This window comes from Uloborus diversus, chromosome 9 (genome assembly GCF_026930045.1).
Source record: "Uloborus diversus isolate 005 chromosome 9, Udiv.v.3.1, whole genome shotgun sequence".
NCBI lineage: Eukaryota > Metazoa > Arthropoda > Arachnida > Araneae > Uloboridae > Uloborus > Uloborus diversus.
Window position 1 is genome coordinate 129,635,553 of NC_072739.1, and position 72,089 is coordinate 129,707,641.

The following is a 72,089-nucleotide window of genomic DNA, read 5'->3' on the forward strand; positions in this document are numbered from 1 at the left end:
CCATACAATTAAAATCACGAGAAATACGCAGACGACAATCTATTACGATTTATCTTTCTTATTGTTGCATTAATAAAACTATTTTTATTCGCAAAAAAAAAAAAAAAAAAATCAACACCTCTGGGAGCGATCGGCGTCAAAATTGAACCAAAGCCTGTTTACATATGGATTCACATATATTCCAAATTTCAACCAGAACGTAGCATTACTTCTTGAGATAGGGCACTCAAAATGGAAAAAAAGAACGGGTGATTGCGCTACCCCCTTTTTAGCTGTTGACACAAAAATAAAATCAGTTCTTATACCCACTAAGGGCTACTTGCCGATAAATTTTTCTTTCATTCCGTTCATTATTTCTTGAGATACAGCAGTCACAATTGACGACAAAAAACGTTCTATAGCTCAACCCCCGTTTGAGTTATTGACACCAAAATTGAATCAGCACCTGTTCCTGTTAATACCAACATATGGACCAAATTTTGTTTGATTCCGCCAGTTACTTCCTGAGGAATAGCAAGCACGCGTAACTCGAAAAACGTCCCATTGCTCCACCCCCCTTGGAGGAATTCGCGCCAAAAACTAATGGGCACAAGTTCACATAGGGGCACATATGTGTACTAAATTTCGTTCGATTTCATGCGGTAGTTTTTGTTGTAGAGCGGCCACAAAAAACTGGTCACGCACAGACGTGACACACATACATACACACATACACACACACACACACAGACAGACAGACATTTTCCAACTAGTATGTTGTGGCCATCACGAAACTTTCTTCTATATTTTTCTTTTTTTTTCTGATCCCTCCCCATGCTTGACGAGGAAGCAATATTCCCAACAAAAACAAAATGACACATGCAAAAACTTGACGACTATCCCAATGTCTGAATTATTGCAAAAGCAAAGCAAAGAGCGAAAATTGAAAGTTATTTTAAAAGCCTTGCTTGAATGAATTACAAATATTTTATGTGTTAACAAACATAAGATGGAAACAGTTCAAAATTTTAAATCATTGAGATAATATTTCCTATCATTTCCATACAATTAAAATCACGAGAAATACGCAGACGACAATCTATTACGATTTATCTTTCTTATTGTTGCATTAATAAAAATATTTTTATTCGCAAAAAAAAAAAAATCAACACCTCTTGGAGCGATCGGCGTCAAAATAGAACCAAAGCCTGTTTACATATGGATTCACATATATTCCAAATTTCAACCAGAACGTAGTATTACTTCTTGAGATAGGGCACTCAAAATGGAAAAAAAGAACGGGTGATTGCGCTACCCCCCTTTTAGCTGTTGACACAAAAATAAAATCAGTTCTTATACCCACTAAGGGCTACTTGCCGATAAATTTTTCTTTCATTCCGTTCATTATTTCTTGAGATACAGCAGTCACAATTGACGACAAAAAACGTTCTACAGCTCAACCCCCGTTTGAGTTATTGACACCAAAATTGAATCAGCACCTGTTCCTGTTAATACCAACAAATGGACCAAATTTTGTTTGATTCCGCCAGTTACTTCCTGAGGAATAGCAAGCACGCGTAACTCGAAAAACGTCCCATTGCTCCACCCCCCTTGGAGGAATTCGCGCCAAAAACTAATGAGCACAAGTTCACATAGGGGCACATATGTGTACTAAATTTCGTTCGATTTCATGCGGTAGTTTTTGTTGTAGAGCGGCCACAAAAAACTGGTCACACACAGACGTGACACACATACACACACACACACACACACACACACACATACATACACACACACACACACAGACAGACAGACATTTTCCAAAAATGGTCGAAATGGACTCAGCACACCTCAAAACGTTCGAATCCGTCAAAATTCGAAATTCGAAAATTTGCACGAATCCAATACTTTCTTCTATATATTAGATATAGAAGAAAGTAAAAATGGTCGAAATGGACTCAGCACACCTCAAAACGTTCAAATCCGTCAAAATTCGATGTTCGAAAATTTGCACGAATCCAATACTTTCTTCTATATATTAGACTAGCATTCCCGTACCCGGCATTGCTCGGGTAATGGAATTAGCTGGGGTTAACAGTGCTTGGTGCACCTAGTTTCGAAAATCCCCTGTAATAATAATTACTTATCTTAATATATAAAAATCTTCTGTGCTGACGTTTGTCACCATAAGGCTTTTAAACGGCTGGACCAATTTTGATCAATTTTTTGTGTGCAAGCATGGTTTCGAAGCGCGATGGATCGAATCGGAAACATTTTCCTTTAATTAATTAATTTAAACATTGGATGGTTATCCATCCCAAATGATTAATATTTATTTTAACCTATTGTTGAGCGAGAACTGAAATAAATATTTAACCTGTTGTCAAAGGAAAATAAGAAAGCCAACTCTGCTTTTTGCAATGAAATTTCCTACTGTGATATGTCAATTGAGAATAGATAAAACGCAGAGAGAGAATGAAGCTTTCCATTTCTTAAAAGCAACGATTTTAGGTCCCGTGATATATTTTCAAGTAAAGTACTGGAAGGTTCACGCAAAACGTATGTTCTGTCGTCGTAGTTGAACCATGTGACCGGATCGGTGCTTTAGATTTTCCTAACTAAATGATCAGAAAGTACCGTCCGTACTTAGCAACATTTGTTTCTCGACTGAAATCCATCTGAGTTTTGGCACCAATGTCAAGAATACGTTAAGGATTATCTAATTAATCAGTACATTATTAAAGGAAAAGATGATGGAATTTAAAGACGAAACAAATTTTATTTTCGTCCAGATAAATTACAACAGGGTAGTTCTGTACACGAAAGATCAGTGCAGTGGGAGATCTTTATCTTTGGTGGAAAGAACAAATTAGGCAATATATGAAGTTTAAAAAGTTTTCGTTCAAAAGATCGGAGCGCTAATCGGTCGGAGTTGGCTTCGCTCACTGATCGGCTGGATTACAGTAACGTGGTGGCTTGGCGACTTTGGCTGTAAACAATAGAGTTGTGTGATCATTTGTTTACATTTTAAAGCTACTGTTAATGTAATTTATTGTATATTTTGTTTATTTGGCGAATTATTTCCAATTGCAAAGAGTTGCTTTTCGTTTTTAAAGAGTTTAGTCATTTTAGTTGAAGAAAGCGTTTATTTTACATCGTTATGGGGGGAGGAGGGATGAGTGATTTTCGCTTATTCAGAGAACTGTTTTACCTTTATCGTTTTTTTAAACGATATCTTTTTCATTGTTTTATTCTTTTTCATATGGGGAATGTTGCAACGGGATTTCCCGTTTGTTCTAGATGGGTAGTTAGTTTTTTACACTTAATATCTGAGGACGCTTTTTATCCTTGGAGTATGGCTGAAAGAACAAACCATCAAGTACGGGAGAAAAAATAGTTAATAAAACTGCTCAGTGGGCATTAAATAAATCAAGTTGTAATTTACGTTGTTTGTTCGGACTTTACTATTTAGCACAAAGGTATTTATTTATCTTACTTGATAGTTTATTGAAATTTTTTTACTTTTCAATTTACAAAGTTTGAACAGAACAACGTCTGTCGGGTCCTCTAATTACCTATAATTTTTCCTAATTTTGGGAGGATCCCGGGGTCCCTGGACTCCTTATATATATATATATATATATATATATATATATATATATATATGCCCTTGTCCTTAACCGATCTTTAACTGTTATTAACGATCCTTTTAAAGTATTGATTATCTTTGCAAATACAGACCATCCACATTTTATTGTTTTACCTATGTTTAAGCAAGAACTACTATGTATACAACATTTTAATTTTTTTTCCTGGTGCTAAAATTATTAAGCTGCTTGATGAACTGACTTTGGAGCAAGCTACATAACATTGGCCGTGTGAAAAAAAGTCTTCTCTTAAATCGATCCCTGCTACTTTTAATGTCTGTCCTTGTGATTTATTAATGGTTATTGCAAAGCAAACTTTAACAGGAAACTGCACTCTTCTACCTTCGAAAGGATAGTACGCCTGTGATGATATTTTTAAAAACTTCGTTTCTAGTTTTGAAAAAATAAAAGCAAAAGACAGAAACATTATGATTTGACTTGAGAAAATCCTCGAAGAATCACGTGAGAAACAAAAACAATATCAAATTTATAGTTCGCTATCGACCAAAAGTTGAGATGAAGTACTGAATAATGGTTTGAATGGAGGAAAGCCTTCGAAAATAAAGGATTTGAATTTCAATGACAGGTTTTAATTTCGCAGAAATTGAGAGGTTTTAATTAATTTCTCCCGAACTAATTGAGATTTCAAAAGATCCTTTCTTAGTGGTTACTTTCGTAATCATGCGGACATGATTGCCAAATTTCAAGTCTGAAGCTTCAGCGGTTTCGGCTGTGCGTTGATATATATATATATGTATATATGTTATCTCAGGACATCGATTTTTATATATTAAGATATAGAAGAAAGTAAAAAGGAAATAAATAAAATTCCTTATTGTATTTCATTTGTTTTGAGTATACTTAAACAGAACTACCTAAAAATCTGAAGCAGCTTGAAAAAAAACTCACACACACACAATTAAGTTCCCCCTCTCCAAAACAGATATTCCTCAAAACGGGAAGAAAATATTCAAAGGTTAATTAATTGACAAAGTTGCTTATGATTTTCAAAGATCACATATGCCAGTAATTAAATTCCAATATATGCTATTCAATTTACGACATTCAATGCCAAAGGCCTAAGTATATTTATTACATTTTGTAGATATGTTTTTCTGACAATTAAATAGGAATATTCAAGTTAAACAGTCTTAGTCATTTTACACATTCTGAGCCTACCCATCAGTTTTCAATAATTGTAATCTCGTTTCTTGAAATAAAATTCAAAAAAAAAAAAAGTTAAGCAAAAAAAAAGTATAGTAAAAAGGCGTTTTTTCAATAGTTTAAAAAAGTTTTGGATGGGGTTTGAACCCTATAAACCTCCATCCCCCCCCACATATGGCCCTGATTCTACGCTACTTTTAGCTCACAAAACTTTTTTTATGAAAGAGTAAAAGGCGTTTCCAATTGAAATTCAACTTTTCTGCATATTGTACTTTGTGTATGGTCCTTTATCAAAATATTGCATCTGAATTTTAGAGAAGACTTTAATCCATGCTGATTGCTACCTGTTTCTTTTATTAAATTTGTAGTCTCTGCCCCCCCCCCCTCCCATGGCAGTAAAATCTTGCTAAGTGACTGATATTTGTTATTGCTCTTGAAGAACAAGTTCAAGTTTAGACCCCGCTTTAATTCACCCGATTCTAAAGTTGTTTTTTTTTTCTGAAAATTTGAGCAGTTTGATACCCATAATAAATCCAACAACGACACATTTGAAAAAAAATGTTTTATTGCAGCTTTAGTGTTACTTCTCAACAATCATTGAGACTCTTGTTTACTTTGTTTCCGTGCTCATCCACACACCAGCAGTATCCAACGCTACCGTGACATTGCGTGCGACTGTATGTGCCATCTTCTTCACATTGGGGATGGTAGTTGCCGATTAGATCTGTTGAAATAAGAGAGAAAAATCTTTTTGAAAGTTCCTAGGTACAAACTAACTTTCAAACTGTAAAAAATATTTGTGTGTAGTCTGGAGTGGAGGAAATACAATTCAGCTGTTGGAAATTAATCTATTGGAATCAGAGCATGATTTAAATATTTAGAGGCCCTAAGTCAAACATTTTTTTAACGCTCTCCATAGTTGTTTGCACAATCAATCAAGGAAAAACCAGGATTGCTGTAGTACACAACAATTTGCTAAAAATACTTGTAAGGATGTAGGGTACAGAATACAGAGCCAGATGGAAGTAAAGGTGAAAGCCCCCCCCCCCCTTTTTAGATAATAGACTATAACTAAAAATTGTTAGTCATTTGGGGTTTGAGGCCAATAGAAATTGCGGGGCCCTAGACCACGGCCTAGTTGGCCTGCCTGCACACCATGACTGGAATGGGAGATGATGTGCCTGGTCCAAATACTATGTGTAAAATCGGTCAACGGGAAAATCATTACTTCAAACTCTTTTAATACATGCTAACCTTGTTTGGGGTCTTCTTTAAGGTTGTTAATTTCAGGACTTATTGGAGGGCTTTGGACAGTAATAGTCTGCTTAATACATTTGCACGGGTGTGACTATTTTGCGTATATCGTTCATTTAGAAGAAGAGTGCTGCAGTACGAAATTTTAATTTTCTTCCTTTTTTTTTTTCGCTTAAAGGGCTTCAAATGACGTTATCTTTGGAAAATAATTAGATTTTTTTTTTGTTCTAATTTTCACTGGAGAGCTCAGCAAAATTTACTTTTCGTACAGCAAATTTTCTGAAGAGTTAAACTTCTAACGCTTCTCCTGTAAAATTTCATTTCTTTGTATTGTGGCACTCTTCCTTCCAAATGAGCAATATATTTACACTATATTCTGGGTATTTTAAACTCTGTCTATTAAAAGAACTATTATGTGTAATAATAGGAAATATCAACCAGTGGCAGATTTACTAGGGGGCGACCGCCCCCTCCGTAACCGTCATTTTCCGAAAACAATAATATGAAATTGAAGAAATTACTACTATTTTAATCAAGTAAATTCTACAAATTTGCTTTAAATTAGTTTTAGACAGTAGTATACAACTTAAATTCAAAAAATAGAATATCAGAACTGTTTGAACAAAACTTGTCCCTGAGTCGGGAAAAATGAACGCATGCAAAATAAAAAGACTAAAACTCATTATTCATGAATGGGTAAATCAATTTAAACAACTTTTAACAATTTATGTATCATTAACACATTGGAATAATAGACAGACTTTTTATATGGGTCAAAAAATTAGAATAATATATTCATTCAATGTAAATTTTAAAAAGTAGCGATTATATTTGCATGCCTGTTACCCTTAACCGAAGTAAACGAGGTAGAAAATTTGTAACACCTGGCAGAGATGAACCCAAATTAAATTGTCGAAAATAATTGATGCTTCTTACGTCCATAAGTGTAGGGTAGATTGTATAGTTATCTTATTCGCATCAACTACGCTTGGACGGTTGCATAAACTGCAGTTTTAAATGCGGATCTACGAAGTTATACCAAAGATAAAACGTGCACAACTCTCCTGGAGCAAAGAGAAGCTTAAACAGGGGCAACAAGGTTGGAAAAGTATTATATTCAGTGATAAATCTTTTTTTTTTTTTGAAATATCTGTGAACAAAAAAAGTGTTTGACGTTTAAAAAGAAAAGCGTATGCGAAACCTTGTGCAAGACATTCTCTCCCCTTTGACCATCCTTCTTGGTTTGCGGGTGCATGAGGGCTGCTGGAATTGGGCTTAAAAATAAAACAACGCGTGACTTCTGCTGTTTATCAATAATACTGCATGATACTTCATCTGAGGCACAGCAGTTACACATTTAGTAACACATTTTATCTTTCAGCAAGATTCTTCTCCATGTCACATCTCTAAATCGACTCATAGATTTTAAACAGAAAGAGGAATTTGGTGGTGATGTGTGAACAATGTGAACACTCGTACTTAGTATCAAATGGTAAATTGGAGTTAAATTGGAAAATTTGAGTGAGAAATCCCCCCCCCCCCCCCAATTCGAGGTACCCTAATGCACTTGAGTCAGCAACTGTTCCATTCAAATGCATGACTTATTCCTTTTGTTTCAGTTTCAAGCAAGTCAATGAATATGTCTTTTTATAAACTGATAGTACTTACGCCTGGAGACTGCTTCGTCACGGTGGACGATGCATCCACATGATTTGAGTTTACGTGATGGCTCCGTGATGTGACTTCCATCCTTCCTCCAGCACATGCAGAAGGGGGAACCCTGGAAACACTGCAAAGGTTTGTAGTCTCCATTCTCATCACATTCGGGCACCAGCTTGACTTTGGTGTTAGATTGCTGTTCTCGCTGACGGTGTTCTTCGCATTCTGTCAAAGCCAGAGCGATTCCAGCCAAGCAGAACGTGACGACTAAAATACAGAAGCTCCTCATAATTGCAGGGTTACAAGACCTTCGGTTAACAATAATCCTAGAGAAGACAAGACTTCCTTCACATTTTGAATAGAAAATTATAGGAGTACCAACTGAGGTTATGATTAAAAAGGATAATTAAAAGTGTTACAAGCAAGCATCAAACTCGTTACAGCATCCATTGGCTGCAGCTTCATCTTTGTTTGAGGAATCACCAGTCTGGAATAGCTGAAACAGACAGGTGCGGGTCCAGTTTCTGGTTTTGAAGGAGGCCATCATTAAAATGTTACCACAGAAACTGAGGAATTCGTAAATGTAATTATTCAAATCCAAATTGTGGGCCATTTATCAAAATTTACAGTCCCCCGAATGCAGTTTTAGTTTATCTTTGGATCCTTTCAGAGGACAATGACCTCCCCTCCCCTTCTCCCTGGGTCCGCGCTTGGTAACAAGGCTGGAGGTAGTAAACCTCTCGTACAAGCTGAGACTACCTTAGCACGGTAGCTAAATATATTTAACGATCCAGAGAAGGATCTGTTAAATCTTTCTTTTGGCGATGAAAATATCTCCAGGTGTATGGCAAACCCTGATTTAAAACTAAAATAATCTTAGTTCAGATTTAGAAAGAAATCGCTAATCCTGATACTAGCAAGAACCATTTATAGTTACAATTCACTCTGTAGACCGAAATGTTTTAATTTATGTTTTTTGTTACGTTAATGATAGTTGGTCTTTTTTTTTTTTTTTTTTTTTGAGATTCGACTACAATTTAAATTTAAGAAGAATGTAGTATTGCGAGAAAACCTGTCAAGATTGGACAATCTTATTGCTTAAAGGTCCGGTAACACTTTTTAAAACTATTTATATTTTATCTTTAAATTAGAGAATAAAGTTTTAAAATTGTTCATCTCTTCCTGATTTGGTGAGATTTTGGTGTATATATATTTATTTTCTGCTTTAGTCAAGGTATTTACTTACAATTACTTCTTTTCAATATTTTGTCTCCAAAGCCACATTTTATTTTAAGTTTTAATTCATCAAATCCTCTATTTCATTCTTTTAATTTCAGTTTTCGAGTTCCGTTTGTGATTCTCTAAGCATTGCGATTGATTAAATCTCTGACAATTTAATCAGTGACCACTCTACTAAAAAACTAATTTTTGTGTGCACACACTGTATAATTTCCTTAGTATGTTTTCGAGCGGAGTCATAGCACAAACTACGTCATTGAAATTTTTAGGGCATTTTTCCCTTGGGGGGTCTATATAGTACTTGAGAGTAATGTGTCATCTCTTTCGGGATGAGTGGGCACCGCTATTAACTTATCGAAGTTCGTGGAATAAACGATAATTTCTTGCTCGCGTACGCATGTTGCACGCAACCGTTTCCTTTTCTTTTGATTCTATGAATACAATGACAAACTTAGGTTTAAAGAATTGGAAATACTACGCTATAAAAAAAATGTATGGAAGGTACACACATCGAAAAACTTATTTACCACTCTGTACTCTATATCTCTGAGTTTCCAAGTTATTGAAGTACGTATCTAGATTTTGGTTGCTCCGGTTCCTCCAGCATTTTGCTGGGTTCATCTTTTCCTTCCTTTTTTTAAACTATCGAATAAAGCAGTACTATATTTCATCATTAAATCTAAGAAATAGTAGATTGTTCATTTAGCATTATTTCTGTTGACGAAAATGCAGATAAAAACTTCAAATCTGAAGTTTTATGAAAGCGTTCGACGCATTCATTATTGCAGGGTTCTCAAACTGGGGCCGCAAGAATTGGAGAGGGGTGGCGCGAAGTATCTGGCTTTAGTGGCAATTCCCTCCAGAACTTGGAAGTCTTATTAAAGAAGCATATTACTAATATAGCAGTAACTGTGCCTTTACTGGAGAATGAAACTGTACAAGTTTTGTTTCCTAAATGTTCAAAACATGAAACTTTCGCAATGCGGCAGATACCAGGTGTTAATACCAGTTCTTCTATCACTCGCTGTAACATGTCACGATCAATGGTCGTACATTTTCCAACAAGATGGAGCACCTCCACTATCTGACAGCCGTTTCCCATTTTCTCAATAACGAGCGTCCTAGTTTGGATTTGACGATGTTTTGATGGCGACAATCACCTTCTTTCGTCGTCACCGTGCTCTTTGGACCTAACTCCAAGCGATTTTTTTTAAATTTTTTTTTTTTATTGTGAGATTGTGAGTTCAAGGGTCACGGGTTTTGCAAGTTTCAGATTTTGCAAGTTTCACGGGTTTTGCAAGATCAATCTTTGAAAATGCGGTTGCAACAGCATTTTCTAAGATTGATCGTGACATTTTACAGCGAGTGAAACAAGAATAGACTTTAGACGATATCTGCCGCAATACTAAAGATCCATACATCGGCAATTTCGCAATTAAAGTTGTGCAGTTTTGTTCTCCAATTAAGGGTAGCGTTGTTGCTGTATTTGTAATATATTTGTTTCAACAATGCTTCCAAACCTCGGAACGAATTTTGATACAGTGGTGGTAAAAAAATTGCATCCTCCGCGCCGCAAATGATAGGAATATCATCCCGACTGAATTCAACATACAGTCAAGCATCCTGTATCCCAGATGATTTGGGGATGTATTTCTGATCAAGGAGTTGGTGAGCTTCACTTTGTGCAAGGAACAGTAAACGCTCAGGTCTATATTGGCATTTTGGAGGAGAAATTGCTTCCTATTATCCGGGATCACCTTACTTCAGTTCCAAACGTCATTTTCCAGGATGATTCTGCTCCGTTCCATAGGGCAAAACTGGTAAGTAACAATTTAAAAACCCCAGCCATTAGACTCAAATTGACATGGGTTTAAGTAATGTTTTTTTCTCTAAACTCACACGCAGGTTCAGAAATGGAAAAATGAGCATGTGGTCAGCAGTTTGCCGTGGCCCGGAAACAACCCCGATCTACGTAAACAATTATCAGATTCCTGCTGTTAAATGTTTATTTCATAAGTTTTGCAGAATTTCACATACATTCATCGTTAATCGGTCGACAGAAACTTCTCACATAATCCCATTGTTGTGAAAGTGCGAGGGTGATGCATTTTTTTTACCAGCACTGTGTTTGTATGTATATAGTAGAGATAGACTGGGGTGCCGCGAAAAAACTTTAATTCTTTAAAGGGTGCCGCGAGTCGGAAAAGTTTGAGAACCCCTGCTATATTGTTTTTAGTTTACTAATAATGTTGTTACACTTTATCTCAATTCCGTAACTTATGTTATTTCCCTCCATAAATCTACTTAAGTAACTCTTTTGACAGACAATTTGCTCCTTTTTTTTTTTTTTTTTACAGTCTCTTCTTGATGCTAAATCACTAAGGTAAGAACTAATTGGGAGAAAATCAGGAAAACTTTTCCCCGTCAAAATGTATCACGCAACTACAATAAATAAATAAATAAATAAATAAAAAAGTCTAAATAATAATTGACAAAGTAACGATTTAAAAGAATCGAAAGAGGTGTGAAAAAGTATAAGATGCTAGTTTTGTACTGCTAGATTCTTTTAAAATTTTAATAGTTTCTGCGAAATAACTCCAACAGGGGGAGGGTGCCCATTGCCTCAAGACAGATGACGCCAGGGCCCAGAGAGCCAAGGTGGGCCCCTTGTCAGTTATGAAGCCGGGCCCCTCCCGCCTCCCTAAAAAAGGGGGGGAGGAAAAAGGAGGTAAAGGAAGAGAAAAAGAGGAAAAGAAGAAGGGAAAAAAGGGGGAGGGGTTGAAAAAAAAATCAAAACCGCTAACTAGAAAACAATTAACTGAATTTTGAAAGCCACAACAGTAAATACTTAATTTTTACTTAATCCTTACGCTTTCTCTTATTCGGAGTCCCCCCCCCCCTTTTTTTCCTTTTTTTTTCCTTTCCTTCTTTTCTTTCTTTCTTTCCTTCTTTTTTTTTTTTTTTTTGACCATGTTGCCCCTCCCCTCTCTATCTAAAAAAACGAAAAAAAAAACCCTAAAGCACGTGTATTGTAAAAATTTCAATGGCGCATCCTTTGTTAAAAAAAAAAAATTATAACAAAAATTTTAATGGCGTCATGACTCACGCTAAGCAACCCTGGATTCAGAGTATCCCATCCTAGAGTTCTTATTAAGAGTATTATAATGAGATCTCTACTGATATAAGATCTCTTTATAAGATGTCAGTGGATATAAGATTTCTTTATAAGATGTCTATGTATATAGGATCTCTTTATAAGATGTCTATGGAGTATCCGAATATCTGCATTAAAACAATTCTATAATTTGTATCCATTTGGAAAAAATTGCATTGCAAAAGAACTGTCAATTTAATATTAAGTAATAAATTTTCATAAGAGATTCACTAAACACTTATACATGCCAAGGGTCTTATTTAAATTTGCTCTAAATTTAGATCAATAACCAAAAACTGAGACTTTTTACCAACATTCAGTGAGAGAAATAAATAAGAAATCTTCCGCATACATACCTTCAGGTGGTTGAAAATTCGAAAAGGAAAGATTAATGGAGGAGGTGCTTTTTTAAAGTCGATCAGTTATCTCTTTTTAAGCCCCCTTTGCTCTTTCACGCAAGATATCCAGCGAAGTATCACTTCCCAAAACAGCTGCGATCAAAGGGAGACATTTTTTAATCACTACTGCTAGAGATTATAGAATGTTCATGAATGTATTTGTAAGTTTTTACACTTGTCGAGTGCAGCTGTGCTCTATCAAAACAGAAAAGCTTGGAGTGGAGTGTGTCTACTGTCTATTCGTTTCTACAGCGTGTGTTTCCGTTCAATCTGCTAGAGACCTCCATTTTCGCAAATGTTAGTCCAAGACGCATGATTCCAACTGCAAAAATGGTTAAAATATGGTTCAAGTTAAGAAATTGAAAATTCGAAGCGAAAAAGAAAACTTGTGAAAAAATACGAAATCAAACATTTTATACGGACTCTAGGTCCCTCAACTTACATTTAAGGAAACAACTCCATTAAAAATTATTCCAGCACAAAAAATTTGAAACATTTGCGATCAAAGCTCATTGCAGATATTCGAGTTTAAAACTCAGGGACTGTGCAGAATAGGAGTTTGGAACTTATCGCAGGTTTCAGGAGAATGATTACAGGTTGTCGAAGTTAAAAAAAAAAAAAAAAAAAAAAAATTCTTGTTGCAATTGAAAAATGAATATAAATGTTATGCTATGGTACGAAAAAAGCTCATGCATTTTGAAAGAACGTACTCTATGCAAAAATATAATTTAAAACTATTATTAGTTGATATAAAGGTATTTTTAAGTGGTGTAAGTCACAAAACGCTGCGTTTCACACCTCGATGAATATTGGTTTTCTATTCGCATTGTTTTTTCATGCCTTTAATTTTCTTAAATGTAATTTAGAGGACTTGGAATTATATAAAACGTCGGAGTTCGCATCTTTCCGATATTTTGATCAATTTCGCAATTGGAATAATGCATTTAGCACTAACGGTTGTGAAAATAGAGGTTCTGCCTCGCATGTTAAACGGGGTCACTGGGTCATTCTGTATAGTGAGAAGGCAGGCCGTACCCGCAGACCCCCGCGGGGGGGGGGGGAGTACAACCCTCCATTTTTAAAATCTTGACTCTAGTTTTAGCATTTAGAAATATGTTTCTAATATTTTGGTAAAAATGTGGGAAAAAATATGTTAAGGTGAATTCCAGCGGTAACGGAAGGACAGTTTTACAAAAAAAAAAAAAAAATCGATTCATTTCTGTCTGTGAGCATATCAAAATACATATTTTCCCAAAAACTGATGCATAAACTTTTATACACATCACAGTAAGTTGCTAAAAAAGCCAAACCCAAGAATTTTTTGTTAGTAACTTTTTTTTAAAATCAAATTTAAAGAACTGTAACGGAAGGACATTTTTGCGACATGATTTTCACGCTATCATGCTCTTCCCAAAAGTTCAGCCAAACTATAAAAGGGAAAATTCTGTAAAAATTAGGGCACATACGGGAGTGTTTAATCATTACAATTTCACCTTTAAGTTTTAAAAAGTAATTATTTTAAGCATATGAATTATGTATTTGTTAAGGGCAACGGAAGGACAAGAAGTCCATAACAGTTAAACTTGGTGAAATTCAACTTACAAACGTTTATTCAACTAATACAGCAGTTTGAAACAATGATATCTAATGCCTGAGCTATCTGTTACAATTCTGAATTCTTTAAATACTCAATAATTTTATCATAATCCATAGAACATTCATCTTTCTTCTCAGCAAACGCGAAGATCATTCCCACATTATTACGCATTTTCAAGCAAGATACTTCTATTTCTTCTTCTATATGAAGTACCTGTACAACATTGCTCTTTGTTAATTTCTTTCCCTCCCATTCAACTAGCAAAACTTGTCCAAACGTTAATGAATCCTTTGGCATTTTCTTATGATTTGGTGTTCTTGATTCAGCTGTATCTTCATTTTCAACATTATTTATTGACTTTCAAAGTCAGTGCACTTAGAAGTGAAATCTCCTTCAATTTGTTGAAGTACTTACTATATTCAATAACATAACTTGTTACAGGAATCAAATAGCGAATATTTTGTGTGTCAGGATGAGAATGGATATTTTTGGATCCTTTTTTCTCCATCTTTTTGAAAGTTGATCTCGAATTCTCGAACAATTCTCAAATTTGTGTGCTTAATAGATGAATCATTTTGACCATTGCCGGAAATATCAAGTTCTGTGTATGTGTGTGACCGATTTTTGGTGATTACCTGTATGCGTATTTAGGACTCCAATTTCGAAAAGCTTTCAAAAGAACAATCCCTTATCATCATTAAAGACCGTCATAAATTTTGTTTTTAAGGCTCGATTTAAAAACAATTTCTGCGGCAGAGCCCTGAATTTCTTTCTTCAATCCCATTATCGAAAATCATCTACAATAGAGTTTCTAGAAGCTCAATTTCAAAAAACTGCCTGTGAACGGCCTACAATCACGTTTTTAATACTTCAATTTCAAACATAACCGACGACAATCCACAGTTGCGTTTTTATCATAATAACATTAAAATTCTATTAACATTTTAATAACTCGTAAAACAAATTGAAAAATCTGAAGTAGCGTTAAAAATTCTGTAGCCTTGCAAAATAATTTTCTAAATAAAGGATTCAACATTAAAACTGCCATTAAAATTTACCAAACACATAAAATGGATTCTTAGGAATTTACATTGAAATGTAGCATGAATATCTAACAAAATTAAACATTAAAAGTTGTATTTAAGATTACATTCAAGTTTGAAATATTCTGTCAAATAAATAGCAAACGCGAGTGAGTACATTAAAAGTTCAAGTAAAACTGAAACTGGTCTACTAAATAAATTGAACCCTATCAAAAGATTCATACAGTATACCGAATACCGCTATTTCGAGCTATTTTGATATTTCGAAATACCGGTATTTGCTGAGGTAAAATACCAGTATTTTCGGTATTAGTTGAAAGTAATAAATAGTTTTAATTAAGGAATTTTCAATTTCACTTATTAAAAATCTACTTATATATTTTAAATGTGCATTTCTTTTTCTATGATACAGAGCCAAAATCAATATGTAAAAATTTGGCTTCAAAATCACGAACTAATATAATATCATGAACCAAAAATTGCGGAAAGATTCCAAAATGATATTTTCATTACTAGATGGTGAGATAATCGCATTTTTGTGCACCATGTTTTTATTTATTATTATTATCATTTTATTTATTTATTTTTTTAATTTTCCTGGTCATTCACCTTCCCTTTTGTGAAAGTTAATTCCGAGGGTAATTTATTCCAACCATCAATTGTAGCAATACTTTATGGTATTTTCTTTAAAAACAGTCTCAATTGTACTGAGTTTTGGCAAAAAACTTTTCCTTGTTTGTAAAACATATGGAAATTTGTTGTCGCCGGTATTGGTTTGTTGTCTCTTTTTATACTTGGCATGATAATATTTAGAAGCAAGAAAAAATTTAGCACCCTGAAAATTTGCATAGAGGTTAAGCATAATTCTTTGAAACATATTTTTCAGATAATTACATACTTGTAATTGTAAAGAATTTTGAAAAGAACGTGAAAGCGAATAAGAGAAACTAACAAGATTAAATTTAATCAAATTTAACGTTCATTTCAAACCAAAGGGCTATGAATAAAAATCAAACACAAAACTCTCCTGCTCACGAGAAAATAATGTTAATATTCCAAAAATATGATCTCTCGGAAAGAAATTACAGCTAGCTATAGATTAAGATAAAATAATAATAATAATACGCACAATACAAAAGAAACACACACACACAAAAGGATTTATCCAAAAAATAATACGCAAGAGACCAAATTATTTGAAGATGAAAGACTTCTAGACAATTAGAGAAGGTGTATCGCGCATTGATAACAGTATCACCGACCTGCGTAAATTCAGAAAGAGTAGGGGAAGCTGTTGTACCCACGGACGGTTGTACCTACGGACGTTGGTCGGGAAATTCCAGGTATCATCGAGAGAGATCTTATTTGGGATTCAATGTGTATGTCACAGCTCTCTCCAGTACCCCAAGAAGTTTTAACGCCATCAAACGAACATTTAAGATTCTATCACATTTTTTTCGTTTTAGTAGGATCTAAATAAAAAAACATGAGCAATTTCTTTTTTTTTCATCCGTCATGGATTTTATTATTCATTTTTGTTTTAGGTATCATGATTCCCTATATTTTGAAGGATTTGTTTCAGATTTTTAATGTTGTAAAACTGTGGTACTGTCGATGTGACTGGCTTGCAAAATCAAAATGGTGTACCTTTGTACCCAAGGACACATAACCATGTGTACCCATGGACGGCAATTTTTAGTCTGCTTGGGTCACACGTGAGTCTTCTTACAATGAGAAATACCTCAAAATGGTGCCTTGTCATCAACGTCCGAAATTTGCTTTCAACAATGATGATGAATTTTGAAGTAGGGCTTGAAGATAGTGTTAAAGTAATTCCCACCTGTTGTAGGATCTACAGACCGTCGTTTTTGGCGCGAATTCGTAAAAGGGGGGTGGAGCAATGGGACGTTTTTCGAGTTACGCGTGCTTGCTATTCCTCAGGAAGTTACTGGCGGAATCAAACAAAATTTGGTCCTTATGTTGGTATTAACAGGAACAGGTGCTGATTCAATTTTGGTGTCAATAACTCGAACGGGGGTTGAGCTATAGAACGTTTTTTGTCGTCAATTGTGACTGCTGTATCTCAAGAAATAATGAACGGAATGAAAGAAAAATTTATCGGCAAGTAGCCCTTAGTGGGTATAAGAACTGATTTTATTTTTGTGTCAACAGCTAAAAAGGGGGTAGCGCAATCACCCGTTCTTTTTTTCCATTTTGAGTGCCCTATCTCAAGAAGTAATGCTACGTTCTGGTTGAAATTTGGAATATATGTGAATCCATATGTAAACAGGCTTTGGTTCTATTTTGACGCCGATCGCTCCAAGAGGTGTTGATTTTTTTTTTTTTTTTTTTCGAATAAAAATATTTTTATTAATGCAACAATAAGAAAGATAAATCGTAATAGATTGTCGTCTGCGTATTTCTCGTGATTTTAATTGTATGGAAATGATCGGAAATATTATCTCAATGATTTAAAATTTTTAACTGTTGCCATCTTATGTTTGTTAACAAATAAAATATTTGTAATTAATTCAAGCAAGGCTTTTAAAATAACTTTCAATTTTCGCTCTTTGCTTTGCTTTTGCAATAATTCAGACATCGGGATGGTCGTCAAGTTTTTCTATGTGTAATTTTGCTTTTGTTGGGAATATTGCTTCCTCGTCAAGCATGGGGAGGGATCAGAAAAAGGAAAAATATAGAAGAAAGTTTCGTGATGGCCACAACATACTAGTTTATTATGACGTCTGTTCCTTCATTTTACATATGTTCATAATACGTTTTGACAAATAATACAATTTTTGCAAAACATTATGAAACGTGGCAACTAAGCGATATGTTTTCAATCATTTTTTGAGAAATTTCAAATACCGGTATTAATACCGGTATCACGTTTGAAAAATACCGAATACCAGTATTGAATATTTCATCCGGTATTGCAATCCCTAGTGAAGTCGGTATGTTTTACCAGTCACTTTCACAACATCAACAGAATTATTACCATTGTTTGCACTAGAAAAAATTTGAATATTAGGTTGCAGTTTGTAAAAAAGCACACCTTAGGTCACTTTTAATTTCTGTCCTTGCTCGACATTTTGACCCTATGCCTGTTAATACTGCAAATACATATATACAGGCACATGTGGATTAAAAAAAAAAACTACTAAAAGCATCAAAAACCTCTCTAATCGCAAAAGTATGTACAACCTCCAATCCAAATTGAGTAACTTACAGTTAGTTTTACATTTTACTCTACGTATTTTTTGAAATGCATTCACGCCTCCTAGGTAGAAAATGTGTTCCAAGGAAAACTAGAACGAGTATTTTATTGCAAGTTGTTTTAAACCACCGGCGAAGAAAAGAAAAGTGTTATAACACATACTAGAGGCTCCGTCCCCTGCTCGTTTTTCTCGCCAACCCCCGTCCACCAACTGCGGTGGCTAAATGCCACCTACAGCAGGTGACAATTGATGATTTTAATATCTTTACCCCTATATGTCCTCAGATCAGCTTAAATGTCCTGCTCCTCAAGGTTTAGAGGGGTGAGAAAGGTTGGAATGACTTCCCCAAGATGCCCTGTATCCAATGGTACCAGCAGGGCCAGGTTAAAGCATGGGCACGGGCCCAGAGCACCAACATTTGAGGAAGGAACCAAATCTGTTGGTGAAATTTTGATTTTGGACTCATTCCATATCGCACTATAGCAAGATGTGAATCTATCTATCTATATATATAAAAATCTAGTGTCACGATGTTTGTTCGGGGTAAACTCCGAAACTACTCAACCGATTTTTCTCAAATTTCATATCAATGTGTCATTTGGTCCAACTTAAAAGATAGGATAGTTTTTATAATTCTTTACTGCAAATTTCATATTAATTATGCAATAATAGTGTGAATTAATTGTTTAGTTCTAAAAATTCTTAATAGATGGCGGTGTAAGTTAATTAATCGATATAACTCTAACATCGTATGACTTACTGCTAAAAACACCATGATAAAAAAAGCTCAGAGATGTTGCTTAGAATTTCCATATAACGTTTCGGGATATTACAGGTTATTATTTATTTCCTGAGAAAATCAACTATATTTTTCAAAACGTTTCCTTGAATTGCTACAAATTGCAGATTTCACACCGTTGTGAAAAGTATTTTTCTCCACCAGTATCAAAATTAACTAAACGTATTTAATAGGTGTATCGGTTTCGGAGTGATTGCGGTTTGTCCAGATTGACTCAACACCCAATGAGTGCGAAAAGTTATCTGGATCACGAAGCTTTGCAAGAGTTGTAGAGGAACTACATTCGAGCTACTTGCTTGAGAGTCTGTCTTCGCGTTTGCAATGCGTGTATTAATGCTTTGAGAGCTTTCTTAGAAAAGCAGGAAGGTTCCAGGCTATTATATTAATCCTGCGTTAGGCTTCTCTGCAGGTGCCAGAATCATAACTGCTTTTTAAACCAAGAAGACTACTGAATTCTTCAAAAATATTCCAGGTTTATTTTAGGAAAGTTAATGAATTTAATCGGAAAACAATTATTTTCTTTATTTTGTTCCCCAGGAAATTTTTAATATCATTAATTCTTGCAAAGATACATTCGCAACAGAAAATTGCAGTGACAATTGCATCGTCAGGCATTGCTGCTACTTTTTTTAGATGGTACACGAACAGCACATTCAGCTTTAAAGTTACCTATTAGATATTCATAACAAACAGAACACAATGTGTACAATAAAGAAAAAAAAGACGTGGTATGGCTGTAGTGTTGCAAGAGAGTGAAATTATAATTTGGGATGAGTGTACTATGTCTCATGAGTAAAAGCATTCATTCGAAGCACATCATAGGATTATGCAAGATTTGAATGGCAACGATAAACTTTTAGGCGAAATTGTCTGAATACTGTCTGGGGACTTCCGGCAGACATTACCAGTTATTCCGATGAAATCAACGCATCTTTAAAAAAAACGTTTTTTATAGCGTAATGACGAGATAATGCGATTGGCCATGAACATGCGAGTATAAACGCAAAATAATCTAATCGCACAAGTATTTTCTAAGCAATTGCTGAGTATTAGAAGCGGTGAAATTGAACTGTATCAAAATATACAGTACAACAAATAGCCAGACAATTTCTGCACTGCCGTTGAGACGAAAAGTGAACTAATTGAGAGTCCATTTCCAGATAAATTTAATTTTTTAAAAATCATAATTGCCTCTGTAATCGCGCTGGTTTTGTAGCAGTTTTGTTTTCGGTAAACATTCCCGAACAGACAGGAATATTTGTGGATTGTCAATTGTCGACTGTCAAATACATATCCTGATGCATGTCGCAAGTTGTATTTATTGGTAGCACAAAGTCATTGGGAGTTGACACTTTCTAATGCAGGTTTGACATAAGGAGAAACAGTATTCGTCAACTGTTTAAAACAATTCTGACGACATACTATCCAACACAATCATTATTTTTTAAGGAGAAACTATATTACTTTCACGTTTAAAGACGTATTTCATAAAGTTTAACAAACACACAAAAGTCCAAATCCAGATTTTACACCAGAGATGAATATGAAGCTATAGTTTTAACTGAAGGTTTTTGCGTTTCAATTTCAAATTTGCCTCTTAGTTATTATGATATGCCGTCACTTGATAGTTGGGCCACCGACTTAAGTTAACACTGATTTGCAACGTATAACAACAGAGCAATGACTCTGTCTTAGCTACAATTATTGCGAAAAATGAGCCATTACTGACGGCTTTAAAAAAAAGCTCTGCATTGATGCTGAACAAGTTGTGGATGAAAACAAAGCAGTAAACACTCCAAATGAATGTTTAAATTCCCTGGATACACCAGGAATGCGTCTACACGATTTCCGGTTGAAAATTGGCTCAACAATTTATTCTTTTTCGCGATTTAAACCCACCTAAATTACGCAACGGTACACGTTTCTACATAAAGTCAACAATATTTGTCGGAAAAGTTTAAAGGAGAAATGTTTGTGTTACCACGTAATCCATTATTAGCGTCATAATTTTCAAACACATTTGAAAGGCTTCAATTTTTGATTCGTTTAGCTTTTGCAAAGACCATAAATAGATTTAAAGAACAAAAAATGTCTTCTTTCGGTTTGTTCTTGAAACATAAATATTTCTCTTATGGGCAGCGAAATATTGCCTACTCACACGTGGAAAGTTATCATACTTTTCGTATTAGCAAAAGACTGGTTGATCAAGAACATTGTGCACAACTTAGTGCTTAGACAGTTTTCAGTTTTCAAATAATGGAAACAATAGTTCGAAGTCAATGTTATCTACTTCATTGAAAAAATTTAATTTTTATACATTTTTAATTTAGTTAGTGTATTTTGTAAAGAAGTTATTGATTACAAACTATAGAGAAAGCTAATGTGAATAAAATGTAGTTTAGAATCTAAAAGTGTATGGTGGTTTACGCTTAGTTTCTACATTCGGTTATTTTACAATCAGTTTCGATATTTACTATCACTTTCAATTTTTTTTTTTTTTTTTTTTTTTTTTTTTTTTGCGGAAGTTATACAGTGCAGAACCTTTTATCCGGGAACCAAAAAACCGGGAAACCAGAAAACCGGCAACCGTTTGCCAATTTTCCCGCCATTTTTTAAAAATACGCATTTTTGGCAATTTTTGAAAAACTAAGCATTTTTTTGAAATACCTAAAAGAAAATGAGCGGTTTCTTAATAAATACCATATTACTGATCTATAACTCGGGAAAATGTTTACAAAAATGAGCTTTAAAGGGTTGTCATTAACGCAGGGGGAAAATTTAAGGAATATTTTCTTGAACTAAAAAGTACACACGTAAGTCTGAAATTTTTGTGTTTTATTCCAACTGAAAAATTAAAGAAATGAATATTGTCACATTATAATGCAATATTTTATTGAATGGCCTTTAATTAAAACCGTTTAGAGCAGAAGTGACGTCGCAAAACAGCGTGAAACGCCGCGATTCTCGAATTTTCCGGATAGTTGATGGTGGAAAGTATAAATCGTTAAACACAAGACTGTAATAAGGCTGCAGGAACTCATAAATTAAATTTCAGTTGGTATTAACTTAATGTAAAAGCAATAATTATCAATAATCGCTAACGCCAAACCTTTACAAAAAAAGGGCAAAAAAAAAAAAAAAAAAAAAACCGCGTTCATGAAAACAAAGTCTCCTCATACACTATAGTAGAAGAATCGCTCATTTACGTTCAAAAACTTGTTTCGTGCCCTTCCCTTCATTCTCTTTTTAACCGACTTCAAAAAGGAGGCGGTTATCAATTCATACCGTATGTATGTTTTTTTTTTTTGTTTGTCCACTCATAGCGTCTCACCTAGTGAAGCGATTTTGATGATTCTTTTTTTAATGGATAGGGGATGGCTCAACTTAGGTCCCATTACTTTGTTTGACCATATTTGTTCATTAGAAAAAAAGTTATGGGCAAAAAACAGTAAATTTTATGCAATTTCCCTATTAAATGATTTTGTAGCGAAGTTCGCACGTTTCATCCGTGGATAACGGTGGTTCAGTGGTAGAATTCTCGTCTCCCACACGAGCGACCTGGGTTCAAATCCCGACTAGGACAAAGTGAATTTTACTAAAATTTCGTTTCTACTGTTTCCCGTATTTTCTCGAATCTTCTATTAATTTTTGTATCTTTCCAAGTCTGGAAAGTTCCAGCACTTTCTCAAGTTGTATATAAGGAGATGTAACGTTCATTCGTGGTTCTGAATAAAGATCTCGAGTTGAGACTAAAGAGTCTTCCCTATCTTCATCTACGCGACAATAGGAAACTCATTGTTATAAAAGTTTGGTGCCATATAACAGTAACATTAATAGTAATTGTAATGATAATTTTGAATGAAGGCTTCTCTGAAGCAAGCATCAAATTTCTTCAAGCGATATTTCGATAATGGGGAATCTGGCGCTGTCGTCTCATTTTTGGCGTAAATAATTTTATTTTAGTAACCCTGCTGATTTATAGTAACCCTATGTGAATTATCAAAATCTTCCTTTCTTCAGTGCTATTGCTCCATAGTAGGGGTAAACCTAACCTGGAAGCGAGGTGATGCAGTGATTAGGATCTGCTTAGCCTTCACAATGCTACCATTAGGTTTGACTCAACTACTCTGTAGTATTTTTATCGTTATCATCTATGCCGATAACAGATGATCGGGGCTAAGTAAGAAAATACAGGATTGCATCATGAGCAACTTAGATGCTGTGGAATGTAAATTAGTTAGGAAAAACGTAATACTTAAATGGTTATAATTAAATTAACTACGCATGATTTCCAGAGAGGAACAAAGATAAGTTTTTAGTGCCAATCGCTTAAAGTTTAACGCGTGTCAATAGTTTTTTTTAGTATGGAGTATTTTTAAGAAAAAAAAGTGAAGTTTCATGATGGTAAGTTCTTATTATTTCTGAAATACCTACATTTACACTAAAAAGAATGAAATAAAAAAATTTTGAAAAAAAATAGAACCGACTTCAAAATTGCTCTAAAAAGTGAAAAATAATTTTATTCTTTAAACACCATCGATAATGCTTTTAAACATAATTTTTGAAGTTGGCGCAAAAACGATAGATAAAATCATTCACAGCCATAACTCAAATACAACTGTAAATTTAACCGGGACCATTTTCTTCACTATCACATACATTATGCATTGATGACAGTATATTTGAATAGCGATATAAATGTTTCGTTCGTAATTTTGGATGCTTTTCTGAAAAAAATATGAACGAAGCATGGTTACACTGGATTTTACGTTTTGTTTTTGCGCCAACTTCAAAAATTATGTTTAAAAGCATTATCGATGGTGTTTAAAGAATAAAATTATTTTTCACTTTTTAGAGCAATTTTGAAGTCGGTTCTATTTTTTTTCAAAATTTTTTTATATTTAAAAACATCGAAAATTGGTGTTTTTCTTTCCTTTTCAAAATGAGTGTGAGGGTCTCAGGTCTTATTAAATAACTTAAGGTTTTTGGTGTTTAAATTATTCTCTCAGGAGTAGTTTTTAATGTTTCGATATTGATAAGCATATCTGAACTGTTTTCTTCTTATTTTAATACGTGTTACTATTTATTATAGTAATTAAAGCTTCATAAACAATCGGCCAAAAGCTCTTTTTAGCAATCCAGAATACCGGGAAATTCAGATATCCGGGATAGCTATGGTCCCGAACTTCCCGGATAATTGGTTCTCTACTGTACTTACAAAATTTACTAAGCGTAAGTATAGTGCTTTTTCCATGAAAAATTTAGTTAGTACTTATTAAATTCAATAAGTACTTTCTTCAGCCTGCACGGTAAAAAAAAAAAAAAAAAATCCGAAACGTTACTGAGTAAAAATTTTCGATAATTGCTTGCAGTTCTGGCTAAGCTTTGGCTATGTTTGCATTACTGCTTATAGAAGTTCCTTAATAAATCAGAAAGGTGCTAAGCTTTTTTTTTTTTTTTGTATCCCTTCCTAAGTTTACACTAAAGTTCCAGAAACACGACTAACTTCAAACGGGAAGATCTTCGAATTTTTCAAGAGGCTTCCGAGATGATTTCAGGAAGGTTATTAACTTTTATCGGAAAACTTTCCGGGTTTCGGCTTGACATGATACTGGCAGAAATTGGCCACATCAGCTGCCCATTATTTTCCAGGAACATTTAGGAATCGTTTTTAAATTGAATAACGCCCATTATCAATCTCATATGTTATAAAATCGGCTATACTATTTTAAGCTCTATTAAAAATATTTATTTGATTCTATCAAAATAATGAGTTCAAGTTTATTTTAATCCAACTTCTTTGCCACAGCAACGCGTGGCTGGGTCAACTAGTATATATATATATATATATATATATATATATATACTAGAGGACCCGACAGACGTTGTTCTTTTCAAACTTTGTAAATTGAAAAGTTTAAAAATTTCAATAAACTATCAAGTGTTTGTACCGTTTTGTTGGAAAAAATAAGTAAGAAGAAAATGCTTTAAGCTGCTTGGTGTCAGAATGCGTATATTTCTTACAACTTGATTTATCTAATGCCCACTGAGCAGTTGTTTTATTAACTATTTTTTCTCCCGTACTTGATGGTTTGTTCCTTCAGCCATACTCAAAGGATAAAAAGCGTCATCAGATATTAAGTGCAAAAAACTAACTACCCATCTAGAACAAACGGGAAATCCCGCTGCAACATCCCCCATATGAAAAAGAATAAAACAATCGGCAGGATATCGTTTTAAAAAATGATAAATGTGAAATCAGTTCTGTGAATAAGCGAAAATCAGTCCCCCCCCCCCTTTCAATGTAAAATAAATTATCTATCTTAAACTAAAACGACTAAACACTCTTTAAAAACGAAAAACAATTCTTTGAAGTTTGAAATACTTCGCGAAATAAACAAAAAATACAATAAATTACATTAACAGTAGTTTTAAAATGTGAACAAATGATCACCAACTCTATTGTTTATAGCCGAAGTCGCCAAGCCACCACGTTGCTGTAATCCAGCCGATCAGTGAGCGAAACCAACTCCGACCGATTAGCGGTCCGATCTTTTGAACGAAAACTTTTTAAATTTCATACATTGCCTAGTTTGTTCATTGCAGCAAAGGTAAAGATCTTCCACTGCACTGATCTTTTGTGTACAGAACTACCCTGTTGGGGTTATTGTTTGTTACAAATTTTATTATCTGGACGAAAATAAAATTTGTTTCGTCTTTAAATTCCATCATCTTTTCCTTTAATAATGTACTGATTACTTTGATAATTCTTAAAGTATTCTTGACATTGGTGCCAAAACTCAGATGGATTTGAGCCAAGAAACAAATGTTGCTGAGTACGGTACTTTCTGATCATTTGATTAGGAAAACCTAAAGCACTGATCCGGTCACATGGTACAACTACGACGACAGAACACACGTTTTGCGTGAACCTTCCAGTACTTTAAAATGTATCACATGACCTAAAACCGTGATTTCAAGAAATGAAGGCTTCACTCTCTTTCTCTACGTTTTATGCATTCTCAATTGACATATCACAGTAGGAAATTTCATTACAAAAAGCAGAGCTGGCTTTCTTATTGTCCATTGGCAACGGGTTAAGTATCTATTTCAGTTCTCGCTCAACAATAGGTTAAAATAAATATTAATCATTTGGGAGATATAACAATCCAATGTTTAAATTCATTAATTAATTAGCAAAAACGTTTCCGATTCGATCCATCGCTCTTCAAAACCATGCTTGCCAACCCTTAATTACACACAAAAAATTTGATCAAAATCGGCCCAACCGTTTAAAAGCCTTATGGTGACAAACGTCCGCACAGAAGATTTTTATATATTAAGATGTATATATATATATATAAAGAAACACTATCATATACTGTATTTATAATGTGGACAAGTCAACCAAAATGAACTTCACTACTCAGTTCAATAGGGGCCATAGGCTGCTCTATGATACTGGTAGACAACACATTTGATAGCAATATAAGGATTGAATAAGAAAGAAAAAATTTTTTTTAAAGAACGAAAAAAATGAAAAAATCCCAAAATACCCTGGGGCCTCATCAAAGGGTAGTACTCCTCAAGGGTAGGGGAAAACCATGAGATGTTTCGTGAGTGCTGCTGGCGAAATTGCCTAAAAAAGCAGCACTAGTCCCCGACATCTCACAAAACTAGCAATAGGGGTACTGAAAGTCCAGAATATCAGCATGACAAGAAATAAGAACATTGAACCTTTTACATACGAAAAATTAAAGTTTTACCTAAAGAAAATAGAACAATATTTAAGCTACAAGATTTATATAAAGAAAATAGAACAATATTTAAACTACAAGAGAAACAAAATTCATTTCATCCTGAACTCAAAATCAAAAGAAAGAACGTAAAACAATCAAATTCAAGGAACAGAAAATTCAAGGAACTGAAAATTGACTACCGCTAATCCTCCACAAGCTTGCAAATGAAATGCTTCGTAAGATGCTCCGGATATTGGTTTTCAGTTAGGGTAGCAGTTAAAATTCGAATAGCTGTTTTCAGATTTGTTTTATTATTGCATATTTTTTTATATCTAATAATTTGTGAAATGATTATATTTTTGAACACTTTTCTACTGACACAACTGTGAAAATGAATTTAAGAATACACTTTAAAATCAAAATCCTGACGTTTATCATACAAAGCTATACTGGGAACTTGATTATTCAGTTGAATATTGAGATCAAGGAAATTAACTGACTCATCCTTATTTGTTTGTTTCAGCAGTGGTTCATTTGAGTAAATTTCTTTGTGTAAATTGGGAAAAATCATTGTTATTAAAAATAATAATGTCATCAATATATCTAAATGCTTCTATACTGTTGTTTATTTAAAAAATAGATTCATAAAAATGCAAAAATAGGTTTGCAAATGCACTAGAAAAAGATGTGCCCATCGGTATTCCATTGATCTGTCTGTAGAAATTGGAACCATTGTATAAGTTATTCTCAAAAATACAAAATTTAACAAGGTTAATCCAAGAGTGTTTTTCTAAATTGATTTGTTTTTCATATCTGTCGAAAATTCTATTTGAAACATCGATTATGAGTTTGTGGGGAATGTTAGTGAAAAGATTTTCAAAGTCAAAAGTATTAATACTATGAATATGGTATTTACCACTGTTTATGAAATCCAGAACTTTCTGGTTATTAAGAATTATAAAACTTTTTTCTCCTGCAATTTTGGCCAAGATATTTTTAAGTTTTTCGAAAAAAATGTAACCTGCTTGGTTATTGTAGGAAGTATGTTCCACTAGTAACGAATATGAACTTTATTGGATTTTTATGAAACTTAACTGTTATAAAAAGGAAAGGAAAATTGAAATTGAGATGCCGTGTGTGTAGAATTTTGTCGAAGGCTAGGATTCTTTTCTTTAAACTGGACTCAGCTTCTGTGACTTTTTTGTATGTATTAATATTTGTATATTCCTTCTGAAGCATAAGTTTATAAAAAAAATTTGCACATGATGGCAAAATTATTTGCCGCTTTATCAACAGTGGTTATAATAAAACTATGTTTTAGGTCCTCTATACTTTTTTTAAGTTTTTTATCAATTATGTTGTTGTTCTGAATCTTCTGAAGATTATAACAATAACTGAATTCATCCAAAATATTTTTCTTCCATTCTAAAAAGCCTAGTTCCTAGCCCTTCCATTCTATTTTGGATGAATTGTTACAGACACACAAATAGATGCTCACATGTTTTCCGGGAGTAGTGGTCAAGTCCGTTTCACTGAAAATTATGATGGATTAAAAAAGAAAAAAACTAGAGAAAAGTGAAAAAAAAATACATATTTATTACAATGTAAAAAAACAATATTTGTTGCAAGCTTGTTAAGCCGAAGAAGTCACTCCTTTGCCTTGTTGCCCTTAGTGAACTTCTTAACAATTTTGTTGCGCACTTCCTGCAGGGATCGTGCCCTGGACAAGGACTTGCCCTGGGAGGATTTCCGCTGAATCGACCTGGACCGTGTCCTGGTTCCCGCCGTTGCAGTCTCAGACTGTGAACTGGACACGCTGCTCTGGCGGGAACTGGCAGGGGTCAGCTGCCTGTTGTGAATCTCTGGAAAACAGGGAAAGCCCGAAGTAGTGTTATTATTACAAACCATTTCAAAAGCATATGAAATTATTACAATAAAAACAAAAGTGAATTTAATCTGGAAGTTATTTTAGAACCAAAGTTATGGCAGTTCAAAGAAAAACTGCAAGCGTTTTGCCATTTGGAAGGGGGGTGGGGGATTAAAGTAAAAAAAAAAAGGAAAAGGAAATAAAGATGCTTCGAAAATGATCGGACATTTTCCATTTCCATACTAATGCTTGAAAAGCTTACGTTTTTGCAGCGCGATCCTCTTACCGTAGGCATTTTTCTCGAAATTTTAATGACTAAAAAGTCCCTTTTGGAGGGAATTTTGTTGTCAGATGAAAATTCAGACGATATCAACTTCTTTAGGGTATTTGCAGCCATGTGTTAGAAATTAAAATGAACTGCTCAATAAAGAAAGAGACTTGAACTTTTAATACTGATAGATAACGATACAAATAAAAAGTTTAAGACACCAGCGGTAAATCTTGGCCGAGTTGCTCTGAGAACTTCCTGCACGAAATGCTTTCATTTGGTTGAGTTCAGTTATGTCCCCCTGATTTTTCAAGCAGAAATTTAATTAGTATTCTTATTAAATTTAAAAGCATCTGCAGGTTTTTACCAAATATAGAGAAAAGACATAAAAATTTTAAAACATCATTGTACGCTGCATCATTTTTTTTTTTTTTTTTTTTTTTGTCGAGAATGAAAATAAAAATGCAAGAAAGTTTTTGATCAAATTATTTTTTATTTTCGGAAGAGAATTTATAGATTGGTAACACAAAAGTTGAATTTCTTCATAAGTGCGAGTTCCAAGTTAATTCTATTTTTAACTATTCTTTTTTAAAACAGATTTATATTGTTTGCACTCTTTTTTTTTTTTTTTTTTTTGCAAGAGACTTGACTATTTCATGAGACTTTGAGGACTTCCTGTTGTACGCATTGTTGAATTTGACTTTAATTTTAACAAGCTAGGTAACGAAACAAATCAAGGAAAGAAAGTTGTCCGTTTCGTAGAATCGTTCACTCACGTTCCTGCAAGAAGGGCTTGAGCAATGTGTAGCTCTCTTTCTTCAACTCCTGCAGGGCCCGGCATTGCTGCCAGTTGAGCAAGAAATTTCGATAAGACGATGTGATGGGACGGCTGTCCAAATCTTCTGCAAGAAAAAATGATATGAAAATGAGATTACGCATACAATACATTAAAAATATACAGGGTGAGTCTTAACTCTTTCGCAAAATGCAACGCTGACGCGCTACATGCACACAAAGCCATAAACTGATGGTTGCCAAACTGGTCAAAATAATTACTCAAAGACGATATTACACAACATTTTAATTGAAAAGAAAAGTTTAAAGCATTTGTTGAAATTTGCGGTCAGCAGCTGTAATACATACGTTGCAATGACAAAGCAAGCTGTTGCAATGAAGGTCATTCTGACACTGACAATCTTTCATCGATCGCTCCTCCCTTGTTACGACGCGTGTATTAGAGCTCTGACGTGGGCAGGTAAAAGGCAGTAATTGCAATTTTTAATTTTTTTTTTTTTTTTTTTTTTGTCATCTATTGTACGTTAGCTTTGTTGTACAACCTTGCTTATTTGGTTTCCGCGAAAAAAAAGGAGAAAACAAATCCTCTAATTCCAACATTTTCCTATTATTAGCATTTAATAATCCAACACACATTTCTTCAAATATTTCGAAAACTCATTTCTACAGATACTGCCGTTTACCTGCTCACGGCAGAGCCACTAAACACCGTAACTTTTAACAACTACTCTACACCTTTCTTAAAAACTAAAATGTTGTGTAAAACGGTATTTGAGTATCAAAGTTGTTACCTGTTTTGTATCCATCAGTTTCTGGTTTTGCGTACATGTAGCGCGTCAGCATTGCATTTGCGACTACATGTTAATGTGTGTGTGATTCTTGCTTCTTATCGTCCCCTCTAAAACACATTAAAGTTTCGCCCAAGAGTTTAGACTCACTTTGTATACCACCAATTTGGGAAAATGAATGTGGTAAATCGTACAGTAGATAGAATATATACACAAACAACTTGATATAGTAAGATAATCCATGCAATGCATTGAATATATACAAAACTGACGGGATAATAGGAGAACTCATTCAATATACTTGTTACATGCAATATACCTGCAGCCTGGTTATGACATGCGGAGCCTGCAGGTGTGTCCTTGTCATAGACTCATCAGTCTGGACTTGTCAATAACTGAGCTGGAGGCAAATGTCCTTTCATTGAAGCTAAGAGTATCTTCAAACTGGTGGCTAAAATTAATTTAGAAAACTAGCGAGAGGCTGCAAGCAATGGTGCAGTTCAACGCGTAAAAGGAGGATAAAAGCTTAAGTAATAAGCACTTAGTAATACTAAATAGCTAACTGCTTATTAAAAAACAATGTATCTGTTACTGTGAAAGAGCGGAATTCGAGAATGCCGAATTTCACTGCTGATCTGGTTCACTGAAAATATTCGGTCTTTCTCCGATGTCTCTGGTTTGGGAATGTCGATATTCGCCGGCTAATGTCGCCATTTACCAGCTTTTGGACTCGCACTGTAACATATTGAAAAAACAAAATCCAACTTGGGATAGAGAAAGTCCATGCGAGACATTCCATGTCTTGCATGTGTTATATCATCATCCCAAGTTGACTGTTTTTGTTTTTAGTTGACAGATCTAGATAAAGATACGTGACTGTTATAAACCAAAACACGCCACAAACTAAACTATAACAAAATGTAGTTTTAATTTAAGAACCAAAACCGATAGAAAGAGTGTTTGGCTATATGCATATGGCTTTTAACAACAAAACAGCCTTTTTTTCCTTATCTAGTACTTTCTTTGGGTTCATTTTTAATGAAGTGCCTAGCAATCTATGAATATTTTCACAAAACAGTAATAAGTTTTGATGTTAATGATTTTCAAACCTCTTAAGGTCAGAGATAAATATTTTTGTGGCGAGAATACAAAACTAGAATCATCTCTTAAACCTGTTCATTTGCTTGTGCCAAAAATAGTAGAAGAATTTACCCAACTTTCTCAAGAATCTACGAAGCACGTTGCAGCGCCACGCTGTATCGGCAACCGGGAACGCAATTTAAAATTTTTTTAACAGATTTTAACAAAAAAACACGCTGGAAAGAATCCATTTTAACCGCTAGATACTTTCAGTACTTGATTTGTGTACATCCATCAACTTACCAAGTTCGAGACAGGCGACCACTAAACTGTCCCTGTACTTCCTTTGCCTGCAAACAGGATTGCTGGAAAGTCTCAAATGCCGGATTTCTGCCCAATTTCCAGCCGTCTCTACTAGCTCTGTTAGATCCAAAATATGATTCTCTTCTGCTTGCAGATGTTGCAGACAGCGCAGAGGTCTGAAGGCTTGCAGAGTCTTCAGCCGATTTCCTGACACACTCAGCACTTGAAGAGATCCCTGTCCAGAAATACAAATTCCTAATTTGAGTGAGAACGGAGGGAAAAATTTTTTACAAAGGAAAGTTTTATTAATGGGTACAATTGTTGTTGACCGGAACACTAATTCCAGCCTGATTGGTAAGGGGTTGGAATCGTAACTGAAGCATCGCAAGTTCGATCGTCAGTGTAAGCTAATGGTAACTGTTCCACGTTAAATCTGTAGCGGTCACCAAGTCCTCCAAGTTCCTATTTTCAACCTGGGTACAGTACATCTGGGGGTGCTGGATAAGGGTTTGCTCAGTTTCTAGCCTGGATCAAATAATAAAGAGCTATCTTCCGGGTTCCATCCAGATCCAACCAAACAAACCACGTGTAATAGTTGGCAGTGGCGGCTTTGGAGTATACCAGTGCTTCCTCATCATGCCAAATTCGCCAACGTATAGAAAAAAAAAGGAAATTAATTTTGCGATTGCAGATATTTCAGATAGGTGCCGCTTTCTTTCTTCTTCTTCTTCTTTTTTTTTTTTTTTTCAAGTAAGGATAGGTAGAAGGAAAATATTTTTTAAATTTCAAAAAGTTTCCTCTCAAACTTTAAACCGATTTTTTTTTAAATAAAACAGTAAAGATATTTCTTAAATCTAAAGACTATTTCTGCGATAAGCTTGTTTCACACTAAATGGTATGAAATTAAATAAGCATATGATTTCGCAATTACAAGACTCACATTGCTGAATCTTACTACTATTATATATGCGAAAGTTTGTCTGTATGGATGTATGGATGTATGGATGTATGGATGTTTGTTACTCTTTCACGCAAAAACTACTAAACGGATTTTCATAAAACTTTACAATAGTATAGCTTATGCATCAGAATAACACATAGGGTAGTTTTCGTCGCGTTATGGGGGGCAAAACCCCCTTAGGGGGGTAATAAAACACAATTTTTGTATAAATTCTCTAATATTGGGATGAAAAAATACTTGCACATATTTACATTATATGTCCATCGAAAGCTCTGATTTTTCTGCTGAAGATGGCACCTGTTCGAAATTTCTAAGTAGAATAAAAAACGAGTTATGAGCTTTTTAGTTCCATGTTCGAAGGCTTTCCTCAACTCAATACAGTATTTAGTGTATCATCTCAACTCCCTGTCGATAGCGGCAATTGTTGTATTGTTGACTATCTTTGCTTTTCGTGACTGTTCAAGGCTTTTCTCAAGTCAAATCTTGAAGTAAGATTTTTGTACAAGATTGGCAAATAATACATGATTTGGCTGATCATTTTCCACTTAAACGGAACTTTAATGTAATTAATGGTTTTTATTATTATTTATGCTGATTGAACGCTTACTCATTATTCAATCAACCAGCAGATCGCCAATATTTTTGCAGAAAGATTTTCGTAGCTGATGCATTTGGCAGTTTTTTCAACGTCGCTGTTTTTGAAGCCGAAGACTACGTCATAATGTTTCTCAGCTTTCACCATGTGAACAAAATATCGCCAATCAACGAATTTTCAAAAGACTTTTTTTACTGTGTTAAATAATCCAGCAACTAAATTAGGCAAATCCATAAACAGCACAAAAACTTCCATTAATTTTCCTTTTTGCACAATTTCAAACAATCACCAGATTTTACAACTTATTTTGGAAACATTTCGGATGAAACTGTTTAGCGCCATTTTATGGTGACCAAAAGTATCTCAGAATCTGGCGACGATATCTCTGTAACGAAAATTAATATCATATCGTTTTACAAAGGAAGGAAAGAAGGGGGGAGAATCATCGAAGGTACCCCAAAACGACTCTCGCAAATTCGGTAAAATCGCACCAAGAGCCCACAATGATTGAAATTTCCCAAAATAGCTAAAGCAAGTATAAGGGGATTACGAGCGCAGCTACTTTTTTTTAAATCACTTCGTACTTCATTAGCCATACAGAGAAGGTTTTAGACTCCATGTTAAAAAACAAGTATCAACAGATTAATCTTTTTAAACATGAGAAGATTAATTTCATGTTTTGGAAATTTGTATATGCTTAAATATATTGCTTTCGTTTCTAAATCAATACTATTTTGTTCTTTATACTTATTGCTATTTTAGTTTTATGGGTAAGGAAGAAACTCGATTTTTAATCACGTCAGAAAGATGTGTTTTAAATTCTTTCACTTAAATCAGAAAACAAAAGCAAGTAACGATTTTTTCTCTTAATTATTACTGACCCAGGCAACGCCGGGTATTTTTGCTAGTGTATTAATATAATCTAATGATTAGACTAACGAAGGCTTGCAGAGTCTTCAGCCGATTCCCTGACACACTCAGCACTTGAAGAGATTCCTATCCATAAACACAAATTCCTCATTTGAGTAAGAACGGAGGGAAATTTTTTTACAAAGAAAAGTTTTATTAATGGGTACAATTGTTGTTGATCGGAACACTAATTCCAGCTTGATTGGTAAGGGGTTGGAATCGTAACTGAAGCATCGCAAGTTCGATCCTCAGTGTTAGCTAATGGTAACTGTTTCACGTTAAATCTGTAGCAATCACCAAGTCCTCCAAGTTCCTATTTTCTATCTGGGTACAGTACATCTGGTGGTGCTGGATAAGGGTTTGCTCAGTTTCTAGCCTGGATCAAATAATAAAGAGCTATCTTCCGGGTTCATCCAGATCCAACCAGTCAAACCACGTGTAATAGTTGGCACTGGCGGCTTTGGAGTGTATCAGTGCTTCCTCATCATGCCAAATTCGCCAACGTATAGAAAAAAAAAGGAAATTAATTTAGCGATTGCCACGGAAATATAAGTTCGTTGCTTGAGGCACCTGGGGCCCTACCCCTTATCCTCTGGTGTGGTATGTTGATAGATAGTTCCCCGGTTGGGGCCATGGCTTTATTTTGGCGCAGAAGATGGTTGCGTGGATGTACGAGAGATGTGGCTTCCTCTAACGGGAGTACCATAATGGTTAGCCGAAGGCTCTTCAAAGTAAATTTCAACTAAAGTTCTTCTTTATTTAAATAAGTTTAAGTATTATTTTTTTTTTCGCTTCCTACATATTTTTTAAAGTTTTATACTTTTTTTCCCCGTGGGGGATTTCTAGGCTATTTGAATGAATAAAAATAAAATAAAATTAAGACAATGATAAAATGTTGATAAGAAATTTAAAAAGAAAATAATGAAATGAAAATAGATAGGAGCATGCTCCCAGCCAGAGTGTAGCACAATAACTAGAGTCGAAACGAGGTATGAACCCGATAAGGGATTCACTCACCCCGTTTCGAAATTGAAACTAAGTTAGCAGAGCGCGAGGCCTGCGAGAATTTGCCGGATCCAATGGATCGTAATTTGGAAGGTTGTTAAGTAGTGGATTGCCAACACGGGGGATGTTGTAGTGAAATCTCTTGGCGAGCTTTTTGCAAAAGTTGTGGAGTGTCGGGATGCCAACCTCTTCCACCAGCTTGTCCGTACGGACGTACCAGGGAGGGTCGCACGCCGCTCGAACCATCACTCTCTGCAAGTTCTCAACTCTGTTAAAGTTAGAGATTGCAGAAGTCGCCCATATGGGCGCTCCATAGGTAATAATGGGTCTTAGGCAGGACTTATAAATGAGCAGTTTATTATCCGTTGATAAAACGCTTTTTTTGTGCAGGAGACAATTTAGTGGTTTTTTGGAAGTGAGGTACTTCTTGCGCACCTCTTCAATGTGAGGTCGCCAGGTTAAATTACGGTCGAACGTTATGCCTAAATATTTCGCCCGCTGAGACCAATCAATCGGGTCGGTATAAAGATGCAGTTTAATAGGAGGGAGCTCAGTTGTTCTTGTAAAAAAGCAGGTAGCTATACTTTTGTTGGCATTTACTTTGATTTTCCAAGTCCTTAGCCAGATATCTAGATGTGTTAAGTGGTTTTGAATTGCTGAAAAGGCTTGATAAAGTCCCTGAGCGGAGGCTAGTATGCAGGTGTCATCTGCATAAATGGCAAGATGCGTGTTGTCCATGTGTGGGATATCGTTTGAGAAAATTGAGTAAAGAGTTGGGCCTAAGAGGCTGCCTTGGGGGGGGGGGAGGCACCCCGGCCCGTATGTGTCTAGGTGTTGAGAGAGTTTCTCTCACTCGAACGATAAAGTGCCTATTCATAAGATAGGAGCTGATAATGTTTATGAGTGCATGAGGTAACCCAAGGCGTATAAGTTTGTAAATTAGTGCATCAATCCAAACCCTTTAGCGATAGAAGATATTTCAGATAGGTGCCGCTCTCTTTCTTTCTTTCTTTCTTTTTCAAGTAATTATAGGTAGCAGGAAAATATTTTTTAAATTTCAAAAAAGTTTCCTCTGAAATAAACTTTAAACCGATTTTTTTTAATTTTAATAAAACAGTAAAGATATTTCTTGAATCTAAAGACTATTTCTGCGATAAGCTTGTTTCACACTAAATGGTATGAAATAAAATAAGCATATGATTTCGTAATTACAAGATTCAAATTGCTGAATATCTTTATATTGGGTTAATTTTCAGCAGCCATTATCCAGGACATGGAACACTTCCTATAGTTTATTAGAACTGCGAATAAATCCGCCAATTATTTGTGAAGTTATTACTAAATTTTGTGGCGCCCCTGTGGAAACTACGCAGTTCATAGGGGAGCCGCGAGCACAGTTTGTGCCTCATTGCTTTAAAGCATTCTTTTACAAAACATATATAAAGTTCATTTTCAAAAAAAAAAAAAAAACTTGCTATAAGAGCTAATTTTAGTCACATTTTATTTTGTACTAGAAAAGGTGAAAGACTAATCCATGTCAAATCTTGCAAGTTACAATACCGCTGCATAAAGAGTGGTTTCTTATTTAAAAACGCTTGATTTGTGGTTTTGAATATCTTAAATCTGTATAATAGGTTACACGTACGCTATGGTAGGAAAAAAAAGCTATTTTTTATTCTAATGGTGGTACCCGCATGGCTTTGCCCGTAGTGGAAAATTAAAAGATCTTTTGGTTCGCTTATATATTTACAAATAATGTATGGTGAATTTCTCGCCAATTGGCTTGCTCATGTTACGGTTCCACGTTATGATAACTTGGTAATTTACTCGTCCATCTTATGATAATTTTGCTCAGGAAAATGTTTTTAAAATTGGAATTGAAAAGGAACAAAATCGAATTTTCCAAAAATCGCTTCGAGGTGCACACCCTTGTGCTACAAACTAACTTTGTGCCAAACTTCATGAAAATTGGCCGAACGGTCTAGGCGCCATGAGCGTCACAGACATCCAGACAGACAGACTTTCAGCTTTATTGTTTGTAAAGATTGTTGGGAGACATTTTAAAAGGAATACTGAATGAGTGTCCATTAAGAAATTAAAAAAGAAGAAGAAACACTAACCGCAATGGCTTCTATTGATTCTGGATCCACTTCCAGAGCTGGAGCATCATCTGGTATTTTTTGATATTCGATATACAATTCCCGTAGATTGGCCAAGCCCTTAAGATTCTCCAATTTTGTGATGGCATTGCGACTGATATTCCTAGAAATAGTATTGGATGTTTAGAAATTAAAATTTAGCGAACTTAATTACAAAACTCACAAAACTGGCTATAAATCGCCAGCGGCAGAACTAGAATGTGACTTTTAGCGCAGGGCCAAATTTCTCAATAGGCAAATACAAATACAAATACAAATGTGACGACCAGCAGCAGGCTCTGGGCCCAGCTGGGCTGGTCCTAGTCAATTAATTAGTCCCCAATGAAGATCAATGGCCCTCTTAAAGCTATCCACTCCCTTGCTCATTACCGCCTCTTCCGGTAAGCTATTCCAAGTGCCCACGACCCTGCTAAAGTAGTAGTTTTTCCTGATTTCCAAGTTAGCCTGAGATTTAAATAGCTTAAAACAATGACCCCTTGTCCTGCTTTCCCCGCAAAAATTTAATCCATTTACATCTTTCATTTTGATAAATTTAAATAACTGAATCATGTCCCCTCTGACTCTCCTTTGCTCCAGGCTATACATGTTAAGCCTATTAAGTCTGGTCTCATAATCTAAATCTGAGAGTCCCCTTACTAATTTAGTTACCCTTCTTTGAACCCTTTCCAATACAAAAATATCTTTCTTCAGATAAGGCGACCAAAACTGAACAGCATACTCCAAATGAGGTCTTACTAAACTCCTATATAAAGGCAGAAGAACTTTCTTAGATTTGTTTGAAATAGATCTATTTATGAACCCAAGCATTTTGTTGGCTTTGTTACTAGCAATACTGCACTGTTGACTAAACTTGAAGTCCTGATTTATAGACACCCAGATCCATTACATTTTCTGCCTGATTTATGACTGAACCCTGTAAACGATACCTCATACGCTTATTTCCATGACCTAAGTGTAGCACTTGACATTTCCCTACATTAACTGCCATACCCCATTTATCTGCCCACTTAGTAATATGATCTAAATCCTCCTGCAGCTGTTTTACTTGTTCTTCATTTTTGACAATCCCCATAACTTTTACATCGTCAGCGAAACAATTCATGCTTCCAGAAATATTTTCATTGATGTCATTCATAAATATAATAAACAAAAGAGGCCCTAAAACTGATCCCTGAGGAACCCCACTTAAAACATCACTCCAATTAGAATGATTTCCTCTCACAACTACTCTTTGCTTCCTACCAGTAAGCCAATTTCTAACCCAAAGTAAAGTTTTTCCTCCTATTCCAATGTCAGCTAACTTGCTGAGAAGAGCAACATGCGGTACCTTGTCAAAAGCTTTTTGAAAATCAATATAAACAACATCCACACATTTTTTGTTATCTAAAGCTGAGGTAACCTTGTCGTAGAAATGCAATAAATTAGTAGTACAGGATTTACCTTTCCTGAAACCATACTGCAAACTAGTCAACAGACTATTAGTCTCTAAGAACATCATGATCTTAATTTTGATCAAAGTTTCGAAAATCTTACAAATTACCGAAGTCAAACTTACAGGTCTATAATTCCCAGCAATACCTTTAGACCCCTTCTTGAAGAGCGGCGTTATGTTAGCCAGCTTCCAGTCCTCTGGCACCGTCCCCGAGTTATAAGAAGCATTGAAAATATTCAAAATAACATCCACTAATTCCTCTGCACATTCAACTAAAATTTTTGGATAGATATTATCTGGTCCCGGAGCTTTAGTTGCTTTAATCTTTTTCAAATGAAATAAAACCTCCTCCCTGGAAAATACAAAATCCTCAAGCTGTATAATAGCTTGTGTCTTGTTAGTGTCAACTGTAAAAGTAGGCAACTGTAAAAGTAGGCAACGGCCTAGGACTGCGAATTTTCAGGATCGGCAAATTTTTGCTTTAACGTTTTTAAAAACTATCTAGTTAGATAGTCAGTTACTGAGCCAAATTTTTGGCTCAGAGTCCATTTTAAGAGAACTTGGTAAGAGTACATTACAGTTTTAAGATAAGATTTAAGATTTATAAGATAAGATTTATTAATAAAAACACACATACATAACAAACAGTAAGAAAAATAAAATAAATATAAAACATACAACGTGAATTGCAAAACGTGAATTACAAACGACAATCACAAAACATTAAGAAATTCTCAAATATAGTTCAACATAGATCGAGTTCAGCCTTATCACGATAAAGCCTTTTCCTGCATGTTAAACATTACCAAAACACATTATCAACTTATCATGCCGTGGCGCGAGTTTCATTGTTAAAACACGTGGCTTACTCGATCATCGGCTATTTTTTATATGAGGATAGATAGATCAGCGAGAATGCGCCTCTTACTATTCGGCACTTTCGCGCGGATTCTACCAATTACAAATGGTACAAATGACTTTCCGCTTCAAGGTCATCCACCATCTCTCCGTGGTCAAGCTTTATCATAATCAGATAGCCCGTCAACAAAAACACAAAAGTTAGAAATACAAAAATCACTTGGAGTTTCTTTAAACTTTTTTTTTCCTTCAAAAGATGCATTCTACTTACAGGACAGTAAGTTGTTCTAAGGTATTCAAGTTGTCTAATGTCTTAATGCGGTTCCCTTGCAGATATAAGCAATTTAATCGACTCAAGCCTTCCAAGTTCTCTATCCGCTCAATTCGATTGTCGTATAAGTATAAAGCCAGCAAATTTTCACAGTTTTCCAAGTTCTCCTGGAAAAAATAAGAGAGAATATGGGGTCATTTGAGGCAAAAAAAAAAAAAAACCCTGGGGTAAATGGGAAAAAAACTCTATTCCCTCGCTTGTGATAGTTTTTGAAACTAAACTGTTGGTGAGTCAAGACATATTTTGTCATATTTTGAAACAATGGGATCGTTTCCAAAATTTTAAAAGTATTTTTTTCTGAAAGAGCATGCTTAAAAATATAGGATCTGACCATTTTTTAAATCATTTATTTAAGTTTAATATTTTTTAAATATTACTTACATCAGTGCGCTTTCATTGTTTACGCTTCTGTCGTGTGACATTACAAATGATGAAATGGCATTCAGTGTTGCCATACACAGAGCAAAATATTTAATTCACATCTTTACTCACGCGTATTGGCAACGATATGGTTGATAGCAAGCGTAGAGCGCAATTGTAACTCGCTGCTAGATTATCATAACGTGGAAATGCGGTAGAAAGATGAGCCTTAGTACATCATTTGTGACGTCATAAAGACCACGCCTTGTTTGAAGAATCGGATATTTAAAAAAAATAATTAAAAAATAACTTTTGGGAAAATGAAAGTATTTTCTGAGTCCTTTTTTTTTTTTTTTTTTGCTTATTCTATCAATCAATTTCAGTGACAAAAAGTAATACTTTTGACTGAAGGAAAACACCCCATTGTGTAGGCGTCATCAATGTTTGACGATGACACTGTGAGCAGCAAGCCTGATAGCGTTTGGGTGGTTTTTTTTTTTTTTTTTTTTGAGCAATAACAATTTGCTTTCTATCCCCACTTGACCAAAGATGATGTTGCTCTGATTTTTCAGATTCCCATGACGACGGTTGTTTTTAATACTGATATAGCGAACGAAATTTTAATCGACATAGTTACAAATCGTCTGTGATGTGATTTTATTCATATTTTTAGGGCAGAATGTACATTAAAAAGGTTTTTCTTGTGCGTGTGAAATTGAGTTTCTTCTGGAAAAACACTACGCAGATGAACTTCAACAGGAAAACTTCATTTAAATGTAAAATTTCCAGATTATTAATTCCCATCATTTAAGATTAATAAAAATACTGTTAATAGCCTTTAAGATAAGTGTACTGGTGGATATCTGCCATAAAATCTTTTTCTTTATTACCGCATCCTGATCACTTTGTTTTTTAATGGATATGCCTCGTATTTTCTATTCTAAAAACTCTCCACTCATAATATGACGGGTGCAACTTTTATGGTCATTTAAATTCCATTCCATTTGTAGAAACGGGAAACCCAACGAGTAGGGTCCTATAGCGATTTGTGAATGTAAAAAAATAATTTGAATTCAAGACATCAAAATTCAATTTTTTTTTTTTTTTTTTGAAACATTACTTACGATGTTCCGAATGTGCTGTTCTTGGAGGTACAGATGAGTAATCCGGGACAGAATGGCTTCATCTCCTTCCCCTTTTCTGGGATCCAACAGGTGTCTGGAGGAACAGCGCAGGATGAGTTCGTTGCTGATTTTCATCTTACGCGCGCTTTCTTCATATCTCTCATCAGAATCCTGTTGCTATCGTAGGAGAAAAATTAATTAATAAATAGTAAAATAATAGTTTAAAAAACTAAAAAAACACGCTTTCGTAGCAAAATGAACTAAAAAGTGAAAAATAATCTTTGGATGATAGTAGTTGACCAATCACTTCATTTTAATGTAATACAAAAAAGCATGGGGTGCTGTCGATTTACATTTTTGCTTGGACAACAAATGGAAGAAATTCAATACAACTGATAAGAAGCCCCCCACGCTTTTTTATATTACATTAAAATTAAGTTGATTGGTCAACTACAATCATCCAAAGATTATTTTTTACTTTTTAGTTCATTTTGCTACGAAAGCGTGTTTTTTTAGTTTTTTAAACTATTTTTTTATTTTTCTGTTTTTTAGTCTTATGTTGGAGAATTTTCATGCGACGAAATTATTTATAAAACGAGTGCGAGGTAATATCTTAAAGTTAAGACAAGGGCACCCCGATGGGAAGCTACTGTGAGTCATCGATGTATGTTTGCGGAGATGATATTTATATTATTTTGAAAATTTGAGATGCATTTGAATAAAAGTTTTTTTCAATGATGGTCTGATCAGCAATGAATTTCCAATTGAAGACTCACCTAAATTTTGGCATGAAATTAGTTAAAAGCAATTATATTTCATGTTCTAATTACCTTGGAACATTGGAACAAATTTTGTCTGATGCAGAAAAATTAAAAGTTTTTGTAGATATTTTTAAATAATTTTTGCGAGCATTTTTTAATGTATTTTTTAAAAAAATTTCTGTTTCACATTGTTGGATTTATGCCAAAATATTTATTAAAATTGAAGGAAACTAACAATTAAAAGAGTTAATTACATGATCACATATTTTACGCTGCTACATATGAATCAATTTATTTATTTAATAGGTCTTGGCTGTACTGTTCCAAACGAAGTTTATTGCGTTTGTGTAACTATCCATCTATGCATGTCTCGGTCTGTAGGTTATTTATTTATTTTTTATGAGCGCTCTAACATGTCAAAATGTAAACAATGATTTTATCCAAAATTTATCGCCAGTTTGGCATATTCCACGTTATAATAAACCCCCCAAAGATTTCAATGGGATATTTCAATAGTGGAAATTTTGACGACAAATATTTGAGAGTTATTACTTTACTCTAGAAATAGGTCGAAAAGAGGCAACAAGGCTGATAAAGAATTGGAAAAAGTTGGAAAAATTGCAAAGTAATATTAAATACCGAAATCTGCCCGGCTTTGGTAGCTGGGATTCATGAAAAAATGGTACTTTATCGTTAAAGGTACGTCACTTGGTTTGGCGACCTGTTTACTTTCTTCCTTGGCGACAATAGAAAAATTGCTGAAAGCGATTGCCGATACCTACAAATATATGGCAACCCCAAAATCTGAAATTGAAGTTGTTGAATGTCGTCAACTATGAAATTTTTAGTTTGCAACAGTGATAAATAAATTTAAATTGCCAAAAATTAAAATTGCAGCAAGTAACGTATTTTTAGCGGAAAGTGCCGAAAAATTATTAAATCATATAGAATTTAGTAATTTATCATAGTAAAATTTTTTTGACACCAAGGATTTTAAGCGCTGTTTTTCTGCCATATCAATGTTGTGGACTGTTCGATGATTGGGATTTTGGCCTAAGTGCCACGTGCTAAATTTTGAGCAACAATAATAATCGTTTCATTCTGAAAAGATCAGCGACCGAAGTACATGCGCCAATAAGGAGCAATCATTTGGAGCATTTGTTGTTCACAGGCGCACGCAGATATCTTTTGCATTCCTTGTTGCCTTGTTTTAGCAACAAATGAAAACCAACAAATATTATAAAAACTGCCAAGTCTATAGCTGCGGTGGCGTTAATACGAAAGTACCCAAAAATATTGCCCACATCTGATAACAAACTGACGAGAGCCTTAACTGCCGAAATCTTCTGCCGATGTTGCCAAAATTAACAGAGCATCGCTCAAAATTTGGCTACGGTGCCAAAGTCTCATTTGCAAAATAAAGTATATGTAAAAATTTGTGCAATTCATATTGTACTTCTTTTGAAAAACTTTAACATTTTTAATAAATTAGAAATGCCAAGTGTAATGTCTGGAAAAATTTGGATAACTGGATGTTTTGTCAATTTTTTGAATTGTCACCAAATGATTTGATGTCAAAGGTTAGGCACTAATATGTTTCGGTCTTGCTGGTATTGCCAGAGTGAAACGATTATTGCCTAAAATTTTGGAACCACCCACACACTCCCAGTTATCGAAATAGTTCCTAAAATCTGCAAATCATAGATAATGAAACAAGGTTTACACCCAGTTAATAAAGCATCACTAATATAAGTGTTCAATTCGTGTACGGAATCCAGCTGAAAGTAATAGTTTTTCAATAAAAATTGATTATGTATTTAAATCTAACGCTCAATAAAAAGACTTTTATAATATAAAGAGAATACTTACAAAATTAAAATATAGCTCCGTTATTTTACTCTAAATACTTAAAGAACTACATACCCCTTTTTATACAAAAAGCTGAAGCATTTTTCAGTGAATTATTGCAATGAGGAACAAACCAAATTAACGCCTACTTAATACTTAGTACTAGCGTTGGCCAAATTGGCAAGAAAACTCCCTTTGCTGTTGCCATTTTTGTTTCTTGTATTCTAATCATACAAACTTAAATTTTTATTGTTTTTTATTAACTTGATTTATTTGTTTGGGGAATTACTTTACTTTCATATAGCTTAGTTTAAATTGGGGAGTGGGAAGTAATTTTTATTTTAACGGAATTTTTGATCTTGTTCCACGGTTTTTTTTGTTTAAAAATAAATTATTACATTTTGAATTTCAGTTAAATTGCTTTTGGCAACTTTTGTCAAGCAGATACGCGATTTGTTTTGACTAATGACAAAAACTTTAAAAAACGCGCCAAGAGTGAGTGCCACGTTATGATAATAGGGTTGACCAACCAGTGAATAAACACCCCCCAATGAATAAATAGCTGGTAATTGCTTTGGAAAAATAAGGTTTAAACATTTTTCTTAGATGAATTGACAGCAGTAGCTTTCTTCTAGACATTTCCAGAAAGAAAAGAATTAGAAAATGCTGTGTTTCCCCACTGGTAGGTGTGCTTATTCACTGGGGCACTTTTTTTCATTTCAACCCCCCAAAAAACTTGATGCGGGACTATAAAAGCTCTCCCAAATTTTTACAAATAATTACAAACTAAATGTTTATACTGCCATATGCCAAATACTAGTTTTTACCGATTCTATAAAAATTTGAAAATAAGTCATTATCAGCAATTTTGTATTCAATAGGCTTAAATATTTATGAAGGTATGGTCAAAACAATGGTAATTTGTGTTGCATTCGAACTCGCTTGGAACGAGTCATAAGGGAACGCGATATTTCCTCGTTATAACTGAGGGTTCGTAAAAAACGGGTTCGTGAAAAAAGTTATAAAAATTTAAACACATTCGCTTTGTGTGATTTTTATTTCTGTACAGCACCAAAAACGTTAGATAATGTGCTTTGAACTGTCTTATTGTTTTTTTCTTGCTTTACTGTTTTACAAGAAATGCTCATGACCCGAAAATCTTTGCTCTCCTGACTTCCAAATAGTTCGAAGCTTTTCTGCATACAAATAGCCATTGACTATTTTGAGCGTGGTTCAGCTTGAAATTCCTCACATCTGTCGTTATCGTTGTCGCTTTCATGATTTTTTTCATCTGCTTTAGTTTGAACTAGAACTAAACTTAATATAACTTCGGTAGTATCTCGTGAAGTGATAGCGTAGGCAGCAACTAATCAACAAAAATTTTTCAAGCTAGAAAATTGCCAGTTGTATTAATCGAGAAAACCATTCTATTGCGCCACCCCTTTGGAGTTGATTTATGACTAAAATTAAACCAATGTAGCATTTTTATAGTTCTTTTTTTGTCTGTGTTTTGAACTTAAATGGAAATAAATTTAAAGATTTTATTATAGTCATATATGCTGGTCAATCTAACAAAAGCGGGTTTTCAATTATTATTACTTAATCAACTTTTTTTTTTTTAGTTTGATCAATGCCAGCGGTAGCCCGTGGCTTCAAATTTTTCTAGGGTTGGATATGGCCCCTATATTCACGAGCCGACGCATCAGCTTAAGATCAGCCATTTTGGATCGGAGCGCATGTTTGAAAGGTTGTCTTTTCTGGCGAGCTATCGCTTTCGGTGATTGTACACTAAGAGCGATTATTAGCTGCACACACACGCACACATGTGAATTGTTTATTAAATAAAATATTATTTACGGCAAAGTTGGCGAAACACGAAAGAGAACAAAATATTGTTATGTTTTTTTTTTTGTTTTTTTTTTAAGCCTCGCGTATGTTTGACATAAATCGACTCCAAGGGAGTGGTCCAATGGAATGGTTTTCTCGTTTAGTATAACTGCAATATCCCAAGAAGTAATGCAGTAACTCAAACAAATATTTGTATACAAGTGCTCCTTAATGGGAGCAGAGTCTAGTTAAATTTTAGCATCAGGCGATTAAACGGCACAGTTGAAAGTTGTCCTCATAAAGTTTGGATGTGCTTTAACTCGAGGGTTTATGATTCTCCCCTTTAGAAGTAGAGAGTACTCAGTTTCGAATGACGCCCGACTCCTTTAGGCGGTTTTTTTTTGCTAATAAACACGTTTTTGTTGCAATATGAACTAAAAAGTGAAATATAAACTTTGAATGTAAAGCATATTCAAAAGCAAAGGGACGTCTCGCATAAAAGTATAACTTCATTTTTTGAATGAGCTCAAACTTTTGTTAAACTATTAGGCAATAAATTCAGTAGTGAAACACCCCTGGAGAAAAATTCCTGCCATGCCGCAAGGTAAACAAAAAAGCCAGTTTTACAGAGAGTGTTAAGGGAATACGCGACTCATCCCGCCACTCCGAGTTGGGAGGAAGGCTCTAGATAGAAATGATTTTCTGTTTTCTATTCGGACTGAGTATTCATAATTCACTACCCACATTTCGTAACAAAACATAAAAGGGAAATTCCATTGTTTTAAACAAATTGTGTTTGTTAACAAATAAATGTTTACTTATTTTAAGCAAGGTTTTTAAAATAATTTTCTATTTTCATTCTTTGCTTTGCTTTTGAGATAAATCGGGAATTGGGATGGTCGTCAAGTTTTGGCGTGTGTAATTTTAATTTTGTTGGGAATATTGCTTCCTCGTCAAGCATGGGGAGGGATTAGAATTATAAGAAAGATATAGAAGAACGTTTCGTAGTGGTCACAACATACTAGTTTTTTAACATTATTTATACTCGAGACTTCAATTTCTATAAACTCAATCTTTGAAAATTGGTTGTAAATTCACTGTATCAACAATGAAAGTTTTAATGAGATGATTTCATAAATTCTAACAAATCATTGAGCATTTTTGAAATTAGTATTTAGGTTCTTCATGAAAATTTTTCCTTAATTTAGTATTTTAATGACTTTTTTTAGTAAGTATTAAACATACGCTCATGTGGAAAAAGAGTGCCACAATACGAAGAAATATTTTACAGGAGAAGCGTTTGAAGTTGAACTCTTCAGGCAATTTGCATTAAGAAAAGTAAGTTTGCTGTGCTCTCCAGTGGTTAATATTAAAACAAAATTCTGTCATTATTTTCCAAAGAAGATAATGTCCTTTGAAAGCCTTTAAGCGAAAAAAAAAATTAAAAATTTCGTATTGTGTGGCACTCTTTTTCCAAACGAGATTTATAAGTTTTACGTTAAAGTTAATTCAACAATCATGAAACAGCTTGCTTTTCAATTTATTATTTCATGAAATACTAATTAATTTTATGAAATAACAGAATAGATTTTTCACAAAGTACTTAGCTACTTCATTGAATAACGAATTGACACTTTCGCAAACTTATGCGTCGTGAAAGCTAAAAAACTTTAAATTCTTTCATTGTAATTAAATTGTAAATAAAATAAAACTCATAATTTATACCTACCCTCTATTTCTTGTACCATAAATTAGGGGACGGAGTATTTGCCAGGATTCCATTTCAACTTCAAGGCTACTTCACGTGATTCATTTTCTGTCCGGCACGTTCCCAGGCAGTGGTCCGGCTTCCCGCGTTTTCGATCGAACGAGCTGTCCGGCAGGAGGCGGATTGTTTTGGTTAGTTTCGTATCCCTGGGAGACACGAAAAAGAACGCAACCGCATATGGCAATTTCCCTGAGGTGCCGGGACTTTCTCACACCAGCCGGACCCGTGCATATGGATTTGCATAAATTGCTTCGAACGGGACGAACTATGTAACAATCGAGGATCGAATTTTGCACTGATGGAATGTATCTCGCTATTTTTAAGTAGGCCGTGTAATTGTTTAATTTAATTTTTTGGGTAAAAAAAACATGGTCCGCCGAATGCCGTTATTTATCTTCATTTTTAAACAGTGTTTCATAAACTTTTTGAGTTCATCGATCTTTTAAACTGAGGAAGTGGAATTTCGCCATAGATTTTCTCCCCTTTCTTTCTCTCTTTTTTTCTTTCTTTCTCTGTTAGAATTGATGGATCAACCGTCCTAGATTGAGCAAGATCCGATTAAGCAATAAATAAATACCTTTACATCTAGAAGCTCACACCTTTGAATTGAAAAAGGGGTTCCTTGAAACCTCGAAACACGTGTATTCTGAAATCTGTTTTTTTTGTGCTAAACAACGTTGGATATTTCCTGTTATTACAAGATCCGATTGTTTGTTGCTTAGGTTGACTAGTCTAAGCCTTGAACTTCTCAATTTAAGAAGCCCTTAATTTTACTAAGCAAAAAAAACATGTTTTTTATTCATGTTTTTAAAATTCAAAAAGGAAAACATGATTATATCAGCTTTTTTTTAGCCCATGACCTATACGAATATAACGGATTTTTCTTTCTTTCTCTTTAAGAATTCCTACCCCTTCACGTAGAGCGGGATTTGATTATTGTGCAATGTGACTAGGTCAGAACCAGGGGTTTTTTAATTTAGAGAGCCCTTCATTCCAAAAACTTCCACTACAAGACGGAGAAAAAAAAATTATGTTCCTTTTTCCTTAATATTTGTGCTATTTTCTGCTCCGTGATGAAATGACACTTTTCTGAACCAAGTTTTTGGACATCATAGAACAAAACAATATTTTTGTGAAAGTGTGTAACAATTTAATCTTTTAACTGACGAATGCTTTCATAATAGAGAAGTAACAATAAGAAACTGTTAATTTAAATAATATTTATGCACTATGTTGACAAATTCAAGTTTATGCGTTTTGACGGAATGACTGCGGTAGAGAGTGGCTTTTAAAGTTCATTTATTACTATAAAAATGACTATATTTTTAATTAAGTTGAAAATTGTTGCCTTTAACTTATATGACACTACTGTTGTTGTTTGCGTGTCCATAGTTAATAATCATGGAAGGATTGAGGGCAATTGCCTCGAGATTTTAGACTTTTTTTATTTATTCACACATAAGACATTATGAGAAAGATTTTCAGCGTAAAGAAAGGAAATACACCACTCAGAGCATCCGAGGTTATCGAATCCATGTTTACCGGCATTTGAAGCGAAGTATCTACCACAAAGCCACGAAGGCCCCCAGCGCATAATGAATGAGGCATTATGAGTGATATAGTTTACATTTTTCTTTACCAAAGAAAAAACATCCGCTTCACTCGCAAAAGGGCTGGGTTCCAGTAGCGTGGTCGCTTGACGCGTTAGGCGCTGAGTAGTTCAGTCTAGGATTATTGCTTTAAAGCAACCGTAAATGTAATTCATTGTTTTGGCGATTTGTTTTGGAAGAAAAAAGAAACTTTTGATTTGTTTTTATCCGAGTGAGATGTACGACATTTTCTTCTTTTTTTCTGACGATGATTTTTAAATGTTCCACTAGATGCTTTTTTTTTTTTTCGTTAGACGGATGGATTATGAGAGCGTGGTTGCTGGGCGAGTTTGGCGATAAACAATAGAGTTGCGGAACTATTTTTACATTTGAAATATATTATTTGATGTCTTTTTTTGTTTATTTGGCGAAAGATTTTAAATTGCAGTAAAAACCACGTCACTCGCTAAATAGAGTTTTAAAGCAACTAAATCTAATTTAATGATTTCACGAAAAGTTTTCAATTCCAAAGAAACTTTAATAGTATTTTTTTTTCTTTGAAAAGGTGTGTACGCATTTTATACAGAGAAAAATGATCATTTTACATCAGAGGGGGAGGGGGCGTCAATTTGTTTTTATTCAACGGACTTCCATTACATTTTTAGCATGGGCATCGCTGCGCGGTACTGCTAGTATATTATATTTAAATCACTGAGATTTTCCGATATTTTGCCGGAGCTTCGCGAAAAAAAAATTCTGAAAAGGGACTTCCTAATTACCTAGAGATATGAAATATACTTTATGTCCTATTCTTATCCCTACCAAATACGCATAAAAAATTTCATGAAAATCGGCTGAGCCGTTTTGAAGCAGTTCAATAACTAACACCGTGACAGGAGATTTTTATATATCAGATTGAGCGAAAAACCACTTGCCACCCCCAGCGGAGTTATAACCCCCCTGTCCCCCCGCACCATTTTCGAGGTTGGCAATATCCAAGTTCGTTGTCGGGCGTGCGACGCGGTGATCGTCTTCGACGAGCTCTCGGCTTTCCTTAAACATTTTGTGCCACTCAAAAACTATTGTGCGGCTTATGGCATCATCCCCGTAAGCTTTTTTAATCAGCTCAAGGGTCTCGTATGCGAATTTCCCGAGTTTAAAGCAAAACTTCACAGCGTTCCATGCTGGCGCGATGACACCATAAACTAGTATGTTGTGGCCATCACGAAACTTTCTTCTTTCTTTTTCTTTTTTTTTTCTGATCCCTCCCCATGCTTGACGAGGAAGCAATATTCCCAACAAAAACAAAAATACACATGCAAAAACTTGACCCAATGTCTGAATTATTGCAAAAGCAAAGCAAAGAGCGAAAATTGAAAGTTATTTTAAAAGCCTTGCTTGAATGAATTACAAATATTTTATTTGTTAACAAACATAAGATGGCAACAGTTAAAAATTTTAAATCATTGAGATAATATTTCCTATCATTTCCATACAATTAAAATCACGAGAAATACGCAGACGACAATCTATTACGATTTATCTTTCTTATTGTTGCATTAATAAAAATATTTTTATTCGCAAAAAAAAAAAAAAAAAAAAAAATCAACACCTCTTGGAGCGATCGGCGTCAAAATAGAACCAAAGCCTGTTTACATATGGATTCACATATAGTCCAAATTTCAACCAGAACGCAGCATTACTTCTTGAGATAGGGCATTCAAAATGGAAAAAAAGAACGGGTGATTGCGCTACCCCCCCTTTTTAGCTGTTGACACAAAAATAAATCAGTTCTTATACCCACTAAGGGCTACTTGCCGATAAATTTTTCTTTCATTCCGTTCATTATTTCTTGAGATACAGCAGTCACAATTGACGACAAAAAACGTTCTATAGCTCAACCCCCGTTCGAGTTATTGACACCAAAATTGAATCAGCACCTGTTCCTGTTAATACCAACATAAGGACCAAATTTTGTTTGATTCCGCCAGTAACTTCCTGAGGAATAGCAAGCATGCGTAACTCGAAAAACGTCCCATTGCTCCACCCCCCTTTTACGAATTCGCGCCAAAAACTAATGGGCACAAGTTCACATAGGGGCGCATATGTGTACTAAATTTCGTTCGATTTCATGCGGTAGTTTTTGTTGTAGAGAGGCCACAAAAAACTGGTCACACACAGACGTGACACACATACACACACACACATACATACAAACACACACACAGACAGACAGACATTTTCCAAAAATGGTCGAAATGGACTCAGCACACCTCAAAACGTTCGAATCCGTCAAAATTCGAAATTCGAAAATTTGCACGAATCCAATACTTTCTTCTATATATTAGATATAGAAGAAAGTAAAAATCACACGTCACAAAAATCCACCTGCTGTCTCAACGCATGCCCGCAGTCGACTGAATTAAAGTGCGCCTGAGTGGTGGATGTATGTTTCGAAGATTGCGTTGTAAAATCTTCACTTCCAGTCGGAAATTTTGCCAAAATTCTCCAGCTTTTATTTTTACTTTCTTCTATATCTAATATATGGAAGAAAGTATTGGATTCGTGCAAATTTTCGAATTTCGAATTTTGACGGATTCGAACGTTTTGAGGTGTGCTGAGTCCATTTCGACCATTTTTGGAAAATGTCTGTCTGTCTGTGTGTGTGTGTGTGTATGTATGTGTGTCACGTCTGTGTGTGACCAGTTTTTTGTGGCCGCTCTACAACAAAAACTACCGCATGAAATTTAGTACACATATGTGCCCCTATGTGAACTTGTGCCCATTAGTTTTTGGCGCGAATTCCTCCAAGGGGGGTGGAGCAATGGGACGTTTTTCGAGTTACGCGTGCTTGCTATTCCTCAGGAAGTTACTGGCGGAATTAAACAAAATTTGATCCATATGTTGGTATTAACAGGAACAGGTGCTGATTCAATTTTGGTGTCAATAACTCAAACGGGGGTTGAGCTATAGAACGTTTTTTGTCGTCAATTGTGACTGCTGTATCTCAAGAAATAATGAACGGAATGAAAGAAAAATTTATCGGCAAGTAGCCCTTAGTGGGTATAAGAACTGATTTTATTTTTGTGTCAACAGCTAAAAAGGGGGGTAGCGCAATCACCCGTTCTTTTTTTCCATTTTGAGTGCCCTATCTCAAGAAGTAATGCTACGTTCTGGTTGAAATTTGGAATATATGTGAATCCATATGTAAACAGGCTTTGGTTCTATTTTGACGCCGATCGCTCCAAGAGGTGTTGATTTTTTTTTTTTTTTTTTTTCGAATAAAAATATTTTTATTAATGCAACAATAAGAAAGATAAATCGTAATAGATTGTCGTCTGCGTATTTCTCGTGATTTTAATTGTATGGAAATGATAGGAAATATTATCTCAATGATTTAAAATTTTTAACTGTTGCCATCTTATGTTTGTTAACAAATAAAATATTTGTAATTCATTCAAGCAAGGCTTTTAAAATAACTTTCAATTTTCGCTCTTTGCTTTGCTTTTGCAATAATTCAGACATTGGGTCAAGTTTTTGCATGTGTAATTTTGTTTTTGTTGGGAATATTGCTTCCTCGTCAAGCATGGGGAGGGATCAGAAAAAAAAAAAAAAAGAAAAGAAAAATATAGAAGAAAGTTTCGTGATGGCCACAACATACTAGTTTATTTTTATAGTGGTTAAAAAGTTTTTTAATCCTCATGATTTATCCTCATGATCATCGTCTCCGTCATTAATGTTTCTAATTGTTGTTGTTGTTCTTTTATTAACGATAACAACATCATCAAAAACCAACCCCTCAGAAATCTTAAAGATAAACGACTAGGGTGCCGTGAGTATATTCTTACTCTTCGACTTGGACAAGTTTGAGAACCTCTGGAATATAGAATACAACTTGGCGCTACAGCGAGTCCCGAATTACGCGAGGGATGCGTTCCAAGACTCCTCGCGTAAGTCGAAATTTCGCGTTCTGGAAAAATGTATGCATAAATATTTTTTAGAAACATACCAAATTTTTTAGACATTTGTAAACACCCCTCAAACTGCTTTAAAGCATTCCTCAACTATACATTACAGTTTCTTACATAAAAAAAACTCAACTTTTACTGTATTTAAAAAGTAAAAAAGCTGTTTTATTCAATATAAAATAGTTAAAATGCAGAAAAAGAATGATTGATAAAATAAAACAACACGGTACGTACAGTATGTAGTAATAATAAAATGCTGCACTATAATAGTACTGTACAGTAGATACAGTAATAATATTTATGAGTTAAAAAATGAAGATGATGAAGATTTATGCTGCATAATCGGATCGGTATTTTTTATTAAATACATTTTAAAATACGGTTGCTTCACCTTTTCTTTTATAACGTTTCCATTTATGGCAACAAGCCCCTCTTCCCAATCTCTTTAATCCACAATGCAAGAGCAGCTACCATTTCCATATACTTTACTCAGATTCTGCAAGCTTTAACATTGAAACTAAGTTCTGAACTTATACAGATATCATTTTGTTTTGACTTTTAACTGTACGTATGGAAGATTCACTCATACTCATTGTGTTGCTACCGTCAACTTTTGGTAGTTGTCCAAGCATATCGAGAATCTTAATCTTCTTTTTATTGTCAGAAACTTTATTCCCCCCCCCCATCTTCATAAACTTTAGATGAAACAGCTCACTAAGGTGCCATTATATTTCATCAACTTTAATGTTTAGAATGTAAAAAAAAGAAAGCTGCTGAGCGGTTTTTTTATGCACTAACAACGTGATGCCTAGACTAGTTTGATGTGGGAACTTTCGATGGTCAGTGTGATGCTACTGAGATGTAATAACATTCACAAAATATATATTTAGTTGTCAATAACGAAGCAGCTACTTCCTTCTAAAGAGATTCGTGTTGTGGACGAGGAATTCGCTCGCGTCAGCTCTAAAATTCGTTACTCGTGGAAAATTCGCGTTATAGCCATTTCGCGTAAGTTGAATCGCGTTGTAGCGGGAGTCGACTGTGTTTTGTTAACAAAGAAAGAAATAAAAGGAAGAAACAAATTACCAAATTTCCGTAAAAGCACTTATTTTCGCAAAGCCTTAAATTTCGCGATTTTCGCGAACCCGTCGTAATCACGAAAATTTAAACCTCGTCAAATTTTTCAACTTTATATATGTATATGATCCACTTTTCGCTCAGTTGATATAAAATTCGGGAGATTTTCAGCGCGCAAAAATCACTGATACTTATCATCATTTGCGCGAAAATTACGGCTCGCGAAAATAAATGTCTTCACAGTATTCTACCTTAAGTTCCACCATTCCTGTAACTCATATCATCCAAGGCCTTGTATCATCCCATTTGCATACAGTTAGGGTTTATCTGCAGGAGAACACTTATCACGATACGTCTTTCGATCGTTTGCTCAAGTGTGTACAGAAAAAACATATGTTTTGACTTGTAGACAAGAGATAATTTGTACACCTGTTCAGTTTCATTGGCAAAAGTCCTATAAAAATTTCGGCGTTTTGAAATTTTGTTACTTATTTGCTTGCAGCTAATTATAAAAGGTAAACCATTTTTCTTTCACTAAAAAGCTCTCAGACATTATTTCATACATTTTTACATATTGACGAACGTCAAAAAAGAAGTCTGAAAGAGCATAATATTATTTCTAATTTCTGTACCTCACAGCCAGATTAACGAAAAAGCAAAAATGACGATTTGCAGGTTATAACTGCATTTACAGAATCTAGCGCTCCGGAGTCGGGCTAGATTTGATATTGGAGTGAAGGAGTCGGAGTCAGAGTTGGAATTCGAAGGCTTAAAATTCCAAGAGTCGGAGTCGGTCATTTTCTCACCAAATCCGCCACTCTTCCGGTGATTGCCATGTCGTAGTCAGACTGAGAATGGGGTAAAGGAGTCGGAGTCGAAGGGCGCTGAAATTCTCGTAGTCGGAGCCTGGCCATTTTCGCTATGACTCCACAGCCCTGATAGAACTTATTCCGCATTAAGTCATAATAATGTTACTGTTCAAAAAGAAAAAAGTGTTCATAATTATTTATCACTGTTATACGACTGCGAGTCCCTACCTTTGTGTGCACCAGACAAACGTGTTTACGCTCGCCTGCAAACTAGGGATAGTGTGACTTACGTTTGCTGAGCTTTGAGGTACAGATTTGACGATACGTTACTAAGAAAAATTTCGTGGCTGATAATCTTCATGCTTCTTTGTATTTTCTTAGTAGAATGAAAATTATTCATATTATCATTAATAATTTTAAGCGAATAGAACTCTAATTTTTTACGTAGAAGCCTTTTTCAAAATTTATAGACATGAAAATTTTAGACTACAACAACCCTTTTGAAATTGGATTATTGCTTTCTGTGCAGTATCGATTCAACTATTTATTTCATTAATTTATTTATAATGCATTGCGCATGCACTATAATCCGGCATTTCAAATTCTGAAAACAATCTATCCTCTTTATAAAAAATAATAATAATAATAATAATTGAGGAAAGGTAAATTTCAAAAAGATTTTATTAAAAAAAAAGTAAACTGAGGGTAGATAATTCTTTAACCGGTTGAAAGCCACTGTTTTGTTGTGCCACGGAAAACTAGAAGCGGAAACAACGTTTCATTCTGTCGTAGGTAGGATCAGCAATAAGGCGTAAGCAGTAAAAACTTAATTGATTGTTCGTTCTCGCTGATCCTACCTATTGCAAAATGAGGTATTTTGTATCTGTTTCCAGTTCATCCGCCTTCTTTCCGTACCACAACTAAAGAAAAGAGTTTGTACGATCCCTCCAAAAAGAAATAATCTCTCAAAAAGGATAGATATATTAACAGTTTTAATGAAAAAGAACTAACTCCATTTTCCTGGGTAACAACTGTAAGTTGTAGTCAGTAGCGTTGAGCCAATAGCTTGTGAACTGAAGAAAATTTTACTGAATGAAAAGTTTTGCTTTTCATTTTAGTTTATTACAGTAGTAGCAAAAAAATCGTAATAGTTTCTGTTTGAGTGTAAAAATAAATAAATAATGCACTATAAGCCCAATAAATAATTGGAAATTTTCAGAGAATTCAATTTGGAATTATGTTCTGAATTCGTCATAAAAAATAACTAAGTACGGCATGTATTAAACGATTAAACTGTTATTAATTGTTGATTGAAAAGAATGAGAACTTAATGGGTGCACGGATAATTGAATATTAAAGAATTTTTACTCCATTGCTTGTAGTGATTCGTGCAGATAATCTTTCGGGAAGAAATGCTTTTGTGGGAAATTTCTGAAGGAGTCGTGCCAACGTTTTGAGCAGGGCAAAAAAATAAATAAATAAATAAAAATAAAAATAAATAATAATAAAATAAAATAAAATAAATGAGTAAGTAAATAAATAAATAAAAAATAAAAAACATATAGCACACAACATCTAGCAGTCAGTCCTAAGCATCCAGACATTAATTTGATTTTTGTTTTGACATCTTGAATAAAAATTATGTTTTTCCTAATCACAAATAGCGATAAGACCCTACTCATTGGGTTTCTTGTTTCTACAAATGGCTCCTATTGCGTCAAAATTCAAATGAATGATAGAGGCTTGATGCTGGATGTTGTGTGTTGGAAGCTGCTTTTGTCTGGAAATGATTCTGTAAAGTCGGGAGGGTCGGGTATAAATGAAGTCGATTCCGGGGAGATGAATGAGGAGCCGCTGGAGTCCTCCCCCGATACTGTCCAGAAGGAGCACTCACGTATTGAGGCTGGTGGACCTTAAAAAGAATAGGGCGCCATTCAAAGGTCAAATGAAAACAATAGACAATAATGATTGCTCAAAAAAATAAATAAATAAATAAATAAATAAAAAAGAAATTAAAAAGAAACCTTACCAGAAACTTAATTAATGTTGTTTAATAACTACTATGCTTCCCTCCGAAGCAAAAAAAGACATATCTGTCAAAGTGAATATTTGTCACTCAGCATCTTTCTAAATATGCATTTCACAACCTTTTAATAATTACGTTTTTGATCCCAGAATTTGATACTTTCACTATTTATTCGTATTGAGCTAATTATGAAAGTTTACAACTGTATCGTAAGTAAAGTAAATGGTCCTAATATGAAAAAGAAAGGCATGAAGGAGTTATAAAGGCACCTGTTAATACTGGAACCTGCAATTGACCAATAGCGCAATGGGGCAGTGAGATGCAAAGGGATGAAAGTGGACGTTTTCAAGTTTGAGTAAAATCCTATTGAAATTCCGGTTCCAGAATCAGTCTTCAAATTGATTATTGTAATGCATTCTTTATATCTTTTCATCCAATTGACAGGCAAAATGAAGAGCTTCCTAGGTGCTTCGGTCTTAATCGTCTGTCTGGGTGTGTCTCTGGCACTGACAGAGTGCGAAGAGCACCGCCAGAGGGAACTCGCCTCGGACGCCAAGATCAAGTTGGTGCCCAAATGCGACAAGAACGGAGACTACGAGGATTACCAGTGCTTCGAGGGCTCCCCCTTCTGTATGTGCTGGAGGAAGGATGGAAGTCACATCACTGAACCCTCCAAACGTCTCGAAACTTGTCTTTGCCACGTCCACAGAGACACCGAACTCACCAAAGGTGAGTATTCATCTTTATACGTTCGAAACCGCTGACGTGGGTCGACGAAGACTTCGACTTCTTTTCCTTTCCTCCAATAACGTATATACATAAATATAAATTCAGGTTATTTCAAATTCTGTTCCAGGTTGGCAATGATGTGACTCTCGTTATTTCAAATTCTATTCCTGATTGGCAATGATGTGATTTCGTTTCATTTCAAATTCCATTCCTGGTTGGAAATTATCTGAATTCGCATCATTTCAAATTCTATTCCTGATTGGCAATGATTTGAACTCGCGTCATTTCAAATTATGTTCCTAGTTGGCATTGATATGAATTCGTGTCATTCTATTTCTATTAGTCCTGGTTGTAGCGGACATAAATTCACGTAACCTCAAATTTTATTCTTACTCTGTTTTCAATCAATTTCAACGTTTGTCTAATAAATTGGTAAAATCAAGTTGCAACCAAAATAATGGTGACAATTTTCACCTATTCAGAAGTACTTTTACTACTGTGACATCAGTGAAATGTTAAATTGAGTTCATGGTGAAAGTTTGAACCATATTTTAAGTTTTGCTCCAGCAAACTCGTATGCATTCTTAAAAGATTTCGCACGGGCGATACCGAATCTGGAACTTCTGATTTCGAAGATCGCGCTCAATCCATTGAGCTAGCTGGTCGACAGAAAACGAGTGTTTATTTATTTATTAATCTGATTTCGAAAGAAAACTATTAGAATAGAAAGTGTGAGCTATACAGTACACGACTTTCTAAATTGATCCAAATTTTGCTCATTTCAGCGCAAAATGGAATGGTTGGAAATTTTATTCCTCAGTGCGAAGAGTCCGGATACTACAGTAAGAAACAATGCCACGGATCTACCGGATTCTGTTGGTGCTCAGACGAGAAGGGTAACAAGGTTGGAGACTCTGTTCGTGGAGAGTTGGAATGTTAACGATGTTGAGCAAATGAAAGTGTTGTAAATAATTGTAATAAAAACAATCTTTCTAATTTGCTTCAGTGGTTTGATTTAGTTCACATGCAGAAACTATCTTCTTTTCAGAAAATCTTTACCTGGTATGCAATCCCAGACCGGCCAATAATTCCACTTTTTTCAGAAACTCAAGGGCGCCCCGCTGGGAGGTCATTGTGACCTCCCAAAAACTTTCTTTATTCGGAAAATTTTGTCTGACAATTCGGCAAATTTAGAGACAGTATCACAATGCTGCAATTTTTAAATGCCCGAATGTCCCTTTTCATTAGATGCTCGTATGTTTGCTGATCCGTAATTTATCATTCGGCAAAATTTGGAGTTCCATTCCGCAAATTGGAAATTTTTTCCCTCAAAAAAAAAATTTTTGTTCGGGGTATCCCTGCAGAAACTTTTCGCATTTTAACCCTATCATCCACTCTTCCACATCATATAAAATCCAGCGGTATCATTTCATTAACCAGCGGTACTTATTTTAGGTTTCCGAGAAACAGATTGTGCAAGATCACGACTCATCGATTTTCAAAATTGTTTCTTTGTAATAATTTTAAAGTAGTAAGATAGTAAGAATGAATAGTACATTTCGGCTCCAGATTTTTGCATTCTGAACTATATGAATTTCAGAAATTTTAGTTCAAAGAAGAAAAAAGATTTCTGTAAGAATTACGTGAATTTGGCCGTTTAGAAGCTAGTTAAAATTTATTTTCGAAATTACACTGGGGAGGGGGGAAAGGGGGGGGGCATATGTGATCCACATATGTTTTACTGCGATAGCATAAAGAAAAATATGCTGAAAAATTAGCAAATAATGCCAGTACCAGTCCTACCTCTTTGTAAAAATTTTTTTTATTAATGCTGAGCCGTTTTGTGTTTCTGTGGTGAATACTTTTTTGTTGTAGCAGCTATTGGAAATAATTTCATCAATCTTCTCATGAAAACACTTTTCAAACTAACCAAAAAGCTCGACTTAACTATTGCAAACCAATGTATGGATATCAAGGTAAATTTAGGGCAATGTTTGATTTTTTTTATTGGTTTAAAAATCCTTTATTTTTGAAAGTTAGTTCTAAACACTATTATTTTCTGTAATCGATTTATAAATTTATTGCAAATTACTTTTTTTTAAGTTCTATTATCATTATTATTATATTTTATGATTGCTTTTTGTTTTCTCACCAAATAGTTAGTCGACAATTTAGTGTTACAGAACAGTTACAGAAAATAAAAAGACACAAAATATTTTGTTTTAATTAAAAGAAATGTTTAAAAATTTTTTATTCATTTTATTAGTCTTTATGAAACTTAAAAGCAATATATAATAATAATAATCTCTGTGTAACAAATATTATTTGTATCTTGTAGTCTTATGAGTGTTTTCTTATCTATCCTGTGTTCAAAGTACGCTACACAACTTAAAACTTTATAGAGAGCAGGGTTACGGGTGATTTTCTTAACACGTTAACTTTTGCTAATGACAAATATAAACTAGTATGTTGTGGCCATCACGAAACTTTCTTCTATATTTTTCTTTTTTTTTTTCTGATCCCTCCCCATGCTTGACGAGGAAGCAATATTCCCAATGAAAACAAAATGACACATGCAAAAACTTGACGACCATCCCAATGTCTGAATTATTGCAAAAGCAAAGCAAAGAGCGAAAATTGAAAGTTATTTTAAAAGCCTTGCTTGAATTAATTACAAATATTTTATTTGTTAACAAACATAAGATGGCAACAGTTAAAAATTTTAAATCATTGAGATAATATTTCCGATCATTTCCATGCAATTAAAATCACGAGAAATACGCAGACGACAATCTATTACGATTTATCTTTCTTATTGTTGCATTAATAAAAATATTTTTTATTCGCAAAAAAAAAAAAAAAAAAAAATCAACACCTCTTGGAGCGATCGGCGTCAAAATTGAACCAAAGCCTGTTTACATATGGATTCACATATATTCCAAATTTCAACCAGAACGTAGCATTACTTCTTGAGATAGGGCACTCAAAATGGAAAAAAAGAACGGGTGATTGCGCTACCCCCTTTTTAGCTGTTGACACAAAAATAAAATCAGTTCGTATACCCACTAAGGGCTACTTGCCGATAAATTTTTCTTTCATTCCGTTCATTATTTCTTGAGATACAGCAGTCACAATTGACGACAAAAAACGTTCTATAGCTCAACCCCCGTTTGAGTTATTGACACCAAAATTGAATCAGCATCTGTTCCTGTTAATACCAACATATGGACCAAATTTTGTTTGATTCCGCCAGTTACTTCCTGAGGAATAGCAAGCATGCGTAACTCGAAAAACGTCCCATTGCTCCACCCCCCTTGGAGGAATTCGCGCCAAAAACTAATGGGCACAAGTTCACATAGGGGCACATATGTGTACTAAATTTCGTTCGATTTCATGCGGTAGTTTTTGTTGTAGAGCGGCCACAAAAAACTGGTCACACACAGACGTGACACACATACATACACACACACATACATACATACACACACACATACACACACACACACACAGACAGACAGACATTTTCCAAAAATGGTCGAAATGGACTCAGCACACCTCAAAACGTTCGAATCCGTCAAAATTCGAAATTCGAAAATTTGCACGAATCCAATACTTTCTTCTATATCTTAGATATAGAAGAAAGTAAAAATTCATCTTATTATTAGTTGACAGTTTTTATTTTTTATATAAAGAAAAGATATTTATGTGAGTAAACAAATTAATGATCAGCAACGAAAAACAAATTCAATTTAAATTTAATGAGTTTTGTATTTAAATTTCATAGAAAAATCTCAACGCTGTCCCCTAACTTATCTACTTCTAAAAATTATAAAGATGTTTTTAAACTTAAATTTCATCAACTAATAATAAAAAAGAAAATAAAATACATCTTTCAAAATATTACTTCATAAAACTTTTTATACAAAACTTAAAAAACAAAAGATATTTTGAATTTTGAAGCAATATTTGGCATATTTGTATGCAGACAATTTCAATTTTTGAACAGGTCGTTTTGAAATGGGCCGCGCCGAAATGTACCCAAAGACTATTAACAATCCCCCCCCCCCCCCACCCCATACACACAGATTCTCCTTAGAAAATATCTGACTCCGCTAGTGTCTCTGGATATTATTAAGGCTGCCTTTAACGTTCACCCACCCGGGAACAAAAAAAATTGTATGTTTAATGTTCGTAAATTCATAATTTGTTATGGCTTATAGGAATAGTTTTTATTTAAACTTCAGATATTTGAGTTAAAAAATTAATTTTTGAAAATATAAAAGAAAATAAAAGGCAAAAAGGCCTTTATATAAGATTTTTTATGACACAAAAAAGGGCTAAGTAGACACTTAAGTAAAGTTGTATCCAGAAAAACGTAGAAGGAGGAACACATGTGGGAGCTCCCCCGCCCCCCCTCCAACCCTAGATTTTGGGAGCAACGTAAGTATGCATTTGGACACTCTGTTAAAACAAGTTTCTTAAAATCAAAGGAAAAATTAATTCACAGCTTGCATTTATTAATTTATAAATAAGAGTTTTGAGCAATATAAGCAACTTAATAATAATAATGAATAATTAAAAGCACTTTATTTCCTATAAGTTACCGCCCTACAGCCAGGGCAAAGGCAGAAATACATGAAATACACCGCCAGCTCAGTCATTCCAGCCGAGGACTGCAGTTTCGTGCTTATTAGCACTCTCATCAGCACGGCATAGGAAGTGACTGAGCTAGAGGTGGAAAACCTCTTAAGGAAGTTATAGGGCGGTAACTTACTGAAAGCACGAAACTGCAGTCCTCGGCTGGAGTGACTGAGCTGGAGGTGTATTTCATATACTTTATTTCCTAGTCAACTAAAACGAAAGGAATAAGTAATTTACGCATATTTAAAATACAAAATATTTAACTGTTATTAAAATTAATTAATAGGAATAATTTCGTTGCACTTTTTAATTTTTCACCATCAGAGGAATACAAGAACTAATTGATTAATGAGAAATAATTAGAGAAATTAGTAATTTTTTTCAAGCTAGAAGAATAAATATGTTCTAGTAGGTTTACTTCTAACAGAGAAGAATTACAAAAAATAGGCTTCAAATCATACATATATTCACCGCCACCAAATTTTTTTCTCGCTACTCCAACAAACTATAGGGGATACATGAAATACACCGCCAGCTCAGTCAATTCCAGCCGAGGACTGCAGTTTCGTGCTTATTAGCACTCATCAGCCCGGCATAGGACTAAATGAGATGTAGACGGAAAACCTCTTAAGGAAGCCAAGAGTGCCAAACAAACTGGTAGCTAACATGAATTGACTGAGCTGGCGGTGTATTTCATGTATTTCTGCCTTAGCCCTGGCTATAGGGCGAGAACTTACTGAAACTATAGGGGACACTGCAGCCACTGTTTAATGGCGGATGAAAAAGGTGAAAAAAACAAATGCCGTAACTTATAACTTGCTATGATGTTTAGTGAATGACAGTAATTTTTCATCTTGTTTGTGGGAAACTTTCTTTTCTATTCTTCTGAAATTACATTACTCCATAAACCGTCAGAAGCCTGTATTTTACCCCAAAGAAAACACGTGGATTGGAATGATTTACCTTTTTCTTTAGTATTGTTAATCACCGTAAGCTAGCGTATTCAAGCTCTGGAGTAACAAATTGTTTTTCATACAGAATAAATTTTTTTCCATGCAAAAATTAATACGCTAGAAAAAGAAAGGAAGAGTCACTATAGGGTCATTCCATGTCAAGTAATCCAAAAATTTTTCCCTCACCTTTTTGTAGTTCTTTGAAATTTTGCTCATCAATTGTACTCTTTGAGGTAATCAAAAGTCCAAATTTTTAGATTTTTATCTCTATTATTTTTTTATTTATGACACTTTGATTTTTCGAAAAACACTTCTTTTTTTCAAGGATGCTTGAACATAAAATGAACGATAACTCAGCACCAAATATAGATAGAAAGATTTGGTAAAAAGCATTTTAAAGTACATTAGTTGCTGTTTAATAGGATATAAAACATAACTAATTTCAAAACATTTTTAATTTTTAAAAAATAAAATTTAAATTTTAAATTTAAATTTTTCAGAAAAGGTACAATGAATTTTTTTAAAAAAAATTCTCAAAAATTTGTGTGTATTTTATCTTCATTTGTGCAAAGTTTCAAGTTGGGATCTCAATGGGATCATATTTTTATGAATTTTTAAATAAAATTTGACTTATGAAATAATGACATTTTTCAGATTCCAACTAGTTAAATTGAGGTTCTCTTACTGGCTATGGTCTAGTAAGTAGTAATTGATCATGACTATGAAACTGAACATGCTGAAATGAGCTGACATGAATTTGTAGATTTGTACCCCAAACCCCCCCCCCCCTCCGCCACACAACCACTTTTCATCTTTTTTTTTTTTTTTTCAAAACTGTATTCAAAAAAAAAAAAAAAGCTGGCACGTAAGAGTTATAATCATAATAAACTGGGACGCAGGCTGCTAAACATCAGTCGTGACTAAGGCTTAGAAATGGGGGGGGGGGGGGCATAAAAACTAAAAGTCAGAAAAACTTTTCCAGACAAATAGAACCACTCATTTGCAGCTTTTTTTTTTTCCCTTTCCGAAAGTGGGACGGTAGAGGGGAGGGGGAGGGGGGTCAATCTGGAATGATTTGTTTCATCTATAACTGATTTTAATATATGTATAAATAGATCTCGCGCTGCATTGCTCTCCTTTAGAACTGAAATTAAGCATTAAGGAAAACTAGCATTAAAGAAAAGAAAAAAAAAGCTGCTGCACTCCAAATGTTATAGAAAGAAAGTTTTATGCGGACAGACATATGATCTGTTATTTAGATTTATTTTCTAGTTTAGTGTGAAAAGAATGGAACAACACGGGGGAAACACTTCTATTTTGCTATGATCTTGGGGCAAACTAATTCTTTCCTCCCTCCAAAAATTAAAGTTGGTGCAGAGGAAGGGGATGAAATGAATCATAACTTTCCTTATCAGATAGTGAATTAATCAAGTACACTTTGTGAAGTTCGGATTGAAAAAGAAACACTTGGTCTGATAAAAAAAAGCATCAGATGAGGCATGATACTAGTATAGTGTTAATCGTATGTGTAGGTGGTGGGGGGTGTACTTCGTCTTGCTTTAAAGAAGAACATTTACCAGCTTTTAATATGTTTTCTATTCATTTTGTTTTATTTTATTCACTTATTTATTTTTTACATTTTGAAAATAGTTTTGAAAAAATAATAATAAAAGTGATGGTGCGACGGAGGGGGCCTTTTCTTGCTTTAAAAAGAACATTTACCAATTTTTATTAAGTGTACTATTCATTTTGGTTTTTTATTTATTTATTTATTTATTTTTTACATTTTGAAAAGTTTTGAAAAAAAAAAAAAAAAAGATTAAAGGTGGTGGGGGGAGGTCTTACCAATCTACGAATTCATGTCAGTTCACTTCAAGCATAGTCATGATCAATTACTACTTACTAGACCATAGCCAGTAAAAGAACCTCAATTTAACTAGTTAGAATCTGAAAAATGTCATTATTTCATAAGTCAAATTTTATTTAAAAATTCATAAATATATGATCCCATTGAGATCCCAACTTGAAACTTTGCACAAATGAAAATAAAATACACACAAATTTTTGAGAATTTTAAAAAAAAAAATCATTATACCTTTTCTGAGAAATTTAAATTTAAAATTCATTTTTTATAAATTAAAAAATTTTTTGAAATTAGTCATGTTGCATATTCTATTAAACAGCAACTAATATACTTTAAAATGTTTTTTACCAAATCTTTCTATCTATATTTGGTGCTGAGTTATCGTACATTATATGTTTAAGCGTCCATGAAAAAAAGTGGGTTTTTCGAAAAGTCAAAGTGTCATAAATAAAAAAATAATAGAGATAAAAATCTAAAAATTTGGACTTTTGATCACCTCGAAGGGTACAATTGATGAGCCAAATTTCAAAGAAATGCAAAAGGGTGAGGGAAATAATTTCCCAAATTTTGGATCACTTGACATGGAATGACACTATAGGGATTCTAAAGAAAGGAAGAGCATCCCATATAACCATAAGAATATAAAAATTGAAGAGAAGAGACTTTTGTCTCAAAACTCTCAATAGAACTTTTCCCTCCTTTGAGTCAAATGTAGTAAAATGTAGCGTGAATCTCATATACAATAAACAAATCACAAATCCTAGTTTTGGGTAAAAGAAGTAATTTGCGCCTCTAATTTAAAATGTGTGAGAAGCAGATTAGTGTCCCTATATGTCTCTTCGGAAACATATTTCTATCAGTGTTTATTGTTATAATTAATAAACTTGTGTATGTCAGAACTCAGTTTCCTAACGTGACTTTGACATTCATACATTTTCTTGTTACATTTTTGGGATTACTTTTGTGCGAAAAATTGAGACTTTTTCAAGTGAAAAAACTACAGATCGTACAAGTTTTACCTCTTGCTATATCTTTCTGTGGTTTTGTTGTGTTTACGAACTTGTCGCTAGGATTCAACCACGGTTGGAACGTATCAAATATTAAAAACTCTAACCATGCCAACCATAATGTTTATACAAACCACGCTTTACCATCGACAGTTTTCATGGAGGATAAAAATGACACTGGTAAAATTATTGTAAAAATATAGTTGCTGTGTGAAAGTATGTTATAATGTATTGTATAGCTGTGGTACCTAAACCTACGGCTCGCGACACTGATCCGTTTTTTTTTTTTTTTCAATATTGCGGATACGAATTTTGAGTCAAATATTCAGAAATAGGTTGTTGGAAAGCAGATGCAAACTTGTCATTATTAATAAACAAAACATCAAGCAGTGATGACAACAGTTCATGTTTTTGCAATTTTTTCCCTTTTCTATGTTTTCCATGGTATTTTGAAAAACTTTGAATATTTTAGAACTATACATTGGCCTACACAAGAAAATCTTAATATGAAGAGCAACCCCAGGCCCAGATCTATAAATTTTGGGCCTCTCTGCAACAAAATTTGGAAGGCTCCTCCCCAGAGGCCAGCAGTGCATATTTGCAGCATTAATGTGTGTTAGTGCTAGTTTTTTTCCAAATTTCTTCAGCTGTTGTGCCTTTTAAGGACACTGCCCCCCACCACTGCACTGCTGGGTCTGCGAGGTCCGGGCATGAGCAGCCCTTAGCATAACTGTTTTCTTCTTAAAATTTCAGACAGTTTAATCTGTATTACATACACAATATTCATGATTTAATTACATTGGAAATCTTCCAGTGTAGACTTATAAAAGGTCAGAATCTCATTTGCTAATTTATTTACTACTACAGGGGTCTGGCCCAGAGGATATTTGGGTCCGTTAACGGACCCCTTCACAAAAATCCGATCAACCAAAACGGAACCTTTCACAAAATCCCGATCAAACAAAACGGGACCTTTCACAAAATCCCGATTAAACAAAACGGACCCTTCACAAAATTCTGATAAACAAGATCGGATCTGTCAAATTGTTTATTGAAAGAGCAAATCTGAAAGCAAAATAACGCATATTTCTGTGTATAAACCGATAATTTTTGGAACCTTTTTTTAAGTCAAATTAGAGGGATCAGCTTATACAAAATCGGCTAATTTTGAAAAAAAAAAAAAAAATTGGCACTCTTGGGATGCTCCTGCAAGCGATAAATAATTGCTACTGCCAAATAAATATAATGGTTGTTTGTTTTATCACAGCTAATTAGCAGCGGTGTTTTTGTAAACTTTTCTGAAAAGGCATTGGTAAGCACTTTTATCCATGATTTAATAAACAATAATAATATATATCTGCGAAATGAACTTAGAACTGCAAAGGGATAGTAAGGGTGAGGAAAAAATGTGATCGCTTCAGATAGTGTTACCAACTTCAAAATTATCACCCACTTAGTGTCTGGCATTGAACCTTTATAATGACTTGATTAGAAAATATTATCATCATTTTGCCAGCTTGTCAATATTTGCGTTTTTACGGTGGGGTGCGGTGCGATGTTTAATTGTTATTTTAGGAGAAAATTATATGGGTTTTGATTTTTCGATGCTGAAAAGGATGATTAACTTTAAATAAACTCTTTTAATTACAGTTTTTTTTCTTTATATGTCTACATTTTGAAAAATGCAATCTTTTAACATCCGATATGAGAATCATATTTTGTTCTTTTTTCAAGCTAACTTCGCTTTATTAGGATTCAAATAAATGAAAAGTCTCTTTATTTCTGTTAGAACTCTCATTTCAAGTTTTTAAAGCAAAATTCCATTTTCTGTTATGAGTCAAAAATTAAAATGCTAAATAGATGGTTGATTTTATTTTATTTTATTGGGTCAACTGTGTCCACAGATAATTAATGATATGTTTATCATAGGACTCTAAAATGAAATTTTAAAATAATTTTATCAAAAATATTTTTTTTACAAGCCGTTTTTGTACTTTTGATGCCTTCACTTTGAGATTTGCGATCCTCTTTGCATCCGCTATGGGAATCCGATTTTTCGAATTTTTAATGATTATTACGCTTTGTTAAGAGGTAAACAATTGAAATATCTTTTTATTTTTGTTAAAAATCACGGAATTTATAAGTTTTAAAACGAAATTCTGTGCTTTTTAAGAGTGTCTTGGGTCAAAAAGTTGAACGCTGAACCCTATTCTGAATTTTATTTTATTTATTTATATTTTTGTTATGCAATTATTTTAAGTACTGTACAGAAATATATCTAGTATAATTTAACATAATGCAGAATGGCAGATAAATATTGATACTTGAAAGAGCGATGCCCCCCCCCCCCCCTGCCAAATATCAGAAAAAAAATCCAGAATGATTTTCTCAACGAAGAAGAGGAAAACACTCAACTTTAAGTTTAATTGATGCAGTTTGTGCCCATGTCTAAATTCTAAAATTTCGTCTGAACAATTTTTTTTTTTTTGCGAAATTTTTTGATTTTTCACAAAATTAATTCATTTTTCACAAAATTATTTGATTTTTCACAAAAAACGGACCCTGTGAAAAATCCTGGACAGACCCCCTGTACTAGTGGTACCCGCACAGCTTTGCACGTAGTTTAAAATTAAAAGGTCATTCGGTTCACCTGTATATTTACAAATAATGGATGACGAATTTCTCGCCAATTGGCTATGTTCATTCGCTCTTCCATTCCACGTCATGATAATTTCGTAATTTACTCGTTCATCTTATGATAATTTTGCTCCAGAAAATGTTCTTAAAATTGAAATAGAAAAAGAATAAAATTGAATCTTCGAAAAAAAGCTTCGAGGTGCACACCCCCCATGCTACAAACTAACTTTGTGCCAAAATTTCATGCAAATCGGCTGAACAATCTAGGCGCTATGCACGTCACAGACATTCTACAGATATCCAGACAGAGAGACTTTCTGCTTGATTATTAGTAAATATAACTCTAGTCAAGTGTTTTTTTTTTTTTGTCCCACATCTAACGGGGTATCTGCGCACTTGGAAAATTAACAAGTCATGGACTTTTACCTTGATTTGAAAATGGTCATGGGAAGTCATGATTTTCAGCAAAAAATGCTCAAAATCATGGAATCTGACAATTTCTCTTTGATTTTGGGATTTTGATATATATACTAACTAAATTTTAGATTAGATGTAAAATTTTCGCAACTTAGCAATTTCTTATGCATACATACTGGTACCCCAGACATGGGGAACGTTAGCCTCCTTTACAAGGTCCCATTAAAATATTAATTTAAAAAAAAGTTAATCATTCCATATTTTCAAAAAAATCTGCGATGATGATAATTGTTCAGTAAAACAAATGATAGATAAACAAACTGCTCATTAAATTTTTAGATGAGATAAAAAATGAAAAGTAGAAATGTGGACCAACATGCCCCAACTTCCCCTGTTATTTATTTTAAGTCTATGTAATACCTGTACTTATTTATTTGTTTTTGCAAGAATCTTCTTTAAAAACAAAAATCAACAATGATAGGAATTTTAATTTTTTGTAAACGAATGTCTAAAAATCGATTTATTCTTTTCTAATTCCCAAAAAGAGATTTCTAATTCAGCAATGTTTTTTTAAGCATATAATATGAGAATTTATGATGGGTTTTCTCCCTTTCTTTTTTTAAAATTAATAAATTGAAAATATTTCTTGAAAGTATAATAAATCTGCACATTTTTGTAATAAATTGTTTAACATGTTTGGATATTTTTACTTTATAGGTGCCAATTTCATTAGGTGCTTATCTCAATTCTGCATATGATATAAAGTTTAATATTTTAGGAACCATATGTGCTCTTACTGGAGTAGTAATTACTTCATTTTATCAGGTGGTAAGTAGGTTTTTTTTTTCTAAACAGCATTCAAAGTTTTTCTCCCTTCATTTCATGTACTATTTTAATTTAGTGAAACAGATGTGCCCCCCTCCCCCCATGTGTTTTCACCAGAGTTTCCATTAGAGCAAAAAAAATATTACCAAAAAAGATTCTGAAAAAATATTGCCAACATGCAAACACTCCCTGAGAATGGAGGTGGGGATTTATCATATATGTAACAATTTAGCTTCATATCTTGTCTGTGATAAATTTAAAAATGATGAAATTTTAAAAGTGGCCAGTGAGCACCAGTGTTTTCGAATTTTGAAGTACAAAAAAAGGGGGGGGGGAGTAAGTTTTTACTAGTTTCATGAAAAAATTAAAATTGAAACTCTTTATCTGCATAAACAAGCATTTTGAAAAATTAATTTAAAATAGATTTTTGATTTTTTTTTGTAAGAAGTAAAAAAAAAAAAAAATAATAATAACAATGAAAAGTTTGCATGAAACTGCATTTAGTCAAAGTTTCAGAATAGTCAAAGTTTCAGAAAGCATCTTGTCTACTTCCATCTTGCGAATGACAAAATATGGCGATTGAGTTTCACAAGTTGTCAAAATTTTGTAGTTGAATGCAAAATTGTGATGTCCATTTGTCTTTCCGGTCAAAAAACGATTGCTCCAACTCCTCTTAGTGGATTGTCTGTCAATCAAGGGGTTCTTTTTGTGACAGAAAGAGACCTCCTTTCCCGAGCATAGGAAACTTGTTTTTATCCACCTACTGCTTTGCTGTTAATTCTAGAAGGTCTCTCCACCTTTTAGGGGATGGCAGTGTTTAATCCCAAGCATATATATTTTCAAAGCAATAAATCGTTTCTCTCCCTGTTGGGTCTGGTGCATAACTGCACTTGATCTCCAGAAGTTTTTTCTTCGGAACGAAAAGAAAAATAAAATTGGTGAAGGAAGAATTTTTTTGTGTTGCCGCTTTTTCAAACTTAGTCGCCATGTAGTAAAGTGAGGACCGTCAGTCTTGACCTTTACTCTTAAACATAGTGTTTTTGTTCTTACTGTTGTCATTTAATAAAACTTGATCATTTTTATCAGTGGAAAAAAATTTAAATTTAGTGAAATTAGTAGTAGAATGTAAATAAGCTACAATCAGATCATATAAATACAATTGATTCTGTGTGCTTTAGTTTGGTTTCATTTAATTTATATGACTTTTTTTTGTAGTGGGTTGGTGAAAAACAGAAAGAGTTTCAGGTTAATTCTATGCAGCTGTTGTACTACCAAATACCTATGTCAGCAACATTGCTGATGGTTTGTCTGCCCTTTATTGAGCCACCTTGGGCTCCTGATGGAATCTTTGAAAGACATTGGAATGCTTTGGACTTGGTTTGTAACATTTTGTACTTTTTTAAAAATTGAATTTCTTCTATGAATGCTTATACAGTGGTGGCCAGTTAATTGAATCAACGACTTTAATGAATCAAATTGTCGAAAACAACAAAATCCAGCTTTATTGAATTAGCCACTTTATTGAATCGGCCATTTTATGGAACCACAACTGTTTAAAACAAACGGGATTCACATAAGCGGAGTACACTGTATTGGATTGCCACATATTTGTCAATTT

The 72,089-nt window shown here is 34.2% G+C and overlaps 4 protein-coding genes across 6 annotated transcripts in view; 2 read left to right on the forward strand and 2 right to left on the reverse strand.

Moving 5' to 3' along the window:
- Positions 1-5,341: 5,341 nt before the first annotated feature.
- Positions 5,342-12,604, reverse strand: LOC129229963 (U24-ctenitoxin-Pn1a-like). 2 transcript variants are annotated; one of them, XM_054864346.1, is made up of 3 exons: positions 12,453-12,604; positions 7,713-8,029; positions 5,342-5,514 (listed from the first exon to the last, which is right to left on the reverse strand). In XM_054864346.1, exons 2-3 carry the CDS (start codon positions 7,990-7,992, stop codon positions 5,378-5,380), a joined length of 417 nt encoding a protein of 138 aa, XP_054720321.1. In that variant the 5' UTR covers positions 7,993-8,029; positions 12,453-12,604; the 3' UTR covers positions 5,342-5,377. The 2 variants fall into 2 exon arrangements, with proteins under 2 accessions (XP_054720321.1, XP_054720320.1); XM_054864345.1 differs by lacking the exon at positions 12,453-12,604 and adding an exon at positions 8,123-8,283.
- A 15,917-nt stretch (positions 12,605-28,521) lies between these two features.
- Positions 28,522-54,923, reverse strand: LOC129230041 (protein phosphatase 1 regulatory subunit 42-like). Of its 2 annotated transcripts, none has more exons than XM_054864427.1 (7): positions 54,815-54,923; positions 41,726-41,902; positions 40,182-40,348; positions 37,582-37,723; positions 31,992-32,226; positions 29,802-29,927; positions 28,522-28,752 (listed from the first exon to the last, which is right to left on the reverse strand). In XM_054864427.1, exons 1-7 carry the CDS (start codon positions 54,827-54,829, stop codon positions 28,538-28,540), a joined length of 1,077 nt encoding a protein of 358 aa, XP_054720402.1. In that variant the 5' UTR covers positions 54,830-54,923; the 3' UTR covers positions 28,522-28,537. The 2 variants fall into 2 exon arrangements, with proteins under 2 accessions (XP_054720402.1, XP_054720403.1); XM_054864428.1 differs by lacking the exon at positions 54,815-54,923 and adding an exon at positions 47,891-48,009.
- Positions 54,924-55,028: 105 nt separating this feature from the next.
- Positions 55,029-59,127, forward strand: LOC129230026 (U24-ctenitoxin-Pn1a-like). Its single transcript, XM_054864411.1, has 3 exons — positions 55,029-55,078; positions 57,843-58,127; positions 58,913-59,127. Exons 2-3 carry the CDS (start codon positions 57,848-57,850, stop codon positions 59,065-59,067), a joined length of 435 nt encoding a protein of 144 aa, XP_054720386.1. The 5' UTR covers positions 55,029-55,078; positions 57,843-57,847; the 3' UTR covers positions 59,068-59,127.
- Positions 59,128-66,526: 7,399 nt separating this feature from the next.
- Positions 66,527-72,089, forward strand: part of LOC129229929 (solute carrier family 35 member E3-like) — a 16,890-nt gene continuing 11,327 nt past the window's right edge. The window contains exons 1-3 of the mRNA XM_054864309.1: positions 66,527-66,772; positions 70,364-70,474; positions 71,687-71,848. Coding sequence (XP_054720284.1) covers positions 66,701-66,772; positions 70,364-70,474; positions 71,687-71,848 — 345 coding nt within the window. The 5' untranslated portion in view covers positions 66,527-66,700. The remainder of the gene's footprint in view (positions 66,773-70,363; positions 70,475-71,686; positions 71,849-72,089) is intronic.

Excerpts from the sequence above, each read along its gene's own strand:
- LOC129230026 (XM_054864411.1), top strand. The coding sequence starts at position 57,848 with ATGAAGAGCTTCCTAGGTGCTTCGGTCTTAATCGTCTGTCTGGGTGTG. Across the intron at positions 58,128-58,912 it reads AGACACCGAACTCACCAAAG|CGCAAAATGGAATGGTTGGA; the intron begins GTGAGTATTCAT and ends TGCTCATTTCAG.
- LOC129229963 (XM_054864345.1), bottom strand. The coding sequence starts at position 8,250 with ATGATGGCCTCCTTCAAAACCAGAAACTGGACCCGCACCTGTCTGTTT. Across the intron at positions 8,030-8,122 it reads AACGAGTTTGATGCTTGCTT|GATTATTGTTAACCGAAGGT; the intron begins GTAACACTTTTA and ends TGTCTTCTCTAG. Across the intron at positions 5,515-7,712 it reads TGACGAAGCAGTCTCCAGGC|ATCTAATCGGCAACTACCAT; the intron begins GTAAGTACTATC and ends TTATTTCAACAG.
- LOC129230041 (XM_054864427.1), bottom strand. Across the intron at positions 29,928-31,991 it reads GGTCGCCTGTCTCGAACTTG|AAGATTTGGACAGCCGTCCC; the intron begins GTAAGTTGATGG and ends TTTTTCTTGCAG. Across the intron at positions 28,753-29,801 it reads CAAGCCCTTCTTGCAGGAAC|AGATTCACAACAGGCAGCTG; the intron begins GTGAGTGAACGA and ends CCTGTTTTCCAG.